General features: G+C 39.5%; 1 protein-coding gene and 1 long non-coding RNA gene across 3 annotated transcripts; one reads left to right on the top strand and one right to left on the bottom strand.

Annotated features, from left to right (window-relative positions):
• Positions 1-18568: 18568 nt before the first annotated feature.
• On the bottom strand, positions 18569-62978 carry slc43a2 (solute carrier family 43 (amino acid system L transporter), member 2). Of its 2 annotated transcripts, XM_012956282.3 has the most exons (15): positions 62796-62949; positions 58892-59093; positions 44129-44333; positions 43979-44034; positions 43527-43603; positions 38117-38209; positions 31754-31887; positions 31441-31643; positions 28734-28880; positions 26564-26575; positions 24558-24696; positions 23559-23691; positions 23287-23360; positions 23029-23152; positions 18569-20857 (listed from the first exon to the last, which is right to left on the bottom strand). In XM_012956282.3, exons 2-15 carry the CDS (start codon positions 59049-59051, stop codon positions 20696-20698), a joined length of 1719 nt encoding a protein of 572 aa, XP_012811736.1. In that variant the 5' UTR covers positions 59052-59093; positions 62796-62949; the 3' UTR covers positions 18569-20695.
• Positions 61143-63624, top strand: LOC108645763. Its single transcript, XR_001924013.2, has 2 exons — positions 61143-61815; positions 62996-63624. It is a non-coding gene; the product is annotated as an uncharacterized LOC108645763 (long non-coding RNA).
• The last annotated feature ends 8465 nt before the right edge of the window (positions 63625-72089 follow it).

The following is a 72089-nucleotide window of genomic DNA, read 5'->3' as shown; positions in this document are numbered from 1 at the left end:
AACATGTGCAGCTGCATGATTTGACATGCAACTTATAGTCCACATTGGTAAATCACGTGGTACTTTGCAGGTGACCACTGGAAATTGAAATAGTGCTGCTTTGTGGGTAAAAAATAACATAAAATTGCAGATTATATTTGAATTTTGACCCTTGCACTTTATTTATAAATTACAATTCCTTGCAATAATTCCCATTAAAACATTGAACCTAACTGAATACATCTAATGTGAGGCTGTAGAGATCTGAGCTTACCATCCACTGCTGCTTTTCTTTACATTAAATGTGAGAGATGTTGGAAGGTACGAAATTCATTGTTAGGAAATTCTTATACCAACCAAAGGAACAAGTTCACTAAGGTCTGTTATGCCACTAAGACTTTTGAACGCCCACACTACTCCATTATTGCTGACCACCCACAATATGCTATCAGTCTTATAGAGAACATTGTCAGATGTGAACACTTGGGTCAAGGGCAGTTCTTTTTAATAACATGAGAGTGCAAAACAGGTTGTCTCTGTTGGTACTTTTGGCACCATCTTCAGTTGAAATCGTGTAATGCATCTGAAGAGAGCACTACAAATTACAGCAATGACTGAGTTTGCTGGGAGGCTGAGAAAGTGGTGAGCACCCAGAAACAGGTGCCCTATAACATCTAGTTATGTCATTGCATGTAAAAAATTAGTCATTTTATACAAAAGAATTGCAACTGATACAATTGTGCCAATATGTCAAAAAGAATGCATTTGCACATGTGTAAAGAAACATATCTGATGCAAGTTGCACTAAACTTTTCAGTCAGGATTGTGCTAAAATTATTATTATTTTTGCCTTAAAGGAGAATGCAAGTCAAAATTTAAAAAGCATACTGCCCAATAGTCCTCCAATTGTTTAGTAAAAACGCCACACTTTTCTAGAACAGGCAGCCATCTCTAAAAAGGTATTCTCCCTTCCTTTCCCTCCTTGCTTCATACTGCACATGTGTTTCATTCCCCCCCCCTCTGGCAGATCCGCTTCTGATTGGCTGGTGGGCATGTGTAGCTCAGAACAGGAGACAGGATCAAGTTACACACATGCTCAGAGAATAGGAAGGCTGCCGCTGGCACCTACAGGAAGGGGAGAGAGATTTCAGTGATGTCACTGTAGGCTTCACACTGCTGTAGGCTGCCAGCACCATATCTCAGAGAAGCAAGCAGGGATCTGGGAATTTAGATATGCAGTAAGTACTTAAAAAGAATGCCTTTAGACTTACTTTTAATTTATATTAACCTTTCATTGTCCTTTAAGCAAGAATTCAAACTCTTGTCCAACATGGTGTTCAGATACCTGCAACTCAAGCATGCATTCCAAACACAATTTCCCTCCAGACCAATACAACTTAAGGAAACAACCCCAGAGTTATACCTGGCTTTAGAAAACTGTTAAGTATGAGTTATACTAACGGGTCCTAATCCACTAGATAAGATAAAGCTAAAGTGGAAACAGGATATCCCTATGCTTGAGGAAGACATGTGGAAGGATGCACTTTATCTAGTACCAAGTCTAACTATTTCAATGAGAGACTGCTTCATTCAACATGAGTTTCTTCAGAGGGTATATCTCCATTGGTATGCCTCCTTAGTATAGTAATTGACTCCATGCTCACCTCACATGTCGAGCTTTGATTTTTGCAGCTCTTATATTATGCTAAAAAAGCCCATACAAAAATGAACTTATATAGCCAGAGGGTGTAACAAATAATTTGATACGGTCTGGGGTGTATGGATATCTGTTCAATAACAATCCTGTTGTAACCCTATTTGTACTGAACTGCTCTTGAAGAAACTACTGTAATCCGGCTCTTGAGAACTTTCCTTTTGTTCTACTCTTTCTTTATTGTTTCTTGTTATAAGATGAAAAATTAAACAAATAAAAAAAATATTTTTGGGTGATTCTTTTGTCACATGCATGCTACCTTATTAGTGTAACCTTCTGTGGGAACAATGTCAATTAATCCCACATTTAGAGTGCCAGTTGCTCCAGGTTTATACTGGGCAAGTAGACAGGACTGATGCAATGGCGCTTAGTGCAACTATACAAAAGTGATGGGAAGTGATAGGAACATATTTGGTTTTCACTGCAAAGGTAGTCATATGTGAAAAAAGTTCATGAAGTCATATTAAGATATACCCTTAAATCCATATGCCTTCTCCACTCCTGTGAATAGGTGAATAGCACAGCAACCCAAAGCGCATAAATACCTTAGAGACTATATAAAAACTATTTTCAAATGCTAACAAACCCCCCACCAGGCTTACCTCACACAGGCTGAGCAGGGCAGGCACACAGGTAGCATAGGGCAGACAGAGTATGGCACACACAGGCAGCATAGGGCAGGCAGAGTATGGCACACACAGGCAGTGTAGGGCAGGCAGAGTATGGCACACGCACAGACAGAAATTTAGGGGCAGCATGCGGCCCAGTCTTATTGTAATTTTGCTCATACAGAGCAATGGGGACTGGATGCGCAGAAACTTTAGTGTCGAAAGGGGGCTGCCTCAAGGTGCCCTTTTCTCAAATCCGGCCCTGCACACACAGGCAGCATAGGGCAGGCATAGTATGGCACACACAGGCAGGGTAGGGTAAACAGAGTATGGCACCCTCTGCCAGCATCAGGCAGGCAGAGTATGGCACACACAGGCATCATAGGGCAGGCAGAGTATGGCACACACAGGCAGCATAGCAAAGGCAGAGTATGGCACACACAGGCAGCATAGCACAGGCAGAATATGGCACACACAGGCAGCATAGCACAGGCAGAGTATGGCACACACAGGCAGCATAGCACAGGCAGAATATGGCACACACAGGCAGAGTATGGCACACACAGGCGGCATAGCACAGGCAGAGTATGGCACACACAGGCAGCATAGCACAGGAAGAATATGGCACACACAGGCAGCATAGCACAGGCAGAGTATGGCACACACAGGCGGCATAGCACAGGCAGAGTATAACATATAAAGGCAGGATAAAGTAGGCACAGGCAGGCATTAGGACCATGCAAGTAACCAATCAAGACCACTGTATTATCATCACTTCTGAGGTTCTCTGTAGAACTGGCAGTACCTAATACTATGTATTATAAGAACTTGGGCCTCACTTTATTGGCTAGTGAGACTAACATGTGAGGCTGGCCTCACAGTGTGAGAAAAGCTGTTCTTATCTGTGTTTGCAGAATATTGCAGGGATTTTGAAGAATCTCTTTAGACTCCCAAGTACCTTTTACAGGAATGGGGTCCCCTATCTGGAAACCCATTATGCAGAAAGCTTAGAAATCCTTCTCCCACAGAATCCATTTACATTTTTAAAGATTATTTCTATTTTCTCTGTAATTATAACACAGTACCTTGTACTTGTGGGTAAATAAGATAAATTAATCTATATTGGTGGCAAAACAATTCCATTGGCTTTATTTAATATTCAAATGATTTTTAGCAGATTTAAGGTATTGTGATCCAAATTAGGGAAATATACCATATCCAGAAAACTCCAGGTTCCAAGCATTCTATATAATAGATCCTATACCTGTACCACTTTTTGGCTGGTTGGTGAATGGCTTAGAGAACAGTCACTAAAAACTCACACACATGGAAATCCCCCTGGGAACAGATCAAAGCAACTCACAGGAAGAGACTGCAGGGAACTGAAAGTCAAAGCAATGTTTCTTGAAGGGCACACTCTGCCTTAATATATATCACACCAGTGTTGCCAAGATTGGGAGATAACTGTTACTGCTCTCACTGTTCCTTTATAGTTTGAATGCCTAATGGCTTCTGGATATTTTTAGGTAGCTGTGATTTTAAACAAGAAAGAATTCCATTGTGACAAAGGTTTTATTTCTAACAGACAGTCATAGTTTATCTTATTCCACTGATATTTTGGAGTATCAAACGTATTTACAGCAAATTCATCATTGTTTGGGAATTGGCAGATTAAGGTAGCCTGGGACTCAGTACCGTATGTTTGCTCCCTGCCCACCAAACTCTACTAGTTGGGCAATAGTAGACAGCTCCTGGTAGCTTGTTTCAGGTCATGTTACCTTAATGCAGGGGTTCCCAACCTTTTCTTTTTTTTTACCTGTGAGCAACATTTAAATATAAATAAAAGTTGGGGAGCATGCAATGCAAGCATGAAAAATGAAGGCTTTGATTGGCTGTTTGGCAGCCCAATATAAACTAGCAGACTACAGGAGGCTCTGATTGCCTCTTTATGCCTCCAAAACTTTCCTCCAAGTCAAAAATTAAAAATAAGCACCTGCTTTGAGGCCACTGAGAGCAACTTCAAAGGGGCCATTGAGCAACATGTTGCTCACAAGCCACTGGTTGGGGTAACTACCTTAATGTTTTATGAAAGGGGAGACCCAGTAACCCAAACCTCTGAAGCCTCAGCTGGCTTTGGTGGTTCCAGAGACCCATTTTTAATCTGTAACTGTTGGTCCCTCTGTAACTGTGGGACCCTGAGTGCCACCTCAACAATCCTTATTAGTATAATTCACCTTTGTGGAGGGCTAAAATGATATTTTCCAAGTGGGAAGTAAGTATCTAATTGTTGCCAGAACCTCACCCCAGCTCTAGTCATAAAAGCAGTAGGAAAGGAATACTTAGCAATGAGACAGAGCTAGTGACCGAAGAGCTAAGAGCTTTCCTTAGGAGGAATATTGTGTCTGAGATCAGAACACCTGCATCCTTTAAGAGGATGCCTCACTAGCATGACATTTTTTTGAGCTGTAGTTACCAAACCTGTAATCACACCCACTTACATGCTTGTTGAATATCCATACAGGAGCAAAGATTGGTTAGTCAGTAGCTCTGTTACTATGAATCATATTCCTCTACTATGATTCTTAAAAAATAGTTGAAAATTGCATATACTGTACTGAATTAGCAACAGTAATAATTGTGATGGTATATAGAGATCTGGGAGCTGACAATACTATTTTTTTCTGTTTGTTTTGACCCATTAGCCAGGGACATTGTGATAGGGTCTCAGACCACTTTTTGTAACTGTAATAGGTTTACTATTTTACAATAGTTTTTGGAACTTGCTTTTTGAGGTTTCCAGCATATAATCTAACAAGGGGGTCAAAAATTGTTTCTTCTGTTCCTTTCTTGGTCATGTTTAATGGTGAAAGCCCCTTTGACCAGACAGAATTTTTTTTATTTAAAGCAGGAATGTCTGACCTATGGACCTTCAGATTGGCATTAAACTACAACTGGCAGAATCCTTGAAAGTCTTAAGGGCATATTTATGACTGCTACAAGTACAGGAGCACTAAGGGGCACTCTTCACATTCAATTTCGGCAGGGGCAGTGCTGCACTCTAAAATATAACAAATCCAGCAAAAGATGCAGAGTGCAGTGTTGTTAACAACAGGCCAGCCCTTTTCTTATTGAGGTCAAGGTCCCATTGTAGCCTGTATTCGCTGTTGCTCACTAAGTTGCATGTTGGAATGAGAAGCAAGTTAAAGAGAAGGAGACAGGAAGCCTACATAGCAGTAGGCAGTGCTGGATTAAGCACATAGAGCACATAGACCTGTGGCAAATCATGAAGGAAGGAAGGCAGGATGCAAATGGCAAAAGTTGGCTGATTGCACCCTGTTATTGCATTTTGCACCCTACCTTTGCATTTCATAAACAAGCCCGCTCTGTTGGGAGTTGTAGCTTAATAGTAGCTGAAGGGTTCCTGTGTGATGTGTTAATATAATATATCTCTGTCATTGTCTTGCTCTACTGTTTCCATCTTGCCCAACTACACCAAGTACCCTCCATTATACACCAAGTACCCTCCATATCACCTATATGTAGTGTCCTGAATAGTTACTCCTATTTGACCCCTAGAGATAGTCCAGACTTGTTAGTTGCTAGTTAGTTGTTAGTCATGCCCATAACACACATAAATGTGCTACCTTTGTACTGCAACTACTAAGTAAGTTCTGAAATACTCAGTAATACTTAAGGTACAAAAGCCCAAACTGGTTAAATCATATCCAACATGCCCTTACACATTACGTTTAAATTGAGGCTTAGGGTTACCCATAAATGATTACTGTTTCTGCATAATGTAGTTTAAGGTTTAAGGAAAAAAAAGATCTTTTAAACTAATGTGTTTTCTGTAGAAAATAATTAGCAAAATCTCTTTAGAAAGGTAAATCCCAAGATTCAAACACAAAGAAAACACAGTGCAGCCGTAAACACTGGCTTGGAACTCACAGTACATGGTTGTTCTTTAAAGATCTTAGCCTGGCCCTCAAAAACAGAGCTGATCATTTAGAAAGCTAATAATGATAATCTTTAAACAATGGTTTGTTTTTTCTTTGCATTTGCCTATTAGAGGCAAACAAATACCAATGTTAAAGTTCCAATTTCTTTTCTATAAAAAATTAAATAAAAGTGATATAAAACTAAAAGTTTGCTAAAGGTTATTTTTAATTTTTATTTCTGACTCCTGGGTGTAGCTAGACCCACTGGTTGGCAAATGGTGGAAGACTGCAGCACTGGCTAATTCTGATTTTTCCACACTCCTGGCCTTATAGCACAGCTTGATAAAAACCTGGCCTGAAACGTTGCTGGATTGCCCAGAGATGTATGCAATAAAGGTATTTTAAATAACAAATACAAATGGTGCTGTTCTAAACTATTTTTCATTTTTATAGCACAGGTCTCCAGACCCCTTTGGTTCAAGGACCCGTTTGTGACCAAGAATTGTTGGGTGTCCCTTAGCTTGTAGCATGGGCTAAAGATGTAGGAAAACTGTGCATGTCCACAGTTTTTAGCCCTGTATTGAGTTATAACATCCACATTTTTTTGTTTAAGGGGCAGTCCTGGATACACTGCCATCATAAGGACAACATTTTAATACCTGTTTGTATGAGCTAGCAGCATTCTTATACTCTATTTAGTCATAAAGCTGCAATTTTAAATTCAGGATTATTTTCCCTTTGGAATGCATGCTAAGGTAATTTGCAGCTGAAAATCCAGGCCTCCCTTCCTGATGCCCCCCCCACACGTCCTTAAAATCAGAGCTGGAGCAGGTCAAGGGGGCCCTCTGCGGTTTGATTCTCAACTCATCTCATGGCAGCAAAACCCCTGTATAGTGGACTTGCGGGGTGAGGACCAGTGTTCCCTGTAATTTTAAATTAAATAGTGTGCCCGCCCATGATCATAATGGTTTACACTAGAGTAGAATTATACAGGAGGTTTTTATTCACAGGGGCCTTGTTACTATACTATTTTTGTCATTTGTTGCATAAGATACAGTAAACTGTGTTTGAACTTACATATCTTTTGCTTAAAAAGACAGGTTTAATGCATTGAGTAGTAAGGATGCATTCAAAAGTACACATATATATATACTGTATATATATATACCTCAAACTGAAGACCTATTGGACTCAAGTTAAGCAACTATTTAGCAATGTCACATGACTATTACTCCCATTTGCTGCCATCAGCCAGAGATCTAGAGATCAAATCCCACATCTTGAATATATTATAGGCACAAGTAACAACATATGGGAACCGTAGAATATAATTCATTGCAGACTCACAAAACTGATTGACATAACATAGAATTTTGCTAAGAACAAAGCTTTCTATTGTGTAATCAACCAGCAGAAACCAAATTGCATAAATGTTTCCACTTCCATTATTTTGTATTTTCCTTTCCCTGGCCACTCCATGTCCACTCCATGTCAACACTTTCTGGGATAGCCCCTCCCCTCTGCTCCCATCAGAAGGACCCTCCCCAAAGCTTTAAAAGCCCAACCCCACCTCCACTCCTTCCTTTGTGGAACTTTTACCCTCCCAGTTAGGGATATTAGCTTGCTATGTCCCGGAAAGAGTTGACATGGAGTGGCCAGGGAAAATTGTATCATACTTACCCTGATTTTCCTTTCCTGGCCACTCCATGTCAAGATTCCCACCCTATCTTGGTAGTTTCTAGAAGCTCTAGTGGAGGTAGGGTTGGGCTTTTAAAGCTTTGGGGAGGGTCCTTCTGATGGGAGCAGAGGGGAGGGGCTATCCCGGAAAGTGTTGACATGGAGTGGCCAAGAAAGGAAAATCATGGTAAGTATGATACAATTTTCCCGTTTATTTTCTTTGTGTAAATGACCTTCTGGTGTTTGTTATATCACTTTCAAACTCATTAAGTTGGCATTGAAGGCAGAAATTGCAACAGGAAACCTGTACTGTATGTGATAACAATGTAAAGGGAGCTAAGTTGAAAATCAGTGAACTTTAAGTAAAGAGGAAGGAATGGAATGGAGATGGAAATGTTGTATAGGAGGGAAACCAACAGCTCCCCTTGGACTACTATTTCTGTGGGTATGGCTGGAGTGTATGTCATTACAGAAAAGTACCAGCAGAGGGAAGGATGGCAAAGCAGGTCATAGAAATACAAATTTTCTGTGTCTGTGAGCTTACTGAATAAATTTCTAGTTGAAAGATGGAATGAGTTAAGATATTAGACAAGAATTACTAATCCACTAAAGCTTTGTTAGATATATTTATTTTTGGGTACGTTTCTGATGCCATTGGTTGTAATTGGTTGTCCAATGATTCTGCACCTCCAACCTCTGTGGTCCTCCTACTTAGCAGTACTGGGGAGCCTTAACCCTGCTCAAAATGCCCTTACTGACTACCCTCACTTTATGATGTTCTTACAGTATAGTTATGGGATCTGTTATCCAACTTACTGATTTTCTTTTTCTCTGTAATAGTAACAAAACAGGTATAGGGTCAATTGTCCTATATATATAATCTTTATTGGAGGGAAGACAATCCTATTGGGTTAATATAATGTTTAAAGGGGTTTTTAGTAGCCTTTCAGAATGGTGGTTCAAATTACAGAAAGATCCCTTATCTGGGAAACTCCAGGTCCTGAGCGTTCCAGATAAGAGGTCACATACTTGTACTTGATGCCAACTAAGATATATTTAACCCTTATTGGAGGCAAAACAATCCGAATGTGTTTATTTAATATTTGAATGATTTTTAGTAGACTATGTATGGAGATCCAAATTGCAGAAAGATTCCTTATCTGGAAGACCCCTGGCCCCAAGCATTTTGGATAACAAGTCCCATACCTGTATATAATACTTTCCACTAAAGCTGGCCATACACGCACCGATAATATCGCACGAAACCTCGTTTTGTACGATATTCGGTGCGTGTATGGCAAGTCGGCGAGTCGACCGATATCACAGGAAGCTGCTGATATCGGTTGACTCGCTGATCGGGCCAGTTAAAAGATTTTGATCAGGCGCCATAGAAGGCGCCTGACCAAAATCTGCCTTTAGCGCTGAATCGGCAGAAGGAAGTAGAAATCCTATTGTTTCTACCTCCTTATCTGCCTGTTTCAGCCCTGAAGGTTAGTGGTGGATCTGATGATCTTTCTTGCGACCGATGGTGTGTGGCCACCTTAAGCCAACCTTAGTTCCTTATTACCAGGGCCTCCTACCCTTCTCTTTATATAACTTCACAGTTTTAGAGATGGAAAACCAAAGAGACCAGGCCCTCCTTCTGATTTGCCTTATAAATGAAGGTCACCTGCTTCTAACTTATGGTGGAGTTATCTTAAATCTATGTGCTTATAGGCAATCACTAAGTACAGAACCGCACTGCATCTTGTTCTCATTGGTGAACCCTAGGTTGTGCACATAATGAGAGTCTCCAAGGGGGCATCCACATATCCCCCAGGCCACCCCTCATGATTGCAGTGCTGCTGAATGCAGGCAGTGCTGAATTCATAGCCGGCATTATACCAACAGGAATCCACTTCAGCCCACTGTTCTGAGTACAGCCTAAGGTGCCAAGCGTAGGCTGCACAAATATGGCGGACACAAAAGCTTTGCACAGGTTGGATTAACAAGTGAGGCCTTATATCCTTTTTCTTACCAGGGATCTATAAAATTACACCCTTCAGCATACAATCACAACAAAATTGGCAGCACTCACTCAGCTATTAAATTCGCCGACGAGTGCACAGTCCAACAGAGTCCCTCCACTCCTGTACATGCAGATCCATACGATTATGGGTAGCACTCCGTCTATTTCATTAAAATGCCTTTATTGTCACAATGTGGGCAGCAGCAACGTTTCAAGCCTAACTGGCTCTTTATGAAGTGTACATGTGCTCCTTATATCCTGTATAACACAGCACCACCTAGGGTTTAATTAATATATAAAACAAACATACAATGTTGCAAAAACACATGTTAAAAATAGTAACATGATATCCAGTCAAATCTGTTTCACTTATCTGTGATATAATCAAGGTGTCCAATTGTAAGTGCCATATAAAATAGTCACATAAATACTGTAAAAAGAATAAAACCATAGATTAAAATTTAATAAATTTACCTAAAATAGGAGACAAATCATATTCCATGTTCAAACCATTGGGAACTAAACTGTCTAGTTTTTGGATCCACCAGGCTTCCCCTATATAAAAGTAACCTATCACCTCCTCTCCTTAATTTGGGAACTGTATTGATGATCTAAAACTTTAATTGATGTATTCCATGACCCTTCTCTATAAAATGCTTGGCCACTGGTTGGTTCATTTTCTTACATTTATTTGCTAACTTATGTTCCCTAATCCTATCTCTGGCCATCCGTGGCATCTTACCACATAAACTATTTCAATGAAATAATAATGAAATGCATTTTAATGAAATAGACGGAGTGGTGCCCTTCAGGATACAATACACATTGCCCTTGTGCCCCATACTGGTACCCACTTGATGCCTGTACAAACCATGTGTAAGGAAAGGGCATGTGAGGGGATGCCACACCCGGCCTATGTACCTTCCCTTCTGTAAAAACAAGCAGTGTGTCAACACTGACACACTGCTTGTTTTTACAAAGCAACACTCCAAAGTGTGGGGGTGGGGATGACTGTTTCTCAGTTCTCTTTAGTTTCTCTTTAGATTTTGAGTTATTACACACGCTCCTGCTCTTAAAGGACATGTCTAATAAAAAGTTTAAATCCTTTGAAAGGCAGACCTCCAGTGTGTACAGCATTGCTATTCAATCTCCTCTATTTTTATCCATTTATCTGTTTATACACCATATTTTAAATGACTTTAAAATCCCATGATGCAGCACTCCTTCGCTAAGACCAAGACCTGGAGCAGGCACATGGGGTAGTCATTAGGAAGCAGTGCATGTGCATAAAAGAACTCTGTGGGCGCTAGGCAGAGCGTGCAGAGAAATTGTTTTGGCTTCATATCTTTTATGGCATCTCAATGACGTAATGAGGGGAAAGATGCCGTTTACAAGAGATCGCTATATATGTATGTATAACTTTATTTATAAAGCGCTACAAGGGTACGCAGCGCTGTACAATCTTACAAAACACAAAATTACACACAAGGGGGCTGATTTACTAACCCACGAATTCGAATTGGAAAAATTCCGATTGGAAAACGAACATTTTGCGACTTTTTCGTATTTTTTGCGATTTTTTCGGCGCCTTTACGACTTTTCGGAAATTATCGCGACTTTTTCGTTACCAATACGATTTGCGCGAAAAAACGCGAGTTTTTCGTAGCCATTCCGAAAGTTGCGATTTTTTCGTAGCGTTAAAACTTGCCCGAAAAGTTGCGCTTTTTTCGTAGCGTTAAAACTTAAAAGGTGCGACATTTTGCGCAAGTTTTAACACTACGAAAAAATTGCAACTTTTTGCGCAAGTTTTAACCCTACGAAAAAATCGCAACTTTCGGAATAGCTACGAAAAACTCGCGTTTTTCCGCAAAAATCGTATTGGTAACGAAAAAGTTGCGATAATTTTCCGAAAAAATCGCAAAATACCGATCATTACGAAAAAAACGCAATCGGACGCATTCGGCCCGTTCGTGAGTAAGTAAATGGGCCCCAAGGAGTACAAATGTTATAATGAATATGTATCAATACACAGAGATTAGGTGCCATGTGGTATGAGACACAGTAGGAGGGATGTCCCTGCCCCGTATAGCTTACAGTCCGAATGTGATAACTCTGTTATCAGAAGTCACTGCAGGAGTAATGAGATGAATTTTTAAAAACTAGCAATTGGTACAGCAAGGGGGATTCTGCTAGATACTGGAGATTTGGGGTGAAGGTTTTCCTTATCCTTCAAATAAAAGAGATACATTACATAAGTATATACCTACCTACTTGCAGGGTCGGACTGGGGGTTGAAGGGCCCACCGGGGCTCCTGCCCCAGAGGCCCTGCAGGTGCCTGCGCCCCCCCCACAGGGGCCCCCCTAACCCCCCTCACAGGGCCCCCCCACCCGACGTCCTCCCCCGAGTGAGTAAATTTAACGCACCAGGGTATGAGCGGTCGGGAGGGGGAATGCCGGCAAGGGTTGGGTCTGGGTTGCCGGGGCCCAGTAGAGCCGGGGCCCACCGGGATTTTTCATGGTGTCCCGGCGGCCCAGTCTGACCCTGCCTACTTGGCAGGCCCGGACTGGCAATCTGTGGTCTCTGACAAATACCAGAGGGGCTGCTGTAAGACGCCATAAACAGTCACTATTTATTGGGCCTGTGGGGGCTGTTTGGTACTTTTAATGCCAGGGCATATTTTGGATCCCAGTCTGGGCCTGACCCTTGGTAAATCTGCATATTAATTCCTGCCATTTATCAAAGGGATCATTATGCAGATGCTAAAAGATCTAGAAATCTAGGAACGTGTATATTTATACTATACTTCTTATGCCCTTTGTATCTCTGCCCTATATACATTACTAGTCAAGTTTGCTTCTTTGCTCCCACCCACTGTTCCATTAAAGAAGGATATATTACCCCATTCTTTTATATACACTAAAACTATATAATTTATGTTCATTTTTTATTTTTTTTAATGTTTTCCTACTGATTTCTAATAATTTTCTCCTAAAATGGAATTTTACTGTAACGTAGGTAGCACTCTTTTTTTTTTAATAAGCTTAGCATTCTGGTGACTTGTTCTGGTGACTTAGTATTCTGGGGACTTGTTCACACTATGATTTTAATTATGGCATCTAGCATGATGTTCCATGTCAGAAAAAATCGCAGTGGCTGGAGAATTGAAAACAAAACAGCAACAACAAAAAAACAATCCCTAGACCAAAGTGAGGTAGACACTTTCATTTTTCCTCCAGTAGATGGCAGTAAAGAGCTACAAAGAACATTTATAGCAAGTGATAGGGAAGATATATGAGGTCATAACTTTTGGCAGGGCAAGGAAATGTGCTGTCCTGTCCACAATTCATGCTATGATCAGCTCTTCTCATTGCTGAGACAGAAAAATATGAAGGAAGTAGGAATTTGTGGCCCCTAAGAATTGCTACATCGAGTGTTTTAGCACCTTTGCTCCCACAACATGACATGTGTAACTGCTATGAATGTCTGAGCTGCAGTAATGCTGAACAAGGCTCAAGGCTCATTCCTGTAACAAGTATCTTACAAAAGACAATGCTCTCTGTGTATAAGAGATATGTAGTTAATGCCACACGCAGGCAGCTCTTGTTATGGGTGCAGGGCCCTGGCACACAAGGCTTGGCAAGAGGTTGATTTATGCAATAACTTTCCCTGCACCCGGGATGTTCTGACCCACACAGGGCACATGCTGTGAACTTGCTGGTTTTCTGCTAAAAGGATTTCGCAATAAAGTGATTTTGTGAAGCCAGTTTGTGTGCTAATAAGTAATGCAACATATCGCTCTGACACTGACCCTATAAATAAATAGTATCAAGGTTGGCTGTGCCATCAAGTTTCATTCTTTTTGTACATTGCACAGCTCATTGATGCAGCACTTTTTGGTAAAGGAAAAGTACAGCTAAATCACATTTCTTTTTATCTGAAAAGATTTTGTCTCATCCACAAATCTAGAAACCTATTATCCAGAAAGCTCTGAATTACAGGAAGGCCATCTTCCATAAAGTGAATTTTAATAAAATAATTGAATTTATTAAAATGAATATCTTTTGATAAAGAATACATTCTGTGTGTGCAGATTCACCCCCGCCCCCCCCCCCCCCCCCCGACTCGGATGGATTCTGTTCTCAAACTAGACTTAGTTATGTTAACTATAGCTTTGAAGACAAAACCACCTATTTGGCAAAGATCTTCTTTTCTGTGCTGTGAACTGATATTTCTGTGCAAGTACACTGGTAAACTTTTGCTCAGAACCCATGTACGTGTCTAATAAACCTTACCTCAAATTACCTCAAATGACTTTCGATATCTGACATTTCCATAACAATTTTTTTCTCTGTAATAATAAAACAGTACCTTGTACTTGATCCTGACTAAGATAAAATTAATTCTTACTGGAGACAAAACAATCCTATTGGGTTTATTTAATGTTTAAATTCTTTTTTTACAAAGTATGAATATCCAAATTACAGAAAGATCCCTTATCATGGAAATCCCAGGTCCTGAGCATTCTAGATACCAGGTCTCATACCTGTTTATAAAAGCCAAAATTCATAATAATATATGAGGGAAAAATCTGTAACAAATGTTTACTAAATCAGTTTTTATAGTTTTAATGATAGATAAAATGTTTTTTTGGCCCATTTCTTCAACTTAATGCTCTTTTTTTAGAAGTGCTAAATGATTCCTGTTTTCTTCTTCTAGAAAGTTTTTATAAATTACAACTTTAGAATAGTTTTCTATAAGAGAGTGTGGCCAGGAATCCCTTTAAAGGAATTCCCCCCTTTTGACACAATCTCATTCAGTTGGGCTTATGTAGAAAATGTGCATAAACACTATATAAACCTCCAGAAATAAATATAAATGTATTTTTTTACACCAACCTAATTCCACAGATTGAGAGGTAACCATAAGAATCTATCTCTGTTATTCAAAAACTGTTCCCAATACCCCTTGGCTGACAGAGTAATGCAGCTGACCCTGTCTTCATTTTGTTCCATTGTGAAGTGCTGGATTCTGGGACTTGAAGTAGCTGTGCGCCATCTCTAATGAAAGACAGGGGGACTTCAATTTCCAGAATCCTTCACTTCACAATGCAACAAGCCGAGAGTCGAATTGCAAATCCGCCTAAAGGTGGCCATACATGGGAAGATTTGCAAATTTGGTGAGGTCGTGAAGCAAGCGTTTCATCTCTCGATATGCCCACCTAAAGGTGGGTGATATTGGGCTAATTCGATCATTTGGCCCTATGGCCAAATGTTCGATTTACAACGGCAGGCATAGGTGCCGTCAGATCAGGGGCCGAATCATCAAGCCCATGTGGTCTCCGATCTGACCAAAAATCAAACCTGCCTGATTGAGATCTACCTGATTTTAGGCCAAATCTTGGTAGGTCTTGGGGTGTCCATACACGGGTAGATAAGCTGCCAAATCTGTCTAAAGGACCCAAATCTTGGACACTTTAAGGATGTTGGGAAATGGTTTGTCATAGTGATGTATGTGTGATGTACATCACAACGTCCCACAATAAAGATCTAGATGAGTCCTTGAATGTAGAGTTGCTTGGCTTGGCTGGCCAAATACAGCCTGGGTGGCAACCCTACTTACAATAGACGTATAGTCTATTGTATCTAGATTCAACATTTGGTCTATCCCTGCAACTTAGATGCTTGCTTTTTAAATATACAGGAAAGAAAATGTGTTTGTAAGTACTAAACATAGCACTGATATCATCTTTCTACTGATGTTTCCAGAATGACTTTGCCCTTGAGAGATCGTTTCCACTGGCAATTACATTTTATCAACTGAAAGCTTCATCAGGTCTTCTTATGTTTCCAGACAAAAGGATAAAGTCATCTTGATAATTCAGGTTGTCATAGAGCGTGTTCAAATGGAGTATGGGACTTCAAGATTTGCTGGTACATTGGAGCTGCTCTTGTGGATAAACTGGACATGAGCCTGAAAGCAGCAGTGCTAGCAATGTCATTCCACTCCGTGGGCAGATGGTTTTTTTTGTAAAGTGGCCACCTCTGGAAATGATTATTTGGACAAAATTTACTGACAAATTAGACATCCTGGGCACAACACACTGTGTGCTGTGTATTTGGTGGAACTGAATGGCCCATGACACTAAATTATAGGGTGATTTTCTTTTATAAGTCTGTGGCACTGTACTTATCACTTTGCCTTGAATAGACTAGGTGACAATTTAAAAAATATTTGAGGCTGACAGAACAGTAACACACTCATTAAAAGAGAAATGTTATGTGGTCACTCCAGCAACAAGAACTACAACAAACTCTCTTCTAATTAGACTCGACAGCCTAGGAACAGAGAAACATGTAATTACCTGAACCCTGTTTACTTCTTTTGTTTAACAATCAATTTGCTGTTATGTATTCATTATGTGTGAGTCTTTAATACTTGTCAGATTAACTTAAACCCACCAAGCAGTGCTACAACATTAGCATGGTTTTTAAATCAAAATTGTTGTACCTGGAACTTTAAGGGATACTGTTGTCGTTATTGCTTGGAAATTTCAGACAGAAGACCAAGTTATTTGCCTGGTGAGACTGGTTTTATGGTAGGCCACATATGTAGTTAAACAAACCTGGAGGGTCAGAGGTTCGACATCACTAATTTATGAAGTTTCTTCCTCCCCTCTGACTAAACCTTGGGCCATAGGATGTTTAAATGACATTACCCCCACACCAACTACCCTAGGAAGTCAGCAGCGGTAGTGGGCACTGTTATTGGCACATATGCATGGTGGTATTATACAGAGGCTGACAGTATATTTCAAGTAAGATATTTCTCACAAAATGGGGAGATGAGGTGCATTGCTATGACAATGGTGTTAAATAACACAATATTTGCTACATATGCACAGGTAGCCTGTCTCCAACTTAAAGCCACTTGATCTTATTAAAATCTGGTACCTGACTATGGGCCCAATAGTTCATGGATTGCACAGGGCCCATTCTGCTTCCAGCCTCATTAATTGGAGCTGAATTTTCAGACTATTGATTTTCCTAGAGGGGCAGCTGTAAGGAGAAAGGGAAGGAGGCCGGGCTAGTTATATTGCCACAAAATTCCAAGACAAATTGTGGACAACTTCCTTTGGGTCAGAAACTTTGATGAAATTTTGATAGATGTGTCCTTTCAACCCCAATAGCTATGCAAGTAATAATACATCCAAACTCAGAGACAACAACCTAATCACACATGGTGTAAAACAGCTACTGGGCCCCCACCCCTCTGAAAAGATGAACTGTTTTGCACAGATATATCCCCTGGGCCCACAACAGCTGCTGGATCTGTTGTTTCTACTGTTTATCTTGTCCTTCTCAAGAATTCTAGGTTTTTGAGACCCAAGTTCTCTACTGCTAGATGTTGCCTACTTTGTGACAAAAATATGTTTGAACAGCTCTGTTTGTTGTGAAATCTGTATGAGATACCATGCTAATACTGCAGCTAGCCATGGGGCATGTAATAAAAGCTCTTGTGGAACCCTTGGCAGTACAGCCAAGAGTTTCTTACGCAATCCAATGTTTATATGCTGCCTCTGCACAAACCTCGATTTGGAAGAATAAGCTTTTAAAAGGAAAAACCATCAGCTTTTTATAGGAGGAATTTAGTTTCCTTAAAAGGGGATCCAAATCAAAAACAAAAATAATGTAAATAGCCAGAGTTCTTTTCTGAGCAATTCACAATTTCTTTTTTACATCACTTTTATACTAATATTTTGCTTCTGGCACAGGAGTTGTGAGCTGCTAAGCTAGGCTGGCTTATCATTAGAGGGTTAAACTATGGGTGCAGGCCAGTGTCTGCAGTGCTTTCAAATCTTAACAAGGAGAGATCTGCACAGTGGCCTCAGGAGATGCTGCCTGTATCAGGCAATTAACCCTTTCGTGGCCGACCTGGAAAAGTAGCTCAGAGCCTCTGTGCCAAAAGCATGATATTTAGCAGGGTAAACTTGTCAAACGATTCCAGTTTAGGTATCCTTAAAGCTACAACCATTGGATAGTATAACAGTCATTCATATATAGGTCTGAAACTATAAGAAAATAATTACCCAAATCTCACCCTAATTGTTCTTTAAACTGGGCTTTTAGGTATATCTAGAATAGGCATTGTCTTCAAATCCTACCCTAACTGGCTTTCAGGCTGGACTCAGAGGCCAACCAGATCCAAGATGGAAAACATTGGCCTACATGGACTACAATTTAGGTAGAGATATAAGAGCATCCCATTTTATATCCAGTCCGGTAGCATTATAAATATTTTTTAGTTGAACCGCATTCTCTAGCTTGTTCATTAATTATTTCATTTCTCTCTTTTCTTCACTCAGTGATGTTATTTGTATAATAAGTAACTATTGTGTCAAAAGCTATTGTGTTAACTGAAACATTAGTTTGCTCAACAATATCTGCAAGTTCACAAGTTCTGTAAATGTGATTCCTTACTATCTTCTTGGGAACTATCTTCTACATCTAGACTGCTCCCAGGCCCTGATATTCTTCTTAAATATGAGTGCCTGTATTTGAACTGGGTTTTAGATATATATATATATACTGTATGTTAATGGACTAACACACTGTTAAGAGAATAGAAATGACAAATGTAAAAAAACCATATCCATATCACAGTACAGATGGTAGTTTAATGTAAAAAGGATTTATTCTCAGAAGTACCAACAATCACTGTATGTAGAATGTACAGGCAGACGATACATTAAACTCCAAAGAGCTTACAATCTGTTTGTACCTGAGGCACTGTGTAATACAGTGATGTGCCCAAGTTTACACTGAGCTGGCACTGGGCTTTAGCACTGATACCTTATTCTGGTTATTCTTCCAAGCCTACTTTCTGTTAGACATAACAAAGGAAACATTTATAATATATTTCTTTTTTATATTGCTTTTGTGCTATAGATTTCCTCTTAATGTCTATTAACCAGCAGAAGATGCATTCTGCCATCACATAACCTGGGATTTACAACAAAACGGCTCTCTACTTCCAGCTAATATTCTGGCAATTCCCTCTCAGTTCTCTGCCTATTTTAACATGAGAGCACTGTGAGAAGGATTTGGCCATTTCCAAGTCAGATGATTGGTATCAAACATAAAGGCAGATACTGTTTTAGAGCTGAATTGCCTCCAGCCTGAAAACAAATTTTCCAATGCGTATTTGTGGTTCTGCAGGCCGTGCCAGTGAGCGAATGCTTGTGTAGTTATGCAGGAAGTCTACACTTCCTGAAACCTGTTATGTGCAAGAAGGACTTATTTGCGTTCCTGGATTCATCTCAGATCACCCAGGTCACTCAGTCAGGTCCCACACAGATATGGGTTTTGCCAGCTGTGTAACTTAATCCAGAAAGACACTAGATAGGGATGATGGGAGTGAGGTAATGTTAAACCCCTAAGAATAACAGCTTAAATAAGGGATAATATAGTGAAGCAGCAGAAATAGAACGATGCAACAGAATTCTACAGATATAGAATATGACAGAATTAAACATAAGTGTAAAGTCACAAAAAGGAAAGTGAATACTATAATGTTTGGAAAGAAAGTAAAAAAACAAATCACAGAAATGCTAAGAAAAGCATTCACAGAAAATGCTAAGAAAGTTAAAATGGGAAAACTCCAGGCCAAGAATGGGTGAAGGGAACATGAAATGAACAGCCATCTTATTTTGCAGATTTCGTCCCAAAATCGAGTTTCTCTGGCTCCACCCAAAGGAAAGTCCTCAGAAAAAAATAACATCCATATAAAAATACATCATCCAATCATGCAAAGAACATAAAATATCGATGTTAGATATATATATCAAAAACATTTCAAAATAAACAGGTATTGCTCAGAATCGCTTTTTTAACCTCTTGCATGAAGACTTTTATGGCACAACAGGAATACATGCACCTCACTGCATTCTGCTGATTTAGGACTCACATAAGATCAGTGTGGTGGTTAATCCCTTATAGCATCAGAAGGAACTGGATCTCTCAGCTTTTCCATAACAGAGCACCTTATCCCGTTCTATAAACGAGAAAGCATGGCCGCACAATATGTTACTATTTGCCATTTTATAGGCTTACTAGAGTGCTGGTGCCAAGTACAGTAATGAGAAGATCATTTTTTGTCATGCCTATTTATTACAACCCTTTCTAAGCAAGAGAAGAATAAAGTTAAAATAATTAACTGCTATGTTGGATCAAAATAAGCAAAGAGAACTATTCCAAAGTCTGTTCATTTTATCATATTGTATTACAGAGACCAAAATCTTGACTCTTGCTGTTTCTTTGCTGGGCACCCAAATTAATCAGTCCACACGGTTCTGTAGTAAACTCCAGCTTTGCCATGTGGTAGTACTTTACAAAGCCTGTGCAAGGCTTACTGCTCAATTGTCCATCCTTAACTAAAGGTCTAAAGAGAGAAACACTTCAGATCAGGAGAATCCATACAGCATTTGGGCAGGTATCGATGTAATACCCAAACCTACTATTATAACAATGCTAACACACTCTTCTACAATGGTCAGTGTTCAACTCCTCTGGATCAGTGTTGCTCCACAAACTGAAGTGTGTTTGATGACACAGGGTAATGACATACATTGCTAGACAGGGCACCATGAGAAGTATGGTGCAAGGATAGAGCACTGAGAGTTTGTTCTAAAATGGTAACTTGTTAAGCTGGAACGATACCTTCCCAGAGTGCAAATGGAAAGGAGCAAAGTGGTCTGGCCTTTTTGGGTATTATTTACACAAAGGCTTCATGATCAGGAGTGCCATTGATTTTCAAGTAAAGTTTAGAATCTTCAATCTTCTGTTTTCTTTGCCGCTCCAGGCTTCTCTTGTAGAAGATGAGGTAGAGTGGGAGACAGAACCCGAACATGCTCACCCCCAATAAGCCAACATTTACCTATGGAATATCAGAGGAAGAATTTGATGTAAAAATTATTATGATACTTTCTGTAGCTTTATGTTAATAAAGGACAGTTTGTGTGCCTTAACAAATAAACAGACCATTTAACATGTGACATTATTCTGTGCCACACTGGGCCGTTTCTCGGACTGCGTAAAATCACAGGCTGAGAAACAGCCCATCTGCTCACATCTGAGCTCTTCTGTGCCTGCACCCAGAGGCACTGCTTTGGCCTAGCCTAGGTGCAGACACATGGAATGGATTTTTAATTCAAAGATGCATACTCTTGTATTTTGGCACCAAAATCCACTCCACATATTTGCATCCAGGGCCGGATTTAACTTCTCGGCGCCCCAAGGCCGCCCCCCCCCCCACGAGTGTGCATGCGCGAACGCACGGCGCCCTCTCCCCCCGAGTGCGCAATCACGATCAATGTGCATGCGCAATCGCACATTTAAACTCCCATACGGAGCAGTGGGGAGAGGTCCCGACTGCTCCGTATGGGAGCCAAATTTAAAAATTCTGTTGCGGCGGGGCGGCATGCTGCCCCTAAACTTGTGCCGCCCTAGGCCCGGGCCTTTGTGGCCTTTCCACAAATCCGGGCCTGTTTGCATCCACGACACACTCTGCCTCTGGGTGCAAATACAGGACAGTGCAGAAATCAGAGGATTGACAGAATCAGCCATGTGAGGCATGAACCTTTAATAGCAGAATCTTGCTTTTATGCAGATTTTTGGCTCTGTGGTTGCTGTTTATGTAGGTTTTTCCTGTAAAGGGGCAGTATAATTTCCAACATGAGCTAAATAATAAGGGTTTGCACTGAACATACTCTTTGTTGGTTTAATCACAGAAAATCTATGGACATTGTTTTTTATTGAGCTAACCAGGTTTATCTGTGCACTAGTTAACTAATTAACTACCTTGGAAGGCCTAAACATGGAGAAGCTTTCCTGATTATATGAAGAAATAACAAAAACCATAGATATTTTATGATGACACTGACAATGGCAAAAATTACAGCTGAATTCATATTGAAAAGGGGGTATACCATAATTTAAATTTATACACTGGGGTGCCATTATTCTTTTCTCTGTTGACAAATGTGCCATAAACAGCATGTAGCACAAAATATATACAAATTTATATGGAAAGATGCTCAAAATTGTATTTGTGTCCTAAACACCTATTAAGGGTGGTGCTTAACATCACTGGACAACAGAGCTGTCATAAAAGTGGGTACTTTTTGGAAAGAGCATATATCACTAGGTGCTCTTCTATGGAGGTTTTTGCTAAATGCTTCTGCTCAAGTAATGTATTTGGTAGAGCCTGTACCTAAATATAAATATATGTATACAGGTTTCTTAGTACTGGTTATATGTTAGGAGACAAAAGCTTAAGGGGGATTGTAATAACAATTGCAAGCAGTGTGTAAAATGGTGCTTTTGTTTAGTGCTGTTCACAATGTAATACTGTTTGCTAAACATTTTATTACTTGCGAATGTTTAGCACCTGCTTGAAGATGGTCTAACTCTTAAAACAAAAATAGATTGACAAGTTTTATTACATACACTGTGCATATGCACAAAACTTTGCAAAACCTACTGTTGCAAGACATGCAAATGGTTCGCAAACTGTATTTTTCTCTTGCGCAAAAGCAAAATTTGTTGCAAAGCTAAAATTTTGCCCCATTGTGAAATTTTTTCCATTAGCAACATATATTACATTCCCCCATATGCACTGATAATGACAAGGAATAGGTAACTTTTAGAAAGATATTGAGCCTCATTTTCTATGCTGCTTTGTGGACAGTTCAAAAATGGGCAATAAAAACATTATACAGAAAAGAAGTTTACAATAGCGAGCAGCTTCAACTCTGTTCAACTCTTGGCTAGTACCTACTGCGTAACCCTGTGTGCCCTACTTGTAATACCCATTAACTCTAAGGTTTCATTAGGTCACTGTGACTTATTTTGCTAATTATTTTGTACCTATGAATAGTGAACAAATTGAAGGTACACTTAAAGATTATAGAAATTTGTACATAAAATTAGTGAATTGGGTGAAAAAACATGTGGAGTTTTACTTTCATTTTGAATGTTCCACATGGCTTGCTTGGCATTTCCAAAATATGTTTGCAGTTCTTGTGAGTGATATTAACCCTTTCTTACCCAAAGTGGATCTCCTTCTAAGGGTCCCATCATTGCCAAGAAGAGGGGCTGTTGTAATAATGCAAAAAGTGCGCTAATGAGAGACTGCAATCCAGTCAAACTGCCAAAATGTGTGGAAGGGTATCTGAAATGATAAAAAGGCAAATTATATGCTAGCATGAAACTCAGAATTTAAAGTAAATACTTTATCTTAGGTGTTCAAAAGAGCGCAGTTAGCACTAAGACAGAGCCTATGTTCTCTGTATCTTGATTACTTACACAGCAGCATAGAGGCCTCCTACAGCCGAATGGATGAATCCTCTGACTATTGTGTGCAAAATGAAGGAAAGGATCTAAGACAAGGAAAAACCATAATGTATATTACTGACCTTCAATAAGCATGAATCTGTAGTTAAAAAAGCACTAGTTAACTTGTCTAACTTGAACTTTATGTAAAAATTAACTATTTTGTGTGTTGCAAAGTTAAAACATGGGTCTACACTACAGATGCAATATGTAGAATCAAACAGCATACATGCCTACCAACTCACCTGTAGGGGTAGGTTATTAATAAGACATGTAATTCCAAATCCCACCAGTAAGAAGTTTGTAAATGCAAAGGCCCTTGTGGCATTTGTAATCTTCTGGATTTGACGATCACGTTTCTTCTTTTTCTTTCCATCTCTTGAAAAAAAAAAGGAACAAATAAGTGAGTTTTTTTAATACATTTGTTTAAATGAATATTTTTTTTGCATAAAAAACAATTACCTAATGAATATAATGCCTCTTGAAATATAATCAATGGCCCATGAAAGCAGTCACTGAAACTACTGCATATTTGCCATATTTATAACAATGGTGTACAATGGTGTACTAAAATGTGCATTTTCAGGGCTTCTTTTTGCACCAAAAAAGCCAGTATAGTTTTAAAGCACAAAGGTGTACATAGTAAAACAGTTTAAGAAATGTATAAATATAGATTGTAAGCTCTACGGGCAGGGCCCTCTATCTTCTTGTGTCTTTGACTCTTAACTTATTGCAACTGTATCTTGTATTTATTGTTTCACTTTGTATTTATCTATTATTATCTTAATAACCCCCTGTTTGTATTAATGTATTCTACTGTACAGCGCTGCGTACATTAGTAGCGCTTTATAAATAAAGATATACATACATACATACATACATGTACATTCTGCAATTATACTAACTATTCATCTTTCTAAGCTTGGCTTCTTGCCTAATTCAAATGAATAACAGCAATGCCATAAACCCCTGGGAAACAGTAACATACCAGAACTTCTACAAACATATTTGATGCACAAAAGTGAATGGCGTTATCTTACACACATTTGTAAATGGCTATCGTATAGCATGGCCTACAGACCCGGTGACTATTCGACGCCAGTTCTAAAAATGCAAAAAAACTATGTATATAAATATATGTGCACTGTGTGTAATACGTCTTATTTCACAATAACAGGAAGAGTCTGTCAGGAACGTCTTCTAAGATAAGATAAAAAAACAAAAACCCAAATAATATAACATACGTATTTGTATCCTTCTCGTCTGCGTCCTCATTTCCATCGTCACAGTCCTTCAGCTTCCAGTCCATAATGTATCCAATAACTGGGGCTGTTAGCAGGCAGAGAAGTTGCAGCACTCCAAATATGGATGTATACAGACTTACTGTAAAGAGCAAGGGTAATGGTTATTATATAAAGTATCAATTAATCCAGTAAAACTGTGGGGTAAGGTGGGCTCAGCATGCAAAAAGGACATAATTTGAAATACAACACTGATACAACAGATTAGTAGGGGCGGTTCACATTTAAGATAACTTTTAGTCTGTTACAGAATGACCAATTCTAAGCAGCTTTTCAATTGGTGTTCATTATTTTTCCAGTGTCAAATGGGGGCACTGAGCCCAGCAGCCAATAAAACTATTTGTATTACATATTTTTCTATTCAGGTCATCTCCTATTCATATATCAGCCTCTGATAAGGTGAACAACCTCTTTAACAAAAGTAGCATACAAGGTTTACACTAAAAATATACAGTATATCAAGTTAACACAAAATTGTCTATGCAGGGAAACTAGTGAAGGATATATAGAAACAAAACTGAGAGGCAATCACTATGGTACCAAAGATAAACATATGAGGTAGGGAGGTGGTTAGTCTGAAAAATTCTCTATGCTCCGCAACAATAGTAGCATATGGTATATATGCTACTTGGTATTTACACAAGGATGCCATAAAAGTCGCTAGCATTCTCTAGCTTCCTTTTGCTTATGCTGTTGACTGTAACCCCAGCATGATGGGTAGCTAATACACAAATGAATTATATATATATTTTTGTAACCTAGAAATATTAGTGTGTGCATTGAACGCAGCAGGAATGGTTACTTCTAATGAATCCAATTACCTGTGGTTAAATTAAATCGGATAATGTAATTTTGTAAAATTTGGCCCAGGTCTAGCAATTGATCAGCTGTTTGCTTTTAAACTTTTTTTTTCTATAACACTTAAGAAAAGTTTCCCAAACAATTGTAAGTGTTGGAAGACAATGCTTTATATTCACAATGACAATTCCCCCCATAGTAGCTATGCAGCCACACAGGCAAAATAATTGCTACTGATTTTAAAGGGCTTATTTATGGGCATTTCATGGGTGGGTCATGGTAAAACATGGCACACAGGCAAAATAATTGCTATTGATTTTAAAGGGCTTATTTATGGGCATTTCATGGGTGGGTCAAGGGAGTATACTTTAACATCCCTGAATTATGTAATTTCAAGGGCATAAAAATAAGGAGAACACATGCCCAATGATCACAGGTAGCCCTGTATTTGTCTTTTGGTTATTGGCAGATAATAAGTGCAAGGTTCCCAAACAAGTAGAAGCACTTGAACTATGTGCAAGGAAACAGACACAAAAGTTTCATGCATGGTGTCTTCGCAAACATGGACTTGCACAAAGTGCCTAGAGCTGGATAAGCAGCAAATATAGTAAGGCCCAATGTGCAATTCTAACTATAGTGAAAGAAAACATCAGGGACTGTTTTCTGATTGTATGGTCTTTATTACTTTTGCTGGTACAAAGACATGGTCTTTGTCAGGTGCCTACTGTTAATTATGAACACACCCTCCTGTAAAGTGCAGCGACCCAGGTGCACAGGCCCAAGTCATTTGCCCTGTCAGATTCAACTCCTACACTTTTATATGATAAACTATGGTAGTACTGACCAGCTTTAAACATTTAACTGCTCATCAAAGTAAATGTTGCAGTCTGGAAGCATATGCCCCAAACTGTTAACTATTGCTGGCAAAGACACTCACCGGACTAGATCCAGTGTGAATGAGTGGAGAGATTTCCCATGGAGGGCTGCTGCCACTTCAGCTTTTTTTACTTTTATTGGAGGCAAATGTGTTCCTGTATAACTTGTTTCATGAGGATGTATAAATGACACGAGAAGGGAGAAGGGAGTTTCATTGTCATACTGATCAGCTGCTAGTGCAAAAACACAGCAGTCACTGTATTACCCAGCCTTACCCGTGTGCATCACTGTGTTGGCCAAAAGAGTGGGCAGCAAGAGATAGAACAATACAAGAGAGATATTAGTTAGCACATTCTTGAAAAAAATATGACAGCTCACACATCTTGGAAAAGCTTATCAAATGTAGCAATAATTATTACTCAATATGTTGAGAAGGAACTGGATTTAGCTTCTCAGAGCAAGAAACAACTGGTGGACTTTTTGTCCCGTGCGGGGGGGGGGCTAAATCAGCAGCTTTTCATAACTGGAAATGAAATATATTGCCAGGCAGTGGCTGATAAGAAATTCACAGATATAAGTATTGTTTGAATAGGGCAATCATTACTTCATATCAGATTTTTAAGATTGTACACTACAAAGGTGTTATCATGTGATAAACAAACAGATAATGTTTTTCCATGGAATTGCATAAATTATATACTTCAAATGGAAATGGTCATTATTCTTAATAAGACATTCTATACAACCATCAAAGCAACAGTACCTCTAGTGGTCACATTCAGCTTTGCTGCAGTTGCCCCATGATAGGTATACAAAAAGTGATTAGCTTTTTCTCCATAATAATAAAAAGTACCTTGTAATCAATCCCAACTAAGATATAATAATAGTATATAATAGTAAATTAATCCTATTTATATTTTACTATCCTAATTTTCTAATCCTAATCACTATCCTAATTTACTAATCCTAATTACTATTTTACTAATTACTATTAAATAATAGTAAATAATCCTATTGGAGGGAAAACAATCCTATTGGGTTAGATTAATGTTTAAATTAATTTTTAGCAGACTTTTTTAAAGTATGGATCCAAATTAAGGAAAGATCCCTTATCCAGAAAACCCTAGGTCTCAAGCATTCTGAATAACAGGCTCTATACCTGTAGTCCGTTTCTACAGATATATATAGGAAAAACGCTGCAAGTGACAAGGCAGGAAGCTGAGGAAAAGCATGTTAGAAGGAATTCACCTCATCTTTCAGGTATGTGTAAATGGCATAGCGTGGAACGGTGACTAATGAAAAGCAATGCTACTGAGCCAGTATTGCATACTTCAGTAATCACAGAGAAAAAAAGCGGGAAAACTGTAATGCTATATAACATATCATTAATATTAGATTAAGGCCAAATATAGTAACATGCAGGTCTGGACTGAGAATCAAAACAGGCTCTGTCATATTAGATACACAAAAGCCCAAACAGCCCCCCACCAGTCGAAAGAATGTTCATGGCATCTTACAGCAGCCTCTCCGGCATTTGCCAGAATCTACAGATTGCCAGTCCGGGCCTGGACATGCATTCAGCCTGTCACATAACAGGCAAGGCCAAAAAAAACAAAAAACAGTTCTGGGCCCATTTTTTCAGTGATATGTTCCAGGTACAGGGTGTGCCTTGTCCCCCTGCTTGCATGTGCGTTGGTGAAAGTGGTTTGCTTGCTTTACACCGCCCCACAGTTACAGCAATCACTGAACTGAAGCCTCATAACACGACTCTCTGCTCGCTAGTTCAACGCTCCTGATAAAGCAGGTTCAGACTGGATTATACTGATTGAACCTCTGCCACAGAGCATTTTGCAATGCAGTATGTTTGTAACTGAGGTAATCAGCATGTGAATCTTTTTTTTTTTTTTTTACACTGCTAAAAATAATTTCCACGTTTGGGGGCAGTGCAGACTCAACTGACGCTTTGTGCAAAGATCCGCATAAACAAGTCATTCCATGAGGTACAATCAGAAAAAATATATTCATTTCAAGACTCAATGAATTGTACTAAATGAATTGTACCAAATGACAAGCTACAATCTTTCTGAAAATGTCAATGTGTTTTTTTCACATTCCTCAATTATGTGCTGTTAGGTGCTGTTGAAAATGCAATAAATACAGCAGCTTTTTTTGCTCTAAAAAAGACAAAAAAAAACAGTTTTTGAAATGAAATCCTGGCATCTCTGACCATGGATTCATCCTGTCATGGCATCTGTCAACTTCAAAAAGCATTGCAGACGTAGCAGCTGTGAGTTTGTAGGGGGTGCTCAGCAAAAACTTTGACAAAAGAGCCGACCTCAAGGGTCTACATTGGCTCCCACAGTAACAAAAAAGGCAACAGAACATTTAAAATATCACATATTGTAGAAATGATCACTCATGACAGCAGTATGAGGAAGGACTTACCAGTGTCCATATCTCCTTCTACTAGAAACTCCAGGATATTGTTCATGGCTCCCATGTAAAAGATAAGACGGAGCTGGGTAACACACATAGTGATAAGACTGAGCAACAGGATTGGGCTGAACACACTCTTCATGAAAGATGGAGTTGCTTAAAGGAGAAAAAAAAAAATTAATTTGGTAACTGTTTTACAAGATGGCTTGGCCGGACTAAAGAAACATAAAACATGTTCCACGCAATCTGGTCCACACAATGGAAATTAAACTCATTTCAATGGAAAAATGGTTGTGAATAGGTGCTAGATGGCCCAGTTAAGCCCACTCTAGTACATACATCCATTTATTTAATACTCTCAAAAGGTAAACACACTCTCTGCCAGAAACACATCATACTTAAATGTCACTGGTACTAATGCATCCCTTCTTCTGAGGGTGGGAAGACATTCACTGTTCACATTTTAGGCATCTAATGTAAATGCCCAATTCGCTTCACCATGTTTGGAACATCTATCATTCATATACTGTACAGGCATGCCACATAACAGTAATGATACAGGCCCTTAATGTTGTGCACAGAATCTCACCATCTTTTGATGGTGAGCTAAGCTTAGGGGTTGTTGGAAGCCATCCATCAGAAATTTGCCAGGTTTGTATGTCATGGAAGCTATTGGCACTAGGCAATTATATTTTTATGCAAATTGCACTGGTTTCTTAGCTGGCATGTTATGTATATGGATGCCAAAGGGGCTTAAAAAATGGTAAATAATGTGTACCATTTTTAGCTTACTTCTTTGTTAAGCTTTAGTTTTCCTTTAAGCTGAAAATGTAATTACTGAAATTTGGGCCTTGACACCTGTGAAGATGTAGCTAAAATAATTTATGGGCCTCTTTTGTCCTCAAGTGGCAATGTTTCTTCCCCAGCAGGCTGTATTCATGGCATATGTTGAGCGATCCCAGATGCAACTGTTTTGAAACTAAAAGGCTGCTGTACATCCTCTGAAAGTGTTGATTTAAACTGATAATGCCCTCACAAAATTACATATTTTAATAATTGATTAATTTTACAATCACATATTAGATATTAAATTGGATTTATTTGTAGATTGTAAGCTCTTTTACCTCTTGTATCAGTTATTGATTGCTTTATTTGTTACTCTGTATGTCCAATGTATGAAACCCACTTATTGTACAGCGCTGCGGAATATGTTGGCGCTTTATAAATAAATGTTAATAATAATAATAATTTATGGATCCCTATTCGTTCCATTTTTAGTTAATGAACCTATCATGTGTCTTGTAAGACATTTACTTTCATTCTTATACTAGAATCCAATCTCTGTGGGACATTGGGAGTTGTGGATCAACAGCTGGAGGTCTGCATAATGGACATCCCTGACTTAATAACACTGTCAAACAAACAAGCGTGCGCTGGAGTGCATAAAGGAAACAGACAAGTTCGTCAAAGATTATCACTGAACTAAAAATTTGGGAAGGAAGAAAGCTCCATAGAGGAAGGAAATATGTTTTAAAGAAGCAGAAGGGGGTAACACGAGATCTCAAAGAATACTTTAGAATACTCTTGCAATGAAGGTGCTCTGAACTTTTCTTTCAGCTGTTTGCATTGCTTGTTTCCTCTTTACCACATACTTGTATTCTTTAGAGCTCTCAAAGGTTAAGAATGACATATACTTCGGTTAGACTAGACCTACACAGTGACTAGCCTTTCCACTGTGGCACAACCTACACTAGCCTGCCCTATTTAAGAGCTATCAATGGGTTTAGATGGCAGGGGCATAAAGGTAATGCAAGCACAAACTTTCAGGAAGGTTAACTGGCTCCTGATAAAATGTGTGTGTTAATGTGATAGTGACTTTAGACTGTAAGGCCCCAAACCCACGGAGTGGTTGAGTTGCCCGCTATCGCAGGTGACAAACCGCTCCAAAAAGGCTTTCCACTGGCAATAGGAGTCACCAGTGGAACGCTAAGCTAAGTGATGCTAAGGGCTTTCCACTGGTGACTGCTATTGTTGCCGGTGGGAAGCCTTTTCGGAGTGGTTTGTCGCCCACGATAGCAGAGGTCTATCGCAGGAGACTCAACCACTCCATGGGCTCTTACCCTAAGTTCCACTGTGGTGGGGACTAATGTGAATGATGCACAATCTCTGTAAAGCACTGTAGAATATAAACATAAAGCTATAAAAATAAAGATCAATGATATTACCAAGGGTATTATTGCTGACACTGCAAGACTATCAGTGATTTGCTGCATAGATATGTACTGTGATACAATGAAACTTGTGTTCAATGTTTGGGGCTTGTCACAGATAAGTGCTGCACATTGGGACAAACAACCCGTTAGTATGGCTGCAGGCATAACTGAAAAACTTCTTTGACACTGGTTTTTAGCTTACATATCTGCATAAAGATCAAAAGAAGAAATCGGATATGGCAGAAGGGGCCCTGCAAGTAGCAGCATAAGTAAGGTCCATGGAGCCAGTAAAGATTATTGTATAATAATAAAAATTTCTTCTAAGTGTATATTTTGTGTTCATAAAATTACCAGCCTCATATAAATACAGGCATGTAGTTATCATATTCTGATGTGAAATGCTGTGAAATACTATATATGTATAAATAACTCACTATTTGTAAGGAAAATGCACTTATTGTAACTCCACAGAGATTCATATTCATGTTGTCAATAATACGTACCTGCATTGTCTGCCTGGCATTTAACCTCCAGATCTACTGTTGATAAACACAGTTTGTTTCCGTTCTGCAAGGCTGACAATTCTTTGGGATTTTTCATGGAGCCTCCTACACTTAGCCGTCGCCCCACAGTGGTTACTTGCTTGTAGAACTGTTTCCCTGTAATCTTGTGGTCAAAGCCCAGCCAGCTAAACTTAATCTTCACACTGGTAGGGATTAGGAAGGATATACAATTAGTATATTGCCGTTATTTTACCATTATTATTTCAAATGAGAGTGCATGGTAAAAGGAGAGCTAAGCAGCTGAAGTTCTTACGTATAATCCATGTCTTCTGGTCCAGGAAATGGTTCCAGGGGCCAATTGAAAAAGCAGTTGAAGAAAACAAGACCGGCACAAGCTGCCCAGACAATCAGGATTGTAATAAAACTCACACCAAGATCATATATAACCTGTCAGTAAAATAGAAAAGGGAAAGCAATCATGGAATGTTAGTAGGTCTATGTTTGGACTTTGATTAACAATTTTAGATTAACTTTAGATTGTTAGAAAAAGAACATTCTGCAAGCTAGACTGGCATCTTTTCCAAGCAGAAAAGAGAAGACACCTGTTTAAGAGATACAGGCATGTTATACGGAAACACGTTAACCATAAAGCCCTAAATTATGGAAAGGTTATTTCCCATAAACTATATTTTAATCAAATAATTAAAAACATTTAAAATGAATTCCATTTTCTCTGTAATAATAAAACAGTACATTTTACTTGATCTTAACTAAGATATAACTATTCTTTATATAAGACAAAATAATCCTTAGGGGTTTATTTAATATTTAAATTATTTTTAGTAGACATAAGGTATGAAAATCCTAATTACTGAAAGGCCACATATCCGGAAAACTCCAGGCCCCGAGCATTCTGGATAATAGGTTACATCAGGGGGCTCAAACTCAATTTACCTGGGGGCCGCAGGAGACAAAGTCAGGATGAGGCTGGGCCGCATAAGGGATTTCACAAAAAATTGGCTTTCAAGGGATAATGCAAGGCACGGCGGGCGGGAGCTGCTGATTGCGGAAATGACGTTATGCCATCATAACAGTTATTATGGGAAGACGTTCTGTGTGCACAATTAGCTGCTAAGGAGGTTATGATGGCATAACGTCATTTCCGCAATCAGCAGCTCCCGCCCGCCGTGCCTAGCATTATCCCTTGAATCGCAATAAAAATCGTGATCCATTCATTGCTTTTGAGAAGGCGTTGGTGCGGGCCACAAAATATTGTACCGAGGGCCGCAAATGGCCCGCGGGCCGCGAGTTTGAGACCCCTGGGTTACATACTTGTATTTGTTAAATCCAAGCAAACATTCTGCAATTCTTTATATCTTAGCCAATATGGGCACTGTTTTTAATGTCTGCAAATGATAATTTTGGAAGAGTTAAAGGGATGGCAGGACCCACAGATATACTAAAAAACACAAAAATGCAGGTCTCTCAATAATAACCAATGCCTTTATGTTCTATTAAAGTTATATAAAACCTAAAGGGAAATAATTAATCTGGTTTTGTAAATATATAATAAGCCTTTTGAAATCATAAACTTGTAACGTTCATCCAAGCCAAAAATGATGGCAACCAGTACTGCTCATTAAGCATTTTGCAGGGCACGTCAATATAACGGTATGATGCAATTTTAGCTGGTATGTCTGAAGCTCAAAGTTTACTGGATATTATTCTAGTCTTAACATGCTTTTCACCTACAATGCAGCATTTCTCCCTAGAATTCCAGCATAATATTTGGTGTTTACAAATTGAATACACCGAGAATGTGCAAGTCAAAGTGAGCACAATGTGTAATTTCAAGTGCAAGTCAACTGTATCTGTAGGCGAATCAGACAAAAGGAACCCTTCTTAAAGGAACAGTAACACCAAAAAATTAAAGTGTATAAAAGTAACTAAAATATAATGTGCTGCTGCCCTGCACTGGTAAAAGTTGTGTGTTTACTTCAGAAAGTCTACTATGATTTATATAAATAAGCTGCTATGTAGCCATGGAGGCAGCCATTCAAAGGAGAAAAAGGCACAGGCACTTAGCAGATAACAGATAAAACACTATTGTATTCTACAGAGCTTATCTGTTATCTGCTATGTAACCTGTGCCTTTTCTTCTTTTTTCCAGCTCGAATGGCTGCCCCCGTGGCTACACAGCAGCTTATTATATAAATTATAGTAGGGTTACTGTAGCAAACACACCAGTTTTACCAGTGCAGGGCAACAGTGCATTATATTTTTATTACTTTAAAGCTCTTTCATTTTTTGGTGTTACTGTTCCTTTAAGACAGTGATAATTCTAGGGCTCCCTTCCTTGCCTCCATGAGGTATGTACTTTGCACCTTTACAAGGTACAAATTTGGTGCCCCCCAGTAGGTATAGCCCCCATAGAGAAGCATGGGGTCAGTTAACACCTGCATTCTTCTACAGTGGAATGCACAAAAGCAACGCATGGTAGCACAGTTGTAAATGCCTGTTTGTAAGGCCCTTTATGCTGAAGTCACTTAATTGCAAATGGAAAGGATTGTGTGTATATTTAAATGCAATACAAGAGCAAATGGAATTGACTTTGTGCATATTTATACACAGTAGTGAGCAACTGGAAACACTTCTGTGTACATTTAAATGCAAAGCAAGTGCAATGAAACAGTTGAGTGTATAATAAAATGCAAGGGCATATGAACATGCTCATGTACTAGACAACAGACCAGCTTCTACTTTATGTGTAGATCAGTTAAAATGTATTTAAATTGTGTTCTAACCAAAATAAAAGGTAGAATTGAAGAGCCCATGTAACCCATCCCTTAGCTGAGTTTTGTTCTCTGCAGCCAGAGGTTTCAGAAAAGCTGTATCACAAATATTTAGATTTTGTGGTTCTTGTAAACTATGTAAAGTGCTCCATACTCCACAGCATTATATAAATAAACATATACATACAGGCCCCTTCAAAACATTGTCAAGCTACAGAACATGTGCATTTTCTGTTTTCTCTCTCCAGTTTTATCAGTTGAGGCATATTTCTGCTGTGCATACAAATTTCAGAAAAATAATTAACTTCTCCAATGTATATTTATAGATATATATACATGTGTGTTTGTGTGTGCCTGGTGGTCACAAGCATGTTAAACTAAGCCTCCCTTAGTTTTTATTAAAGTGTCTAGGTTTATTTAAAAAGCAAAAGTCAACCACTGTTACATATTTGGCAATATGTTTCTGAGGGCGATGAGAATTATAATTCATGAATTGTAACTGTAAACTATGACAAGAAGGTGGCAATTGGGCAGGACCTGCATAATTAAAATCAGTTATGTATGTTTCCTTCTCAAATAGAAATATTTGCATAAGAAGCACTAATTAATAATATTTATATTTAACTTTTGCATTATCCTGTGCATAAATGTGACAAGAAGTAGAGCAGCTCTAAGTTAAGTGATGTCCCCACCCTCCCGTCCTTACTCACTAAACATTCTTTCAACTGCTTTGTTTCTGCCACCTGCTGAGAGCTGCATACCAACATTGGTAAAAGGGGGTTGGGGATGAGCTATGGCTATTTTTACACCTGAGATGAAATCGCAAGGTTGATCCTTGCTGCCCCCTTATACCTCTCCTCCATGCCACCGGTGTAAAGGGTGTCATTTACAGGAAAGATCCCTTTCCTTCAAAAAAGCAAACCTCTGGTGTAAAACTGGAGCAAATGTATTTACTGCAAGTGGTTATTAGCTCCAAGAAATGCTTCCTAAGAAGAGGTTTCTATTTCACCTCAGCTGGCACTTTACCATTTAAGCAACATTTTGCTGTTTTTAAAGTTCAGCTCTTGTGATGAAGTAGGTAAGAACAGCAGACCTGATGCCCCCCTAATATCCCTGTAATTACATTCTGCACACAGACCAGTTCCAAAAGGGGGCAGCATAAGCCATACTGACCAGTTGCACTATTACACCAGGAAGATTTTACCCCACCACTTTGTCTCTTTAAACTGGATAAAGAATCATGTACAGTATACAGTAAAATCAAAAGAAAAGGGGGGAAGGTATCCTCCCAATCACTACTGCATTCTTTTGTGCACTGCAGGAGCAAAAGATCTATTACAGTACAATAAAGCCAGTAATACAGGGGCTCATAAATAGTTAAATATTCTGCCCATTTAAACTAAATATAATGACATACATATTTAATGGAAACTTCAAATTTCAATCCTGATATAGCAGTGCTGGACACTAGTCCACTCATTAGGTAAGTAGATGAAGCATTAATCTAAGCCTCCCTTCTGGACGGTTAATGTTCGACTTCCATTACTTCATTTGCTTTTACTTCTGGTTTGTGTTCTCCACCTAAGCTCAGATACACACTGTTGTGCTGGAAACTCACCAAACTCATTTACTACTCTTCTTTAAATGAATGACACACCCAAATGGGCAGAAGTCTTGTGACTCAGTGTTTACATAAAACACGTTTATGTAGTACGTGTATGCAGTACAAAGTGACCCTAAGGTACACATCATGCATGAAAAGTTGACAGGTGGGAGCTGGCTGAAGCAGGTATGTGTTGTTTCCAGTAGAGACAAGTCACATGAATAACTAAAAGTTGTGTGGTCTATTCCATATGAAAAGACAGAATCTATTAGCAGCCAATTTCCAGTTATCATATAGGTATATCTAAGTTACTATTAACACAAGATACCTCACACTGAGGTTCAACACCTATTAAAAAATGTACAACTGCAGACAGGCAGTAGCTCTCATAGCGTGCTGGAAGCTATCGCAAAAAGTGTAAGACTTCTCCAGGGACATTGGTATGTAAAAAATGTCTTATGGAATCTTGTGTTTGTATAACTGAAATGGAATTTATATCTATTTCCATTTGCTTTTCCACCCTAGTTTCCATTACCTGCCACTGTTCAGTTGGCTGACCGCAAGCTTAAGGTGGCCATACACTGCAAGATCCGCTCTTTGGCGAGGTCACCAAGTGAACAGATCTTCTCCCTATATGCCCACCTACCAGGGGGTGATATTGAACTAAATCAATCCCTAGGGGCCGTTGGATTGGGGGACTGTATCAACAAGCCAACCCGGTCCCCAATCCAACAAAAGAATCAAACCAGACTGATAATGATCTGCCCAATTTTAGGCCAGATGTCGCTCAGGGAGGCCTGTCAGTGATGCCCATACACAGGAAGATAAGCTGCCAAACCAATTATGGCAGCTGGAATCGGTCCCTAGCCCTCCTACTGTGTTATAATCCTTTAATTGAAGACAAAAGAAGAGTTAACTAGAATTATAGAAGGCATGGTTTATCATTATTAAAGGCATAGAAAGTCAGGACAAGCCTGATTTGATTTTGTTTTGGTCCATACACTGTGGAGCTTTATCAAAGGCCTTTGTGACAAGAGGAAGGAACTGCTTCCAACATTTTGGTCTCAGTAGTATGCTGCGTCTATTAAAGCTAATGCCCTTTCTATTACTAAGTAATTAATATGGATGGTGGGTAATAAGGACACTTGGTACAGTTGGTTTCAGTTAGCCTAGCTCATGCTTATGCAGCTTGGGCATTTTTCTGGTTGTTACCTGCCTCATTTTTGTTACTAAAATTACGGATACAGTTTCTAATTTGGGATATTGTTGCATACCACCTGTGACTTTGTGGGCTGTAGTGCAAGAGATTTCCAACTATTTGTATATTTCTCATAGGCCACGCAGAGAGATTACATAGACCATACACTTGTATGCACATATTTATGTATGTGTGGCAAACCTTAGACACTAAACAGAGGAAGATAACTATGACTCTACTTTTTAACTCTACTGTATACCTAAAACTGAGTATACACTTTTTTAAGATTTGCACAATTGGTGAGGCTGACAAATAACAGTACTTCAAATACCTACCTAAACCATATCAATATTATATAGCCATTCTACCTGTCAGTCTCTGATATTACTAGAGGAAAAAGATAGGGAAATTCACTCAAATGACTCACGTTACACACAAATTCAAACTAAGTACTATTCAATCAGCTCCCCACTCTCTGAAGGTATGTGGCCAGTGAACAAAAAGTTAATGTCAACAGATCACTTAAGCAAATGGCACAAGGGTCAGTTTCAGATGCTTTGTGCACCAGGCTTTTAAGAAGCCCCAAAAACGTGATACAAATGCACCTGAAATAATCCCCAGTAGACTTCCACTAAAATCACATGACAAGAGCTTGGATTCAAGTCAAAGCGAGACTGGTTTAGCAAGTTCTGCAACAATATGGCCAAACAAGCCTTGAGGTACTATTATTTAAATTCTTTTTTGAATGGAACTACTGAATTTGAATCAATAGAATAGAGACACAGCAATTTTGTTATAGTAAGAAAAAAAATAAGGGTTAAAAAGTCATGTAGTAAATGATGATGGTAAACTTGAGTTCCTATGCACTCAATTTTACTTGGGAGCAATAGGTAATAACAGTCATGTGATTTGCTGTGATCCTTCCTGAGGGTAATGTGGTGCTGAAAATACCATGTGTGCCATAGGCCTAGGATGTTGAAAAAAGCTTCAAATTATCTAACAAATATTATATAGTCAAAGGCTGCCATTTATCCAGTGGTGCTTGCTGTATACTTTGTCTTAATCCTTATAAGCAATACTCACCTTGATGAAAGGAAAGGTGACAGCAGAAGAAGCATACGATCCAATCATTAGTGCAATGAAGGTTGAACGCAGATCACCAAACATGTTGGGCAGCTACATATATGAAAAAGTATGAGAATTAGAGTTTAAAATACGAAATTCGTAATGGTTTCACACTGCTATATAATAAAAATTCAGGATATTATCTCCCCTTAGTACAAGGTTTGAACCATAAGGGAAATGAAAAGATGTTATCCACTTCCCCTTGAGAGACAGAACATTATACTGGCAGTAGTTTACTGCTTTGTGTATTGTTCTCTGGTGTCAGGCACAGCTTGAACTAGCAACTGCTTATAAACAGAGACTGCTAATATTTTCCTGTAAATGTGGCTGACTGCTTCTGGAAATATCAAAGGCAATACTTCTGTTCTGCATATTTAGGCACACCAGTGTTTTCCAGCCACTGGAGAAATGCCCCAAACCATTTGTCTGACACTGGCAGATGGTTTTGTTTCAAGTGTGCCCAGTGTGCCATCAGTCACAACAGGCAAAATAATTTATTTCCATTGTGTACCCCATATTACCACCACTGAAATAATCACTCTAAAGAATTTGCCGGTGCTTCAACAGAAAGGGTAGAAGTCTTATAGCATGAGCAAAGTCATTATAATGCCAGCATGTGTGTTTTCTATGAAGCAATAATAATGGAGTCAGTCTTCCTGATATAAGAAAATCAGCCATAATCTTTATGTCCCTGTTACTTTTTTTTTCATTTCCCCTTATTTTGTAAAAATTGCACATTTCTCTTTCTCATATATTCAGATTTACATTGCATTTATAAATATACATTGCTGCCATCAAGGTTATCACCTATTGTCTCCTCTTTGTTTCTGGAGTCCGTACATACTAAATAACACTCATAGGAGGCAGGAATGCACTAACGTCTTCAGAGGGGGAGCCCTTTAGACTGGGGGGTGGGGGGGTCACACAGTTCTCACATTACAAATTTATGCCAGAAGCTAAATTCGAACAATATTAGGGTCTACATGGAAACAGCAGGTCTCAGCAACCAGACAGGAATACCAATATATCATTACTAGTATATAGTTAGATATTAGAGAATATCAACAAAAAACACAGTAGAACTGACCCATGCTACACCACTGTATGCATGCTCAGTACCTCATCTCCCATTATACACACACTTAACAAAAGAAAAAACAGCAGTACCACAAATAAATTTTGACACATCACAGAAAAGGGTTTCCTTACAAATCCTAAGCCTGTACTTTTTGTGAGAATTACAGAGATTCAAGAGAAATGCCAGCCTGTTTTCATTTACATCCTACTGATGCCACTAAGAGGTAAAAAGAAATCCTCTTCCTCTCTCTGTAAAAGGTCCTTTATACCAGTACATTAATACTGGTAAATGAGACTGGGAACTGAATACCAATTGCAAATTGTCTCAGAATAACACTCTCTACGTCAGCGGTTCTCAACCTGGGGGTCACGACCGCATTGGGGGTCTAACGACCCTTTCAAAGGGGTCTCCTAAGACCTTCGGAAAACACATATTTCCCATGGTCTTAGGAATAATTTTATGGTTGGGGGTCACCACAACATGAGGAACTGTATTAAAGGGTCGCTGCATTAGGAAGGTTGAGAACCACTGCTCTATGTCTTACTAAAAGTTAACTCAAAGGTGAACAACCCCTTTAATCTATTATTTTGCGTGGCAAGATTAGAAGAAGGTGAAGCCACAGGCTGCATTGAGGACCCTAAACACACACACACGGCATTCAGGAGAAAGATGTGGGCATTGTTATCAGCTGCCTGAATCCCATCCAGCTTGTGCAAATCACTGTGTGCTTAGAAAGCTGGTGTTGTATGGGTTCCTCAAGGTGGAGGAGGGGCGTACTTGATGTTCTCTGTTTTAGGACAGACAAACCGTGCTTGTTTATTATGACAAAGGGGGCAGAGAGATTTAGGGCCATGAGTCAAAGAATGTGCCATGCAGACTAGGACAGGTCATGGAAATCTGATAAAGCAGCACTGAAAGAGCAGGGAAGAGACAGAGGCTCTTGGCAGCTTAATAGGGACTGGGCAATAAGCCAGCATTTTTTAAGGCACCATGCCCAAGGGCGCTTAAACATACACTTCCATGTATCAGTCCCTGTGTTTAGATGCAGTGGATGCATCTCAGCATGCAGAAATGACAGGTCAAGTCATAGAATGAAACACAATGTTCCCTCTAGTTTATCCTTGGTCATGTTTGCAAAAAAAAACAGCACACACAACTTCTACCTATTACACTGTAGCTGGCTCACCAGCAGTTCCATCAATAATTTTGCTCTAAACCAATATAGAGAATTGCTGAGCAGATAAACTTCTGCTGTAGCAGCCGACATCCTTGTACCTGGCCTCTATTTTCACATGCAGCCAGATATATTTATTCTGACAGCAGCTGGTCTGTGACCACTGTCAGGCTTTCTCTATGGTGAATATCATCCAGGGCTTAAGTGTGCTTGAATTTAAATAAACTAGAAGGCAGGAAAACAATGCAACCTGAACACTTTACACCTCGAAACACTCTCAAAAACATGAGTAAAAGCACTGGCAAGTGTACATCAGCACTATTCATTGTAAACAACACCTGTTCTGAAACTCCATTACTGAGAAAGCAATTCTATAGTTTGAACAGTAGCATTCCAAGAAATGATGTGCTACCCCCAAACAGTCACATTGCTGGTGCTTTCTTGCTGCTTCTCTTTACTAGTAATATAATAAACAGGTTTTCCCCCATTTATGGGGTGGGTGGGGGACTGCAGCTCCCCCACTGATGGCTTAGGGTCCATTGTTCAGCCTAAACCTTGACAAGGAAATCAAACCAAATAGCCTCATGGATCACTCATCTTTAGCAGCATGTAGGGCAGCAATGTGCATACTGAAGTTAGTAACTTAGTTTTCGATTTTATAATGACATTTAAAGGGCAACTAAAGTCTATCATGTTTTTCAACACAAATAACAAGGTGGTTTCCCATATAAAGCAACCTTTTCAACTTTATTTAAACAGATTTATTTATGATTCAACACATAAACCACTGTATCTTGTATCTTTATTTGATTAACTAACTGTAATGTTTAACATCAAACGTCAAAATATACTGCCTGGTATAAAGAGTGTATTTAAGTGAAAGGTAGTTAATCAATTCTGTTTCTCTATAAATCACTTTTACTGATAACTCATGAGGATATATATTTGATTATCCCAGCACTTGGGTTATTTCCTGCCAGTCTTTGTGAATGCACTGCTAATTCTTGGAAGTTTTAACCTTTTCCATGAAATCCATGTCTAATTTCTGTACAATGTCCCAGGCTTAAAATCATCTTTACCAGTACAGAACATTATGTAAATTTAATAAATTAAATCATAAATATCATGTTAAAATATATTTCAGGGGAATATGGAAATTTGAAATTCATCATAGAATATTCTAAGCACTGATACTTCTATTACTATTATTCTCGACCAGGAGAAGTAAACTTCCATCCAATCCCTGTACTCCTAGCTTGCCTTATTCACACCCCATAAGATGTGCAGTATGAGGTCACATTGGCATATATTCTGGCTGGCCATACACCAGTCAATAAAAACTGCTGACTGGGTCCCTTTACATGTTGGCAACTTATCACCCGGTGTATAGGGTGGTACTTCAGACTGCCTGTTCAACCAAACTCTGCCTGATAACTGGCAATTCTGTATGGCAAGGTTCACTACGTTGCGTTGATGCAGTTCTCACCTATTGGATCCAATAACCCCACAGTATGGGATTGTTCATTTTTGGGCCAACAATTGTAACAGATCGTTGCCCAGTTTGGCCAGCTGTGCACTGGGCCAAATTGGGCAGAGATCGGGTCATTTTGCCCCCTAGGCTAATGTCACATGAAATGCTTTGATCGTCAATACTGAATGGTGGTAGATTGAATTATCTTGCTTTATGGCAACTGAGTAGCCACTGATCTAAAATTACTGACCTAAAGCCAGGACATCGCTGCCCATGGGAAGCAACCTGTGACATTTTTTTATTGCTCTTTGCTATTGCTAATAAAAATAGAAAGGTAAATACATACAGTGCTATTTATTTAGTCATTGTGATTCAACAAGGATTACCATTGCCAAGCACTCCTTTTTTCAATGTGGGCAACAAAGCGATTTTCTCCCATTGCCAAATCAATGGCAATAACTGGCAGTGGTTTTCGAATCGGAACACAACAGCAATTAAACAATCCCATGGACCACTGGCCTATAAAATTTTTTAGTGAGTTTCACAAAAATGTCAAGATTGATATAACTCCCTTGTACCTTTGCCACACATGCAAACTGTTGGACAGTAAACATTTCAGTTCTGTTGGAAAGTAATTGGAAAAAGCCTTGCCAGTGAGATAGAAAGGAGGCTGGTCATGTCAGAGTGCTTTCCCTTGTAACAATAGTGCTGCCACTCACTGCTATCCATCTGCTCTGCACTCCTTTAATAGTTTTAAAATTGCTTGTTTATGTTACAATAAGAAAGGAAGTGGATTTTTAAGAGAACAAGCCTGTTTAATCCTCACTGAGGATGGATGTACAAACCCATATTAATCATAGATCTGCAAAAACCAACAGATGTGACCAAGCTACTGCTAGATTATACTATACTATCTAGGCTGCAACACTCTCAGTCTTCACAAAAAGCAGTAACAACAGCACCGCTAGTGGCCTAGCACAGAACACAGTTTCTTGCTATTAAATTAATAAAACCTGCTTATGAAAAGGACAATTTCCATTTTATTTTTAGCTTGCAGTGCCAACTAACACAATTTAAGGATTAAAACAAGCTGTAAAAAAACAATAAAAAGGCAATCCTGTCTTAAAGGGATTACATTCAAGTGTAACATAAACATTTACTTATATTAACAAAAGATGTGGCGCATGAAAGCAAACATGGATCATACAGATGAACTGACCCATTTATCAATTAGGGCAATGAGACAGAAGACACATTATGACAAAGCTCTGCTTTTATCAGCCTAATCTCCAGGCAAATGAACTTGTTGCTAGAACATCCCACACTAGTTACACTAACACTTGCAACAGTCTGTGCAAGTTCAAATTTGTTGGTTCATCAGGTTGCTCGTACCCTATAAATAAGTCAAGTAGCAACAGATTTCTTTGTTGCTTATATGCGGATGAATGAGCAGTTCAGTGACCCAAACACTGGCATTACTTACTTAATTAGCTTTAGCTTACATCACACTCCATTGAATGGCTTCAAAATAAAAAAAAGTTATTTAATAGATAATCAGATCACATGCAACAACATCTTTAATGGATCAGCAAGCTTAAGTACCAGGCAGACAAAGCAGAAGAGAAAGAGATCACTTCAAACTTACTGTAAGCGAAGTAAAAGTCATGCACATCCCACCAAAGCCATTTAAACACAGGGCTACGAAGATCAGCACTGACAGAGCTGTAATGACAAGAAAAAAAAGAGGCATATTATTAACTGGGGCTGTGGTTTGTTATCTAGATCACTTTCTGGCTACTTAATGATGGCAATTAAATGGCCACCTGCCAAGACAATCAAAAAACTGGCATACACAGCCAAATCCACTTGTTCTGGGCCCAATTTGGCCACCCACATGCAAGGCCAAATTGGGCTGATGCAAAAAAACCCAAAACATTGTGGGATGAAATGCCCCTTAACTATAATGCCATAAGTTATGTTATGTAAAGGGAATTCCTTTTCTGCACATTTTAATTATATATATAATTACATATATGTAAGATGCTATATTTCTTGGCAATTAAGTTGTAGGTATAGCACAAATGGAGAGCTACTTACAGTTAGGATTACTTGCTCCATATGCTATCAATAGGCAGGATACCCCAAAACTGGCACTGTAAGAAAAATTGAAAGTTACTTTTAATGAATATTCTGTCATATAGTGCTATAGAAAAGGCAACATAGGTGTAGAACAAGTAATGCACGAACCTTCCACTTAGCCTAAGCTTGCGGGGTCCATATTTATCCATAATGATTCCCAAGGGGAGAGATATGGCACTGAGTAGAAAAGATCCAACTGTAAAGGCCAAATTTAACATCTCATCCTGCTCCTTACAAATGAGCCATCCATTCATATCCATTACTAATTCCTGGTTTGTCTCATTCCCAGTGCTGTTATGATAAGTTGTGTTATCTAAAAAAGAAAAACAAAAAACAGGTCAAAAGACTATGTTAAATCATATAAATATGTATGCATACAAAGAGACAGAGAGAGAAATTTAGTATGTAGATCTAGAAGAAAAAAGAATTAGTCATAATTTCACTGTTGCCAGGGAGCTAATATTTCCACAGTCCAAGTGACCATTGCTATTAATGAGCTGAATATCTCATTGCAGAACTAAAAGGAGAACTAAATTGCCTCAGAGGATGCTGGGAGTTGTAACTGAAGTGCAGCAGAAGGACCACACATTGCACAGCCATGTTTACTTTAGGGCACAAACCTACTTGCTGTTCAAATTATTTGGGCTTACTGCTCAAATGTTTAACACTGGAAACACAGATACTGTTGGGTGAATTATGGCTAAGTCTAAGCTCCTTGAAAAATGTTTAAAAAATATTTGGGCTCGCCAAGACCATGACCCACTACTGAAGTGCTCAACATATGCCTGTCACATGGGCACATTGGGGTGGGTTTCATCACAAAAACTGCAAAGTGCACATTTTTACAGCAGAAATCTGGGGATTGTGTTTTCTCCACTGACATATTTACACTTGACACTAGCCTAAGGTACTGGTTGTAAATGGGAATTCTTCAAATCGAAAGGAGGAATAGCATGTAAAATGTTGTATTATGGCTCATAGGACCCTGGCTGTCTCACAGGGATAAAGCTAAATCAAGAAAATCAGTAATACATCACTATGAATGTATGTGATCATCTGGGACACTGTTTTTGTCTTAATGGCTGCAGACTTTCTCTGACTGAAGTCTGCCATTTTGTGCTCTGTGCCTCATTTTGTGTGTCCCCCCCCCCTCCTTTTCTATGGAACGCCTTTTGTGCCTTCCTAGTAGAGACTGGGGACTTTGGAAGTAAAGGATAAGGTAACAGGAAACAGATGTGGGTGAAGGGTCAGGAAGATAAACAAGCCTTGCTATGATTCTGGCAAACACAGGGCCAGTGTAATATGGCTGAGGCAAGCATGTATTTTGCACAAACATTCAGTCTGCTGCTTCCATTATACAACTGTACAAGGGGAATCCTAAATGTGAGTGAGGCAGTTAATAGAACAAATTAGTAAACAAGTCTGTTTAAGCTCTGGAATGGAACAGCCTGTCTATACAGACAGGGCTTAACCATCGTCCTCGACACTCAAGGACCTTGGCTCCATTCCCAGGGCAGAAATGGCTTGTTTGTCTTACAGTATCTACAATTCATATTCAGAAAGGTATTTTTGGGGACAGGCTGATGGTTGGCTGATCTACTTCAGTAAATAAATGGAGTCACTTACTCTATATAGCAGTGAAAAATGTTCATTAACAATATTAGTTGACTGCAACTCTAAAATCCAATAAAATCTTATCTCCCGTGATGAGAAATATAGAGTAGGGCTTAAAATGTATATAACCTTCCTAATAACCTAATACCAACAAGACTAATTTTCTTATTTATAACAGTAACAATCATTATCTGCCCTTACTTTTTTCTGACTATTGAAACAATGAACCAGAAACCAGCTGATTATCTGACCTGTAAGGCTAATGTCCGACAGAGCAGGTTAGTCACCCGCAATAGATCTCTGCTACTGCAGGCGACTAACTGCTCTGAAATGCTTTTCCACCATCAACGAGTGGAAAAGGCCTACGCATCGCTTCAGCTATCCAAAGTCATGCAAAGTTGCCTGCAGGAAGCGATGAGTAGGCCTTTCCACCGACGACTCATATTCCTTAATCAGGCAAAATGTTACTTTTTGGTTTACATCCCCTTTGATATTTAAAAGAATTCCGTTACAAGGTAGCATTAAGCTTAGCACTGAGGACAAATGCCTTGTAATACAATATAGCTATATAGTTTGTCATTGCCTGCCTTAACATCTCCCAGCGTCCTCAGTCATTTTTCAATTGTTTGAGTATACTGAAAGTTATACTTCAAAGACACCTGGTTTGCCACAACTGGAAAGTAAATCATTTCAGTGTTCAACTCAATATGGATAAAGGAAAGAAAACATATTTACACATTTGCAATTATTCTTTCAACATGCCATAGAACAAGTATAGCCAAGGGTTATTAAAAAAAAAAATGACTGATTCTGAATACATGAAGAGCCACAGCAACTGATGCAATACTTATTAAGACATTGGTAATGTGCAGTAGCATGGTTAACAATGCTGAGCAAGTTAATAATGATTATTTTGCTGTAGATTATCATGAACACGCTTCTGAACTTTGGTTAAAAGTTGCAGTATTGGGTCTCATGTCTATATTTCCTAGATTTTAGCTTTAAATATAAATTGGCTTTTCTTCTAGCATTAATGTGGACCCAAGAACAATGCACTCTTTGTATGAAGACAGAGAATACATGCTGTGATTTGCATGGCAGGAAGACAAGCTCCAAGGCATTGTGGGCTCCAAACACTGCAGACATGTTTTTTTGAAATTTGAATTGCTGACTGGCAAGTGGATTGATTAGCAAAGCCAGTTAAACTAATTGTGAATTTTGGGGCAAACTAGAATTATATACAAGAGGACTGTCCAGCCAACAACATCTCAGCTGTTGTTGAATGCAACTCCAAACCCCACTTCCATACAACTGAGATGGTGGGAGTACTTTGACATGTGTTGGGCTGAACTTTTGCTGTCTCACTCCATATACCTGCTATTTAATAACCACAGTCCCTAACCAGAGATATCTACTAATCATGGAAAACTGGAATACTTTATGCTACACCCCAATCTACCCTGACCACACCCAGTTACACCCACACACCTGATCAATTTCCTTTAACACTGCCTTCTTTGAGGTCCAGCACCATCGCATTCAATACTGAACTATTAATTATCCCCACTGCAATATCTCTACTATAGAGTACTATATCTGCTATCCACAATTCCTTCCTAGAAGCTATTATCCCCAATCCTATAGTCATCATCTACGCCTACTATACCTGTTGTCCACTGCCACAGTACCATACTGCAGGCTAAAAGTCTAGATGTACTATCTCACTCTACTAAACCTAGTATTCCCCAGTCATTAAAGATCACTAAAGGGCGCAAATTGCACTCCTAAGTGTTAATTTACAGAGCACTTGAGGCCAAGAAACTCAATTCAGTTTTGACTCTCTTATGCTGAGAAAACACATATTTCCTCTGGCACCTGCCATTCACTAAGGACAAAGACAAATGGGACAATTAATTGCAGTGACCTTTTAATAAGTTGGTTGCGGTGAATAACCCGCCACCGCCATCTATGCAGGTCGTTGTGACTAATCGTATTTGTGCCGCGTAGAATACTTTAAAAGTCGCGGCTACTAATCGCCGCATGTGTCTTCGTCCTAAAGGACAAGGAAACACTAATTCAATGGGGTGTACCAAAATGTTATGTGAAATAAATAAATTGGTGTGAAATCTAAATATAACTGACAAATGTAGTTTAATACTATATGTCCTTACAAGAGGTTGAACCAATAACTATGAAGTCTGAATCAGACTGGGAATCAGTTGGTGTACTCTGCTCAGGAGTCCACACCTTATTTATTTAACCTGAAGGCACACAATGAGCATTTTATTTTCAATGCTGTCCCTCAGTCTTTTACTAGATATTCTGATGTACTTTCCTGGTAATATTTAACAAAAATCAATTTTGTTCTTAGAATAATGAAGGCTAAACTCAATCAGGGAGCATAACCAAGTTTCAGAGCACAGGCTGCTTGCTGCTCACAGCCTGGATGGGCATATTGAGGCCAATGCCTGCTAAAGCTTATAGCCCAGAAATGACTACAGGGAGGTCTAATACTACTTGTTCATTCCCTATTTCTTATACCTTTCTTTGATGATTCACAAACAGGGCCCTAATTTTCAAGTTTTTAGAAGGTTTCAGGTGAGGAACACAAACTAATTAAGTTTATTCAGAAACACATACTTTGCCCCAACAGACTAACTAACTTTCATTATTTAATCTGCCCTAGACCATTAAAAATAAACAACTGAATAGCTTTTACAGGTACTTAAAAAATACTTGAGTCACAAAGTCATTCAGGGGCTGATCTGATTGCCCTTATGAGCAGTGACAGGTTGAGAGAGTTGTTTTTACCACTGCTGTTTTCTGTTGAACAGTGCTGGTAAAAATGTGGTGTGCCATTAGACAAAGGACTGATTAATAGATGATACTTTTATTTATTTATATATTAAAGATTGTGCTTTAACCACAATCCCCTCTTAGGGTTGTGGCACACGCTGAGAATAGTTCTCCGTGACAAATCTCCCTTGTCGCGGGCAACTAATCTCCCCATTATGACATCCCACCGGCGAGAATGTAAATCGGCAGTGTGATGGCATACGCGGCGCTGGCAATTTGCCGAAATCGCCAAAGTTACCTTGAGAAGAAACTTCCGCGATCGCGGCGCCATGTATGCCATCCCACCGCCGATTTACATTCTCGCCGGTGGGATTTCATATTGGGGAGATTAGTCGCCCGCGACAAGAGAGATTTGTGATGGGCGACTAATCTTAGCTTGTGCCACAGCCCTTAGGGCTGTGATAGATGGAGAGATTAGTCGCGTGTTTCCTCTCAAGCCAACTAGGGTGACTTCGGCAAATCGTGCCGCTGTGTATGCCATCCCACAGGCGATTTGCATTCTAGCCGGTGGGATGGCATTGCGGGGAGATCGCGGTGCGACTAATCTCCCCGTGTGTCACAGCTCTTAAGCTGCTGAAGGTATTCACACAGTTCTGGGTCATTAACCTGGTATAACTTGGGACTAAATGGTAGTGTGTAGGTCACTGCAACTGTTTCACTATATTTTACTGCCTTTATTTTTATCTGAGTGCAAATTCCAGGAATGCTGCATACCTTAAAAGCCTTAACTCTGACTGTGCTTGTGAGACAATCAATGAGAACAATTGCATAATGTCTGTCTATTCTTAAGAAGGTTTTAAAGAAAACAGGCACGTCAAATGTCAATAGGTTATAAAATATGCCTCTTATTTTGAGCCATAGACATATTTTTGACTACAGTACTCTTCTGAGGAAAATACCCCAGGCAGGGGTGTTAAAAGGAAAGGTAAAACTAGAAATGAGGAATGTGAGAAAAAAGGCACCTATGAAAAACTTGGATTTCCAAGGATAAATGTGCAAAATACAAAGTTGCTATGCATGGTGCAGGCCTCCAAAGTTTTGAAAACCAGCAACTAAAATGGTGTGCTAATGATAAAGAAAATGGAGGTGGCTTGTAAGATATGAGTGATATGGCAGCACAGTTATCAATGCTATCAGTCATGCTGGAACATAAAATCCCCAGCAAAGGAGATGAACTGACAGAAGGAGATACTGAGTAATGCAAGATGGGAGGGATGGGCACAGAGATAAAAGAAATAGAATGAGAAGCACACAGGCACAAACAGCCTGAGTGGCTCAGAGGATATATCAATATACATTATATATAGCAATATTCTTTCTTTGCTCTACAATTGACATTGCTGCCCTATTATTATACGTTTACATATTCTTATTACTCTTAGTTGGCAGTTAGCAATCATCAGCTACTCTAGACCGTTACGGTCTAATTAGACTAAACAAATTTAATTGCTAATAATCTGCACTGCCCATCACAAAGATATCCAGGCACCTGCGTGCCCATTCAGTTTTATTTATATTTTGTGTTTCTCCCGTCACGCATTCAGCACACTGCAAGTCATGCATGTTGAGGGTTGACTACAAAAGAGAACAAAAGAGACAAATGTTCTCCCTAAAGTAATACTGTTTTATCTTGCATATACTTGATTGTACTGCATTTAGTGTCAATAACTAAAGCATATAGTAATACTACCAATAACCTCCATTTTAGTGCACTTCACAGGAACCAGTGAGTATCACATTTCAAAGCATAAATCTATCTGCAGTATATTTTCGTTTTTGTTCCAAATGGTAATATTCTGGGTAATACAGTATGGGAACAGTGGTTTCTTTAAGCGTCAACTTTAATGTATATTTTGAACTAAGGTAAACAGGTAGTTATTGGTAATATTTTCACATGCATGGATAATTTTAACTTGATGCTGGATTAGGAGATCTGTGTACTAACATATTGCATTGGAATAACTTTACATTAGGCCATTTTTAGGTTACTTAGATAAATGCACTTGGAATATTTCAAGACAGTGAAATGACTAACAATGTTTCTACTGGACTGGAAGGTAAAAGCTATATATATCCTGACCCTTTGTTCCACAGAAGCATGAAATTCACTGCTTATTTCCTGTAACTTTGTGTCCAAACAGCAAGAAAATCAAACTATTGATTATTCTTGTCTGCTTAGTCTCAGCTGCATTTCTTTTATTTGCCTTCAAGTACAGTGTATATGAAAGAACTGGCTGATGTGTAGTAAAGCAATTGAGCTAATATATTTTTACATATTGTCTATTAAGGGAAAATATAAATACAGGTATGGTACCTCTTATCCAGAATACTTGGGACTGGGGGATTTCCAAATAAGGGATCTTTCTGTAATTTGGATCTCCATACCTTAAGTCAGTGATCCCCAACCAGTGGCTTGCAAGCAACATATTGCTCACCAACCCAATGTATGTTACTCCCAGTGGACTCAAAGTAGGTGCTTATTTTAAAATTCTTGTTTTTTTTTTTTGTAACTTAAAATTTTTATTGATTATTTCAGGCATACAGAAATAACAAGATATAACATTTGCAAAACAATTGCTTATGACCGTGAGCTTTTAGAAGCAGGAGTTATTGCAGTAGTAGCTTGTCGCCATATTGATGCTTGGGATTAAGCTAAAATTAGCAAATGAAGCCTGTGCATAGATATAAATCATTGGTCTAACTTAATAAGAAAAAAAAAGAAAAATGTGCATACATGTATCTTGAAAATTACAATTATGTATCAAAACCTTAAGTAGGAAACTAAAGGAGACCCAGTACCTTGGGGGGGGGAAAAAAAGAATGTGGTATCAGTTGTATCTCAGGTTGACTCAGTATATTGGTTTGGGATGGCATCTCCTCGTCCAAGTGGGTTAGTAATATAATAGTCCCATCTGGACCAAACCTTTTTCCAGTTTTCTTAGGACCCTCTAATGTTAGTCAGATTGCTATATATAGTGGAGATCAGTGCTCTTTGAGGGAGGCCCCTTATGCACTGCCTCTCGAATGGTGTGGTATACGGGGGGTTCTGATTCTTAGGAAGTCTAGTTTGAATAAAGCGAGAAATCTGGATATATTCAAAGTATTGCATAGGGAGAATATGAAATTTATCTTGTATCTCCGTAAATGACCATTGTTTGTGTGTTAAAGGGTTTATGAAATCATAAATTCTAAACAGCCCTTGTGTGCCCCATTGTTGTTTAAACCGTTCTGACATACCAGGGGGGAAGGATGGGTTAGCCAAGAGGGGTATTAGCAGGGAGTGTGGGTTGGCTAAACGATATTTGGCTTTACATTGTTTCCAAATTGTCAGGGTAAAGTGCATTGATGATAAAACCATTGGTTGCCATCTTTCCTTAATATCCCATAGAAGGGAGTTGGGGTGTATAGGGGATATCCAAAGGGATTCAATTTGTGCCCATTTGCTAGTGGGAATGAATGTAGTATTTGCCGCAAATGGGCTGCTTCATAATAAGCAGATATGTGAGGGACAGCTAAACCTCCTTGTGATTTAGAAGCCATCATAACCGTTCTGGCTATTCTATGTCGGCGTTTACCCCATATAAATTTGAAAAAGGATGCTTGGAGATCCTTGAGGGTTGTTTTAGGGACTGTAACCGGGAGGGTCTCGAAAAGGTACAGGAGCTTAGGGAGAATTGTCATTTTGATTGCTGTAATGCGTCCCAACCAGGAGATTGTGTATGTGCTCCATTTGTGAAGGGATGACTTGATGTGTTGGAGTAATGGAGGGAAGTTACTCTGGTAAAGCTGATTATATGTTTTAGTTAACTGTATGCCTAGATACTTAAGGGAGTGGGTTTTAAAATTCTTGTTTTGAAGGCTAACCATGTGTACTGCCAAACTGAGCATCCTATAGGCTAGTAGTCCATATAGGAGCTACCAATAGCTAATCACAGCTTGGAACACCCAGGAATCATATTTGGCACCCCCAAGAGCCTTTTGCATGGCTGTGTTGCTCTCCAACTCTTTTAACATTTGAATGTGGCTCACGAATAAAAAAAAGAAAAAAGGTTGGGGCTGCCTTCTACTACACAGTTATTTAAACATTAAATAAATGGGATTGTTTTATCACCAATAAGGATTAATTATATCTTTGCTGGGATAAAGTATATGGTACTGTTTTATTATTACAGCGAGAACAGAAATCAATTTAAAAAACTGAATTACTTGATTAAATGGACCATATGGGAGATGGCCTTCCTGTAATTCAGAGCTTTCTCAATAACAGGATTCCAGATAACGGATCCCATACCTGTACTGTGACTTTCTGCGTAAGTTATAAATTTAAAGTATAGATACAGCCATCCCCCAATATGGAAAGCTCATGCACACCCCATTAAATTGTTTACCTCTGTCGTGCTAGGATTCCTTGAATACCTGGCTAAGCATCACCAACCAACATAATATAACAAAACAGAAACCGTACACTCTTGTTGATGCAAGGCACACAGCATATTTACTGTTGTGACCCAGTGATGCAAAGCAACATTTCAGGAATAAAAGCCCTCATTTGATAAGAGTCAACAGCTGTGGGTCCACTAGCCAACATTCTGATCAAGTAAAATAAAGTGTCTGGCTTTATCTGGTTCTGTTCAGATTCTAATACCTGCATGACTAAGACACAGTAGATGACACAGCAAAATAAAAACAGACATGCCCTCTCTTGTTTTCACCATGTTGTATCTCTCTGGACCATCATAAAGCAGCACTGGCCATGTCAAGTCTGATTGTGAATGTAAGCAATTTCCACAGTCAAGGTCTTAGCAGAGCTGTCAACACAACCCAGTTAACAGTGAACCCTTACATCCAATCCTCTGTCAAAGAATATGGCACAGATTCAGAATAATCCTTCATGCCTGGCTGAGTGAAGTGGAGACGATGGTCCTATCCAGGGTTATTGCACACAAAATATTACACTTTTGTGTCTGTATATAAAATAGGTGCCTAGCAAATATGCAACAGTTTTCTTTAACTGTTGCTCTTGCAATTGAATTTACTATAAACTCACTCAAATGCTATAAAACTGTCATATTAAAACAGAGGGCAAATAAATATAAGTTATTATTGGACTTAAATGCATTTACTTGGTTGTGGAATAATGCACTCAATTTTTTAAAAGATCCTGAGTTAATTATGGCCCACCTTTGTGACTCAAACATGAGACATAGACAAAGGTCAGTGCTGTATTGTAAATAGTGTACCTCCCCCATTCCAGGAAAATGGTTATCATTGTGCAAAGTGTAGCTATTGGACATCTGTTGAGGATTATGTGCATTTTGTAGTTGGTGCCGGTGTCTTAAAATGGCTATGCACATCCAAATACACCTGTAATCCACTTGTTTGGCTTTGGAATACAACATAATTTGTACAATCACATGGATGGCAAAACTGCTGAGATTAATTGACTGTTGTTTATTTAGGCATATGCTAATTAGGATTTGGCTCGATATTCGGCCAAATCCCTTACAATGGATTCGGAGGTTTGGCCGAACCTGAAAAAACTGGGTTTGTTGCATCCCTAATTATTATCATATTTTATTTCATACAGCACTGACTTCACAGCACTTTAAGGAGACTATACCTCAATTACATCTAACTCTGAGATTACAGTCTAGTCTTGGATCCCTATCCCATGCACACAACCACACTGGTCAGTTTTATGAGGAGTAAATTTACTGTCTTGCATGTTTTTGGCGTGTGGCTGGAAACAGGAGCAAACCCAAGCAAGCAAGTGAAGAGCATGACTGGAATCAAACCTAGGACCCAAGCACTTATTGCTCTTTAAGAGGTCATAACAGGCAGTAAAGTTTTCAGAAACCAAGAGTTTTCCAGTTGAATTTCCTTTCAAATAATGCAAATTATTTAAAAGTTCAAAAACTCAAGCCCTCAGTGTCAGGAATTCTGACCCTTCCGCTTGAAAATCGTATCTCAATGGACAAAGGTGGATATAGAGAAGTCGTTACTATTTTGCATAAAGATATATTAGCCAGTATTATTTGAAAGGATGCTTAGTTCAAGCATACAAAGTTCAACTGGCACGATTCAGCTGTGCACTTCTTTAACTAACGGTCTGGCAGTATGAAGATTAACCAGAACCAGAACAAACACAATTTATGGAAACTCAAATCAGGTCTTGACCAAACAAGATCAAAAAGAAACTGTTATCAAAACAAATACTATATTCAAACAAATGGTAACTGATATAAAAATGTATTTTAATTGTTTTCAAATATTTGTTTTTGTTGTTTTTATGTGACCGAAATGAAAAGAATCAATAAAATAAAAGTGACACTGTTTTAATATTTAGAAACAATGACAATGCCAAAATAATTACATATTGTAAGTGTTATTAACATGGCTATAGAGCAAAAACTCCAACAACTGGTAGCCATGCTGTTTAAGTGGGTTCACCATTAAATTTCATCCTAATAATACATTATTACTATTGGCTGTGGGATATGGCTTATTTCTACTGCTGTGGTCTTCCACCTGAAGGTGTTTCCCATTAAACTGAATGGGAAATGAGCTGCCAATGGCAGATGCTGCTGTTTGGTCAGGATTGCATATTGAAACCCATTGTCAGTGCTGGATTCTCTGCCCATAACCTAATTTAGATAAGAAAGCTAAGCAAGGAAAACTAAACAAATTCAAAGCAGTTCAAATATGTATTCTTATGAAATCTAAATATGTTTAGGATCATAAATCTTACCAGCACTAATGAGAAGTGCATACAAAATGTCAGACATATTTAGAGAAATTTTGAAATTATAGTAACCCTTTGACATACTAAATTACAAACCAGCTTATTTCTCTATTCACTGCCCAAGTGTTCTGATATGTTCTCTCAAGTTTAATCACTAAGGTCCTTACCGCCAGAACAAGTAGAATTTTGTGAGCTAACAGTTTAGACTTATCAGTGCTGCAAATGCTATTTTAGTGACTATAGAGAGTTCAGGCAAGAGGGAGTATCATCTTGAACAAGACATCCTAGATAACTCTGATTGAGATACATTTTGGGTGTGAACATGTACCCTAAAGCAACTGTCAGTATCTTACACTGACACCTGGGTGAATAGCGATATAGAGTTAACCCAGATCTAAAACATGCCTCTCCCCTATAAAATATAATTGCAGGTTAATATGCAATAGGGATAATGTTTTATTGCTGTGATGACTTTTTATAGCCCTAAATAAAAATTAATGAGACTATAAACATGCCTTTACAGAAACTGGGTTGCAATTACAGCTATGGGACCTGTTATCCAGAATGCTTGGGACCTGGGGTTTTCTGTAATTTGGATCACCATAAACTTAAGTCTACTAAGCAATCATTTAAACATTACATAAACCCAATAGGATTGTTTTGCCTCCAAAACAGATTGTAATATATGCTATGCATGAAACACAGGGGAAGTGTCAGGGCCAGGAACAGGGAGTAGAGGCCACAAAACTAATTTGAGGCGGAGGTTTTATGTCATCCAGGAAACAAATTGTTATTTTTGACAAATACCTGGGTTTACATGAGAGACACTAATTTGTGGACCTTGCCAGTAGACAGCTACTGTTTCCATTGTGGCTACCAGTGTAATAATAAGCATTCAGTGAATGTCTGTTATTCAAATTTGAAAGCCTTTGTATGTAAGCAACACAACAAGTACTCATGGACAACAGTCTGAATGTTGTTGAACTACAAAATGGGATGAAGAAATTACTATTTCAGTGACATCTAGAGGTCCACAGTCTGCCCATCCTAATTTTAGATAAATAAATCAGTTCCAATGTTTGTTGATGGTAGGAAAAGCTCACTAAGCAAATTCAATGTTCCCCTTTAGAAATTAGTGATGACTTAGGCTAGACGGGATGCTCTTCTGCTACCAAAGTTCATTTAGACATTCAGCAATGCTGGAAGTTGCTTGGATAGGCAGCTGAGGTTTACCTAACAGTTCAAAGTGCAGTGCTGTACTGCTGAGATGCTGTTTCTGGACAGATTAAAGATAGGAGAAGTACATGCAGATGTGATCAGAGTCCTCTTTTCATATCACATATTTTATGCTACGTCTACTCAATTTCTTGCCTGTTACAGCACTTTCTGGAGTAAATGACTTATAAGGTGCTGTCTGTGCTGCTAAACCATCAAAAATGTCTTGCCCTCTGCCCCTTTGTTAAAGTAATATTAAGCAATAAATGAAGAGCAGGGTAAAGGTTTAGTCTAAGCGTATGTGTAACAAACTGACTGGTGTGTGGAAAACCATTTTGCGGCCTCAGTCATTTCCAATTCAACCCTTAACCCATAATTGTTATCAGAATGATGCTAAGCTGAATGTGCCCATCCTTAAGATACTAATAAACAGAAAGATCTGCCTGCTTGAAAAGGTGGCCACACCCTCTCCATTATTGTCAACATACTGAATGATGAGGTACTTTATGGGTCCAGTCTTAAGAAGAATATGCACTGAAAAATATGCTTAATTGGTGAGCATATCTTTGCCCAAAAACAGGCCAAAGAACTGTTGGTGCCTAGAGAGACCCAGTCAGCAGGTAATGTTAGCCCGTATGTAGTGGATGACCACCTTTAGGAGGCAAAACTCAACTTTCTTCTTCTAGCAGAACTGTGAGCATACAAAAGTAGCTTGCCAGTAGGCATTTCATGCACGCAGGAATTTTCTCTGTTGCCCTTTCTTCAGTTAACATATATTTAAGTTCCCCACCCTTCTGATGTGTCTATTTAGAAAAAAGTAGGGGATGGCTGGTTTAGAACCGGTTCTGTGACTCAGGTGACTTAAACAGCATGAGTAAACTCTGACATAAAGCAGCATGCAACACACATTAGTAGTTTTAGCTTTACTGACCTAATAATAGTTAATCTGTAATAATTGATTTACAAGGCCTCAGTCTGCTGACTGAATTTATTAGCCGGAGTCTTCCACCTTGAACTGACATAGAGTATGGCACCCAAGAAATAATCTGAAGTGCAATGCTCCATGCACATGAGACTTACAAAGTCAGAAAACAGAACATGTCTGAAATAGCCACAGCATCCCTCAAGCAAATGCTAAAACATTTATCCATGGCGTTATCCTATCCCACTTACACTACTGCAACCTGCTACTCTATGGTCTCCCAGACTCACAAATCACCTGCATTAATTCTATCTTAAGATCTGCTGCTAGAATGCTTCTGTGCTGACCTAAGAGAGAACCTGCTCTATTTTGGCACCCTATTAAGCAGAACATAACTTACAAAATGTTCCTTTTTACATATCTCCTTACATTATTGGTTACCTCCTCTGTTCTTGCCAAACCACTTTTCACACACCCACTGTCATATCCTGTCTTTTATATTTTCTTTTGCTATTTTTTATCTCTGAACTAAATTGCTCCCTGACTTTTTTTATAAGGTAATTGGCTTCATTAGTACAAAGCTCAAACCCTACCCATTGGAGAATTATTAAATACCAGCACTTATTACTTGAGATAACCACACAATTAAACTGTAAGCTATGGAGCATGAATTTCCTCCTATGTCTCTAAACACACTTTTAACTGTACATACTGATTTTATAATTATTGCAGTCTGTTTCTCCATGTGATACTATTAATGTACTGTAAACATGAAAAGTGCTTTCTATACAAATAGCTCTAAATAAATAAAGATATACACAACTACATACATCACATGGTAACTGTATGTGTATTACCTATTTTACTATATTGATAAAAAAAAATGAGTTAAAAGAACATTACACTAAAAACAAAGTATAGTTTGACTTTTCTTGCTGATTAAAACATTGGCACCCCTGTGTATGACAGACACTATATATGTATATGAATAAATTATAATATATGGCAGAAACAATGTTTATTTTTTCAATAGGGCACTACTAACAAAACAAAATTACCATAAACAGTCAGCAATTGATCTCTGCAAAAAGAAGGAACAGAAGAAAAAGAAAACAAGGCAATTAACGATTTATGACTGAACATAAACATTCTGCACAAGAGGATCACCTTGCAGGAGGATTTAGGTAAGTTTAGCTGTTCCTCTATAATGCATTGCTAATTCTTGGGAGCAGCATTCAGTACCAGTGTGAAAATATCATGAGAAATATGACTAGGTTAGGCTAATTCTTCTTCCATGAAATTATAGGGCCACTGTTTATTAAAGGAACTGTAACGTGCAAAAAAAAAAGTCATTACAAAAGATTTATATTAAAAGTGAGGTCAGATCAAAATATCCACTCTGGCAGTGGCTAAAATAGCAGCAGGTCAGCAACAGGGAAAAAAACTATATATTCCCACCAAGATAGGTTAGGAAGTTTTGCTACAGGTAAAAATCTGCTTTTCAAGCTGCCTTCCTTCTTACCTGGGTAGTGACATAAATAGGAGTAGAATCCCTCTGATTTCAGCATAATAAGGAGAGAACCCCATCCCAGCAGCACAGCTGAAAAGAAAAGGTTCTCCACTACAGCGGTGCATGCCATCCACCACCGGCGCCGGTGTGCTGTTGCCAAAGTGGGTGCCATGTCTTCAGTTATATATCTAGCTTGTCTTTGTTGATATCAGATCTGCAGAACAAGAAATGAAAAAATAAGTGCTGCTATATTGCTATACAACATTAATTCCAATGTAATGCAGTTGTACCCAGAAAGTAATTTGCACCAAGACTAGTGGTGGCCATCCATACACAGCAGATTTAAGCTGCTGATTAAGACCCTTCAGACCCATTTGGCAGCTATGGAGCCCTCTGCTGGGCTTACCCAACTGATATCTGGCAGAAAATCAGGCAGGTTTGATTTCTTGTCAGATTGAAGACCACGCATTTGTATCCATTACCCCCATCATTGTGACCTGATCATTTGACCCTAGGGCCAAATGATCGGATCAGCCTGATATTGCCCACCTTAGGTAAGCATGTCGGTGAAAAACACTTGTTGCCTTTTAGTGAGAAGTCAGCTGGACTAAAACATGTCACAGAGTTCATTCTTATCAATTAAAAGCTATCAAATGGACTCTGGTGGATTAACATCTCAGCAACATAACAAGATTACAGAGGGAAATTGACAAAGAGATAACTGAAGCTCTACATAAATAGATAAGACCCTTTCCATCAGCTTGTTGCCAATTGCTTCCCACTCAGAGATCTGTTTATTGCTTTGCAAACATTTCCAGCCACAAGGTGAGAGATTTAAACTGTGCAACCCCTTCGTCAACACAAGGTATTAAAGTACAGCCATGAAATCATTTCCTTAGGAAAATAAAAGGATTTGAAACAGTGGCCTGCAGATAAGGTGAACAGACGGCATTAAAAAATGCCAGATTTGTTTTTTTTATTATTAGCATGCATTTATAAAGCAAGAATATATTCTTAAATGCTGTACAATACAACATCAATGACAGATGTGGCAGTAAGCACTGCATTTAGCAGGTGACAGTCAGGGGTGCTGCTCGGCAGCACTCAGCAAGTTACCAGGGGCGGCAAAAGGCTGCTTCTGGTAACTTAAAAAGATGAAGTTCCAAATTTTAAATTGGAATTTCATTGATGATGCACCCTCTCAAAACTCAACTTGGCCGCCTCTGAGCACCAAGGACATCTGACGCTGGTGGCAATGTAAGTGTATAGTGATGAAAAGGAACTATTCTTCAAAACTCCATGTAATCTGCATTAAAGTACAAAAACAACTGCGTGAGTTTTAAAACATCAGGTGCAATTTTGCCAGGCACATTGCCACCTTGTAGTCACAAATATTTTAAAATTGTTGGAAAAAAACACTGCATTGTGGGTAAAATACATGACCATTTGAGCCCGGGATCGCACTTTGCACACTGTGCCTTGATTAGTACATGACCTCTTAATTATGTGTGTGTAGCCAACTTGCTGTTTCCTACTTGATGATAGGCGAGGAAGTAAGGCATATTTAAGATTAAAGATTACATTTACATTCGAACATGCAGTGATGTTACAGATTTGATGCTCTATGTTTTGTTCCAGCCAGGACCCTAAATGCAAAGGCTTTGTTTTTCCCTCATGCTTGCATGGATTTCCTCTGGGTTCCCACACTACAAAAACACATGGGAAGAATAAAAAAATAAATTTGGATTCACTTTAATAAAACGGATTCATTTGACCTGGCATGCCATTTATTTATACACTGTACAAGTAAAAATGTTTTCTTTGAAACACAAGATTTTTACAGATGTGTTTCTCAGCTCTGCAGAATTCAACCATATTGTTCTGATGGCTTAACAACAACAACCCACCCCCCCTCAACGCACACACATTTCCTGGTGTTACTGTGCCTTTAAGGCAAACCTTATAAAACGTCTGTTTATGAGGCGCTGCCTAACCGGTTCAGTAAATGCACGGATTTTGTTTTTGGGCATATGTTATTTTTCTAATAATCAAATGAAGCTACGTCTGCTGTAAAACGACAGGAAACGAAAAACAAACAAAAAAATCAATATATTGACAGCCGGCAGCAGGCTCTGTGTTTTTAACCAACCACTAGGCAATAAGCGCGTTCCTAGGGCGAATGCCCCGCCTCTAGCTTGTAATAGGCTGCAGGATGTCCCACAACCTGTTTCCTATTGGCTGAAGTATCAGTCTGAGGGAGCGCAGGACCGAGCTGTCAGGAGAGAGCCGGTTTGAACCAGCAGGCGCGACTCTGCGACTCTGTGGCTCACAAGCGCGTGAAGGCGCCGGAAGAAGCGCGAGCCCAGCGGGCGGAGGAGGAGGAGGAGGGAGCCGGGCAGCGCAGTGCGGGGGCTGGGGGTGCGGGAGAAATACGCCTGACTTGTGAGGGCTCAATAGTTATTGGAGCCGTCACAGGGGCCGATTGTTTGCGACGGTCATGTCATTGCTCACCGGCAGAAACTCGCCTTAGGCTGTCAGGAAGGGGCGAAGCAATGACTGGAAGTGGGGAGCAACTGGCAGTAATAAAGACACAACTAGTAGGCAATGACGACGTGGGGTGGGGGTATTTCCTGTGCCCGCGCAAAGGGAATGGTACACAGCTTGGAGTGCACCTACCCGCCTCGCTGCTAATGTCCGGCCAACTAGCTCTCCCCGCAATAGCATGGGCAGTTGTGCTATACAGTGGGCACTGCTGCCATCAATGCCAGTGATCTCAGTACACCTGGTACACAGAACAGGTCCCGGCTCCATACAACTGGCTGTACCATAGTTACATTCAGCAGGCTCCGCCGCAAACAACAGTCACCGTACATTGTCTCAGCCCCTGGGATCGACAGCCTGCGGCATATGCTAAACTACAACTACCAACACACAGGGTACCTGCAGTTCAAGACACTTTACTGTAGTGATACCATCTCAGAACCTTTGGGACCATCACAACTGCCCCCATCACTAACACTGGCATGAGCTATCACAACTGCCCCCATCACTAACACTGGCATGAGCTATCACAACTGCCCCCATCACTAACACTGGCATGAGCTATCACAACTGCCCCCATCACTAACACTGGCATGAGCTATCACAACTGCCCCTAACACTGGCATGAGCTATCACAACTGCCCCCATCACTAACACTGGCATGAGCTATCACAACTGCCCCTAACACTGGCATGAGCTATCACAACTGCCCCCATCACTAACACTGGCATGAGCTATCACAACTGCCCCCATCACTAACACTGGCATGAGCTATCACAACTGCCCCTAACACTGGCATGAGCTATCACAACTGCCCCCATCACTAACACTGGCATGATACAGCCATCTGCACTGAATTTCTCCATCCATGGGAAACTGCAAGAGTGCCAGTGAAACCAAGCTTTCCCCAGGGTTGGCACACTTACTCCCAAAGGCCATTGCCATGAAATCCAACAGCTGCTCCCTTTCAGTGTAGTGCAGGATTATGTTCGCAGCTGTTGGACTACAAATCCCAGATTCCCCTGGAAGACAAAGACCATCTGTGTAGTGTGAGCAGTATCTGAACAATAGCAAGTTGGGCATTAGTGCCCAGTACAAGTATTCTGTATAACTCTATGTACTCGAGTAGTATGGGTTTAGTGGCTACTAAAAATAAGGGCCAACGAGCCATAGCAGGGAGTTTCAGACTAAGGAGGCTGCTGTGGGTTGTAGTTGAACAGCTGTTTGGTGTCCATAGAAAGGAGACTCTTTTGTCTCGGTCGCTTCCCCCAGCTGGCTCCCATAGGCTTAACACTGACCATTGATAAGAGTTCTGCCTGTACATCCCGTATCGCTCCAAGGAACATCATACCTTGCCGGCTCCCTTATTATTTACCTGATGACACTTTCTCCGGACCGAGGTTTTGATGGTTCTAGTTTGGCTTCTTGCTGACTGGGTCGGTCCGGGTCCCAGGGAGGCTGCCTGATGTTGGGTTTTGCTTGGCACGGGTCAGTCCCGGTGCCGCAGCCTCTTCTACCTCTCGGGCCCGTCCAACTTGCTTTCTCATGTCTTTATTCAGGTCCTTTTTATTGCAGGGCAGCGCTGAAAAACATCGCCGCCCTCTGATTGGCCGTCATGGGGATAGAGACAGAATTGAACCAATAGGGTGACGAGTTGAGAGAGATGGGGAAATCGACGGATAATTGTGATTAATAAAACCGTGAGAGAAGGTTTCCTTCTTCCAGTTGTTAGAGTGCGATGTGTTGGTGAGGAACCCCGAAATAACACGAGATTGCACATGATTGTTGGGTTGTTACATCAAATGAAGAACTGCAAGATGACAAGCTTCTCGCTATATACACCGAGGGGAAAGAAAACACCTCACAAAGAAATAACTCTCTAGCCATCTACGCACTCTTTCTCGCCTGCTGCAGTCTTATCAGCTTTGTTTAAAGAAACAATAAACCACAGCACAAAGCTGATTTAATGTAAAATGGCTGATTCCGTCTAGGTTTAAATATGTTACAAGCCATGTTTTCTAACTGCTTGATAGGAGTTATTTTATAACGTAAGGCAGCCTTTGTAGTTGTGCAATGCCACCTTGCTTCTGCCACAACCACTTGTTTCCCCCCAGTTATGGGTCACAGGCCAAGTGACGTTTCTACTATCCTGTGAATTGTTAAAAAATGAACATTAAAGGGCAAATAAACCTCTTGAAATATCAGCTTCATTTTATGTACGTGAATCTTAGGACTACAACCTGGTAATATAGGAAATTATGGGTAACAAATGCTTTATTTGTTCTTGAATTGGTATTTTACCTAAGTACCCATTTAAAGAGATTGAGCTTTTTAAAGTTAGTGTAAACCTACTGACTGGATTTATTAATTATCAATTAAATTATAATAACCTCTAATTTCAACTAGCAGTTGAGAAATAATGGGTTACAAGCCCAAACAGCTAAAATAAACACACATATGGCTTTATACTTCTACTTATATAGCACTAGTTGTATATATGCAGCCCTGTATATGCAAACAGAATATTAACAGAACAGGCAAGGGTTAATATAAATACACAAGGAACAGAGGACCCTGGCCCATAGAGCTTACAATATCATGGGTTATTGTCATTTTTCAGTGACAGGGTGTAGGATGGAAAGAATCTCTAGAGTGACTGAAAGGTATTGCACCAGAAGTAGGAACCAACCCCCCAGAGTCCATAATTAGAAATAAAGGGGGGTGAAGCAGGCCTGGACTGGCAATCTGTGGTTTCTGGCAAATGCCAGAGGGGCTGCTGTTAAATAGTAATTATTTGTTGGGCTGGTGGGAGGCTGTTTAGGCCTCTGTGTTCTTGATAATTAGCTGGGATATATTATAGGTTATCAGTTTCCTTAGATGTGTATTTGCTTAAACAATCTCTTGTTGAAATGAGCCTCTGCAGGGTTCTTCTTTAATATGTTGAGTTTGAGGGCATAAACACTTGCCCAGTATCTGCTGGCACTCAGACAATCCTACCATGTATGAGCACAGCTCCTTAAGCATAGGGGGGCACAGTGGGATACCAGTTTTGCAAACACTGGGTACATTCAACCATGTATGTCAAAACATATATGTATATCTCTTTCCAAGTAATTTACAAATGATGTAATCATTGCAGTGCAATCATTGCAGTGCAACAAAGGGTGGAAGAGTTGTGCCATATCTTATCAAGCAGTGTCAGGTTTTCCTAGGGTGCAATAATGAAAAGTTTACACCCTGGCCCTAATCTCACAGCAATTAGCTATAGATACAGGCCCGGATTTGTGGAGAGGCCACAAAGGCCCGGGCCTAGGGCGGCAAAAGTTTAGGGGCAGCGTGCCGCCCCGCCGCAAAAAATTTTTAAAATTTGGCTCCCATACGGAGCAGTCGGGACCTCTCCCCACTGCTCCGTATGGGAGTTTAAAGGAGCGCATGCACACTGGTGGGGTCGCTTTCGCGCATGCGCACGGGGGGCGCTTTCGCGGATGCGCACGGGTGGGGAGGGGGCGACCAACAGGGGCGGCCTCGGGGCGCTCAAAACAGAAATCCGGCCCTGTATAGATAGTACCAAATATACAGGCCCAGACTTAAAGTAAGGATGGGCTGATGGGAATGCTTTAGGCTGGCACCCACTAGAAGACCCTCTAGTTCTATGGTAGGCCAGTTAGACACTGAAACTGAGAGGTATCATGTAACATCTTTTTAATGCAACCTTTAAATATCTTTTGCTGGGGGATATGGTAAGTGTCAGTTTAGTGTTTGTGAAGACATTATGCTGTTAGCTTTAGTAAGAGAATAAATTGTTATTAATGGTTTTTGCACCCACCAAAAAAAAGCATTCCTATTGATATCTTGGCAAAAATTCACTTTGGCCAGGATTTAGCCGCAAGCACAATTTGTAATTGTTTTTCACTGTCTCTCAGGCTTTAGGTGAGCAAAGTAACACTGGATTGGTTAAGGGGGATCCTGAAGACTGTGTGACATTAAAAGAGTAAGGGTGAAACTCTGGCCTGTCTGTATAATAAGGAGTTATCCAATGACAATTAATACATTAACTAACAGATGCTGGCTTTGTAAGACTAAGAGGTACCTTTAACCTTCCTGTGTTTTTATTTAGCAACAATGCAGCAAAATCAGAACTACAGTATATATCATGGAAGGGGTCCTGGACAAGGTTTCGCTGGGTGCTCAGTGAAGATGGCGGTGCAGCACTTCACTAACTGACAAATGACTGAGGTTGGTGCATTTTGCAGTGAGCAGGGTGCTGGCTTGGGGTTGAAATGTTAACAGATATAGTCACTGGGGTTGCCTAATAAATTGTCACCCCCAGTGATATGCAATTTCCTTGTCCTATAGCAGTAATGATCCAGGTCTGCAAAGTTTTCAAAATGGATCTTTTGAGTTTCAGTACCACTCAGTGTTTATCTGGCTATACATGGTCAGATTTCAGCTGCTGATTCATACCTTTCAGACTGAGTTAGCAGCTTATTTGTCTATGTCAGGGATCCCCAACCTTTCTAACTCATGAGCCACAGTCATAAGTAAAAAGACTTGGAGAGCAACACAAGCATCATAAAAGTTCATGGAGGAGCGAAATAAGGGCTGTGATTGGCTATTAGGCAGCCTCTATGCACACTATCAGCTTACAGGGGGCTTTATTTGGTAGTAAATCTTGTTTTTATGCAACCAAAACTTGCCCCCAAGTCAGGAATTCAAAAATAACTACCTGGTTTGGGGGCACTGAGAGCAACATCCAAGGGGTTGGGGAGCAACATGTTGCTCAAGAGCCACTGGTTGGGGATCACTGGTCTATGTATTGGACTTCCCAACTGGCCTCCCTGATAAATTAAATAGAAAATCATCCAGTGAGAAGGCTTGGCAGTCCTCTCCCGTCTCCCAATGGCCTGTGTTTACCATAATTATGATCTGATCATAGGGCCAAGCAATTGGATCAAGATGATATTGTTGCCATACTGTGGAAATATTTGATTGTTTAATGAGATGTTCAAGTGTATGACCACTCGTAGGGCTTGTACTCACAAGCGTTTCTTACTGAGCTTCATGTTGCATTCTACCTGCATTCGGTGATTACATGTGCCTGTGTTAATGTGGCCATACATGGGGCGATTTTAGCTGCCGATATCTGTCCCTTAGACTGATTTGGCAGCTTATCGGCCCATGTAGGGGCACCAACGATGGGCCTGCCCGTCCAACATATGGCCTGAAATTGGGCAGATATCGATCGGGCAATTTTAAAAATGTTGTCGGATTGGGGACCGCATCGGCTCGTTGATGCGGTCCCCGGGCACAGTCCATTACCATCGTTCTAATTCGATCGTTTGGCCCAAGGGCCAAACAACCGAATTAGCCTAAATTCGCCCGATATTGCCCATCCGTAGGTGAGGATATCGGGAGAAGATCCACTCGCTTAGCGACCTCGCCAAGCAAGCAGATCTTAACATGTAACGTATACCTTTAGCATAGCCCAATTAGGTATAATGGGATGCATTTTTTCCTGTGCTCCCCTGCAGTGGAACACAGGTGAACACCACTGCAGGGAAGTAAAGAAAGAAATACTCATGAGTTTGAGCACAAAATCAGGTTCATCTGCCATAGATGCTGATACTGCAGGTCTGAATGCACTGGTTTCTGAGCTGCCATGTGATTTGAATCTGAGTCACTGTATTGTGTTTTATAAAATTATATACATATTTTATATTGCACCTTTGTCTGCTTGTGTAGAGCACTCAGGTTGCATTGCTGAGTCCCATTCCAAGCTGTAAAGCTAGCTATTCTCTATTTAAAGTTTATCTGGATATTTATGTTATAACTACTGCAAGATACAAACCCAGCAGAATTGAAAAAATAGTTTATAAAATTATGTGCATTTGACGTTTTCCTCAAAGCTTTTATTTATATATATTTTATGTACCTTTAGACTTGGCTTCCTGTATCACTTCTTGCAGTTTTATGCCAGTATGTGATATGTTTATTTATCTGTGGGGCAGTAGAATATGATGTTTTTTTGTTATTTTTATAAACAAAAGCGTAATGCCAGCATTATTCATAACTACTCCCCTTGTAGCTACTGTTCAAGGAAACCCCAGCCAAAATTTTAGTGCTCATCCAAGTGTGAGTGAGGACACATAAGAGAAAAACAACAGCAACTCTGTAGCCATCAGCTCATTCCTGATCTCTGAGATGTTCCTGGCTGCTGCAAAGAAATGCTCAAGCATCTGGATGATATCAGGATATCCGTAGATGTAATTTAATAATAACACATTTCTTTTGAGCCAGCATCTTCAATCTAAAAATGCCATTCCTCCATGGGGGGTGTTATGTTTACAGTGCATAATATATTCTCTCTGTACTTGCTAAACTTTACATTTACACCCCCAGATAATAGGTTATGCATTCTTTTCATGCATATGTACAGTTAAAGAATTTGGAAGAACCACAAACCTTTGTCAACTATGTTGGCAGCGGTGGCAGTTGTCTGCGGATCTGTCCATCCGCTTGCACAGATTTCGGAATGTCATGGCTCCTTCTTTAGAGCACTGACATATTTTGTGTAGCAGAAGTTGCTTAGCACCACCTGGTGGCCATCACATAACTTCATATTCTCAGCTTCTGCTACAGATAAAATAAGCATATTGAGTTGGGCTTACATAAAAAGGTAAATAAACACTGTTGGAACTTCCACAACTAAATATATATTTTTTACACATACCTGCATACATGATTGCTCACATTAGAAGGAAATCAGTAGGGTTGAGAAGCAATGAGAATGCGACCACAAAATTCATACAGACAAAGACAAGATGTTCTCTGCACTCACCTATTGACAATATATATAGGACATTAAGACATTCTGTGCACAAAGCTACTAAGAAATACCTTCCCCTTTAAACAAAACAGGGATTTAAACAAAACACGTGCCTCTTCTGTCTACCCCTAGTTCTGGCCCTGAGCATAACTTTGCAAGGAGAGAAGTAAGACCTTGCAGGAACTGGACCTTCACAAGGTTCTAGATTAGGGGTGGCCTTGGTCTTGGTCGCAACGCAGCATATGTACGCTTTCATGGAGCACTTCCGCATCCCCGGCTTGAACACGGTCCACCAGGAATCCTCAGAGTAGTGATCCCCAACCAGTAGCTCGTGAGCAACATGTTGCTCACCAACCCCTTGGATGTTGCTCCCAATGGCCTCAAAACAGGTGCTCATTTTTGAATTCCAGGCTTAAGGGCAAGTTTTGGTTGCATAAAAACCCAGTATAATGTCAAACAGAACCTTCTGTAGGCTGCCAGTCCACTTAGGGGCTATTAAATTGCCAATTATAGCTCTTATTGGCACCACCAGGAACATTTTTCATGGTTGTGTTGCTCCCCAACACTTTTTCCATTTGAATGTAGCTCACGGGTATAAAAGGTTGGGGATCTCTGCCTCAGGGGATTGACTGGGGGACCGCGATCGACGTATTGGCCACCCCTGTTCTAGACCATAGCAATCATAAAGACATCACAAAGCCAAACCTTAATGGTTGGATAAAAGTGTAAGTGTTGAGGTTGGTAAGACAAAATATGCTTTTAAAGCATTCAAGTTAACTGGGACAAGATATCAGGCAAGCTAAAATGGAGATGGAAAGGGATATTGCAGCTAGGAGTAAAAAGAATCCAAATTATTTTTCAAATTTGTAAATAGTAAAAAAAAAATGAAAAAAAGAAGGGGTGGGAACCTTATTATCACATCACTTTGTTGATGAGAACAGAGACAAAGCTTTCATTTTAATAAACCCAATTCTAGACCCCATTTAAAAAGCTGCAAGAGTTAGAGGAATAAGGCAGACAGTTAAAAAATTATTAAAAATAAATAATGAAGACCATTTGAAAAGTTGCTTAGAACTGGCCATTCTATAACATACTAAAAGTTTACTTTAAAGGTGAACCACACCTTTAAGAGGGGCTTGGATGCTTTCTTGAACAAGCATGTAAATCCAAGGCTATTGTGATACTTAAATCTATAGATAGGTCAGTATAGGTTTGTATGTGCTGGTTTCTCTTGGAAGGGTTAAACTTGAAGAACTCTGGTCCTTTTTCAACCCTATGTAACTATGTAACAAAGCAATAAAGTAACCAATCACCGCATAAACTCCATCTCTCAGTCCCTTCTCATTTTCTGCTATGGTGGTTCAAACTTTTATAAAACAGTTGAAGAACCTGTTTAACAGACCTGTGAAAAAGCCTGCAATGCTGAATTTGTTTTGAAAGACGGAACCAGCAGTGCAGCATAAATAATTCTTTCAATTGCAATTACAAATAAACCACTAAAAATTTAATGAGTATGTATTGAAGAGCTAATCAGAATTTAATTGTGTTTTGCGATGCAAAATTGTATTTAGGGGTTTATTTTCCCTTTTATAATCTGTATTCTTCCCCTTAGAAACACATACATAACACTGAGCAGATGTCTTACACAATATATCAAAATAGCTAACGTGCAAACTGCCATTGGTTTTATTCCTCAGCCTTTGTTTATTGTTCTTATATCAGCAACTACTCTTATTTATATGCTCCAGTCTACAGAAGTGCAAACAAAATAGCATCCTGAGCCATTCATGTGTGACTCATGTGGCCAGAGGCACTGCTACCATGAGGCATGATGAGAACCTCACTTTAGGTGGCAGTGGGCTGCAAGTTACCAAAACACTAAAAAGTCATTAGGGTGAAGACACATGGAGCTACTAGTAGCAGCTACTTGTCACGGCTACTAAAATAGACAATACTTATCATTTACTGAGGCAATTTTATTTTCTGGCATTTGGTAGCTGCTGCTAAGTAGCTCTGTGTGCCTTCACCCTTACTGGTAAAGGACATGTAAAGCCTACATTTGCCTACATCTCCCCCACCCAAATGGCATAATTTGTACTGCATATATCCCCTTCGTTTGCCAGCACCATCACATTTTCCTAACGCAAATAGCAGCGTTTACCCTGTTATTGGGCTCATCTAAGCAATTAGCCTCCAGGCTTATAAACAAACCACACATATGCAGTGTAGTCAGTCGTAGACTTCATACATGGGCATATGCCATGACTGATAGCTGTACCAATAATATAGTACTAAGGAACAATTGTTCCATGTTGGCTTTTTACACAGGTTGCTGCATTGCCAGAGCATGTGCTTTTCTTCTTCATCTGGAGAGCAATTTTGTTTCATTAATTAGTAGGCAATGTTCTTGGATTCTGAATGGCCTGCATATGCAGTGATACATTTCAGCAGCTGTCTCAGTTTGTACTACATGTGTCTCTTGGGCTCACTTTTCCTGTTCTTCAATACTTCTGAGAGTGTTTATGAGTTGTAGTGATGTTATGCAGCCCGTGCAGGGTGCTGCAATGGGACTCATGTGCCTCTGCTTTTTTCAGTCACTGAGTAATTTTGCATAACAACATTGCACTGTCTCAGTTCATGTATACTTTTCATGTATGTATAGCTTTATGTAGATAGTACTACATTTACAGATTTTGCACACACAGTTTCTATCTTTGTAGCAAGCAGTCTTCTCATGAAGTTGGACTAGCAAGAGATATTTACTGCTTATATTGCTGTGAGCTCAAGCTTGCTTTACTTCTCTAAGTTGGCCTGCACTATATATGAAGTGACTGTATTGTGGGCCTATGGGCAAGAATTAAGGGGTTATTTATGACCTGCGATTGCAGTTGCAGACACACAAAAAAGCTGCAGTTGGTTTCATTATAGGTACTCAAGTCTAAAGGTGGCCATACACAAGCTGATCTGTGATGAACATCTAATCGGTACACAGTCATTTGACAATTGGTTTGCCATACGATATGCCTCCCACGGACAATGATCTTTTGAAAAGATGTAATCGCATCGTTGACGTAAAATAAAGAAAGATCACACATCTACGTACAATCCGATATCGTGGTGGTAGCAGTATTTACAGGAAACAGAAAGTGATGTAAAACATTCTTCATCGGTGGGCATTTGTGGCCGAAAGTACTTTCGCGTGAGGTGAACCACAAACAATGTGTGCAATGGGTTTGTTGCCCCTGTGTGTGCCATACTCTACCCTACCAGTAGTTCTACGGAGTTTTGCCAGCATTTTGGAAATGATTGCAATTTGCTGCACTATCCAAAAAACATGTATTAAAGATTATGTAATATGTAGCGTTCACATATGAGCAAACCCTACAATAAGCAAATTAAGGTTCCACAGAGAATGTTTGTGTACTTCAGTATATGTTTGTTGACTGCAAGTACAGTGAGCAAAGTGCAGTTTCAAGAGAAATCCTCATATCTTCCCCTACAATGCACCCATTTTTTTCTAGAATTACACCGTCATTTTAGACTCAGTTGGATGACTCTCTTGATGCAATTGTGCTATGGCTAATGAGTCCAACTCAGCAAAGTGATTGCAAATGTATGTGCTTTGACATTAGATAAAAGATGTGCTAGAGCAGGGCTGTCCAACTGGCGACCCCCCTCTGTGTGGCCCCCCACCTGTCTGGCTGCTTTGATGGCTTACCTTTGTGTATTACCTTTAAATGGTATCAGTACTGAGATTAACTGCCCCCGTGCATTGCTCACACCTCAGATTCAGGCTGTAATCCCCCTGTATTGTTTAATCATGTAATCCCCTGTGGTGTTCAC

The sequence above is a fragment of the Xenopus tropicalis genome, chromosome 2 (genome assembly GCF_000004195.4).
Source record: "Xenopus tropicalis strain Nigerian chromosome 2, UCB_Xtro_10.0, whole genome shotgun sequence".
Lineage (NCBI taxonomy): Eukaryota > Metazoa > Chordata > Amphibia > Anura > Pipidae > Xenopus > Xenopus tropicalis.
This window is presented reverse-complemented; position numbering and strand designations above follow the sequence as displayed.

Coding starts and splice junctions, on each gene's coding strand:
- slc43a2 (XM_012956282.3), bottom strand. CDS start 59,051: ATGGCACCCACTTTGGCAACAGCACACCGGCGCCGGTGGTGGATGGCA. Junction 28,881..31,440: donor ATGCCAGGCAGACAATGCAG/GTACGTATTATT, acceptor TTCTCCTTTAAG/CAACTCCATCTTTCATGAAG. Junction 23,361..23,558: donor TTAATAACCTACCCCTACAG/GTGAGTTGGTAG, acceptor TCCTTGTCTTAG/ATCCTTTCCTTCATTTTGCA.